The sequence below is a fragment of the Microtus pennsylvanicus genome, chromosome 3 (assembly GCF_037038515.1).
Source record: "Microtus pennsylvanicus isolate mMicPen1 chromosome 3, mMicPen1.hap1, whole genome shotgun sequence".
In the NCBI taxonomy this organism is placed as follows: Eukaryota; Metazoa; Chordata; class Mammalia; order Rodentia; family Cricetidae; genus Microtus; species Microtus pennsylvanicus.
In genome coordinates this window covers 62,768,345-62,837,913 of record NC_134581.1, presented here as the reverse complement: position 1 = coordinate 62,837,913, position 69,569 = coordinate 62,768,345, and the positions used below count along the sequence as shown (strand labels likewise).

Below are 69,569 nucleotides of genomic sequence, written 5' to 3'. Positions count from 1 at the left end.
AACTGCTGGGCTGCATGGATTTCACTCATGGCTCCCTGGGGTACAAGCAGAGGTGAGCCATCTCTGGCCCAAGGCAGACAGCAGACCCTTTTACAAAGGGCAAATGGTTCCAAGTCCATAAGCTAACGACAGAGTTCCCTGGGCTGTTCAAATGACTGCAGAGGGACTGTGGCCTGGACCCTCTGAGGGAGCCACCACCACCACCGAGTCAGGTTGCCCTTGGTAGGTAGCTGAGCCTTAGGCAGAGAAAGCGATGCCTTCAAATGGTCTGACCTTGCTTCCCTGACTGAGTCTTGGGCATGCAGGATGTGCCCCTTGCGCTCTTCTTGGGGAAGGGGCCTTCCTAATTATATCCCCCTCAGCTCACATGGAAATGAGTTTGGATTTTCTGAGCATACACCAGCTGGCTGGGGGGAGGCAGCCCAGAAGGCTGCTGGCTGGGGAAGGGAGGAGAAAGGAGAGGGAGAGGAGGGAGCCAGGCCAAGATGAAAAATTCCCAGTGTTCTTTCAGGCAGAGCAATAGTGGGGCGTTGTGGGCACCCCACACATCATCCACCTCCTCTGTCTCCTCCACAGAGGAAAACCTCTTTCTCCTGGCTGACAGGATCTGCAGAGAGCTGGGTCCCACTCCAGCAAGCCCATTCTCTGAGATGGCTTTCTGACTACAGACCAGTTAGCTGGCTGCAGTCGGGTTGTCCGGTGTTAGACTCATCCATGCGCTGCTGAGAGGTCCTTATAGATTTCCAAGGCCTCTCCTTCCACTGGGGCGAGGGAAGTGGAACTGAAGCCCAGAGGAGGGATGGGGCCTACTCCTCATGACAGATCACAAGTCTGTCTTCTTCGCAGCTGGGTTCTCCCAGTGGAGTTGCTTGAGAGCGGGTGGCGAAGAGAAGATTCTCCTATAGCAGCGAGCACCGCACAAGCTAGGGGCCACAGGCAAAGCTAGAAAAGGCTGCGAGGGGCGGGGGGGAGGGGTGGGGTGGGGTCAGGCTCTTGACTCCGCCTCCTGGCGCTAGGTTCTGCCTGCGGCCGGGCGCTGGCTCAGTCTCGGCTGCTTGCCGCTGTCGCTCCGGGGCTGCGGGATGACGCCTCCTCCTCCCGGACGTGCCGCCCCCAGCGCACCGCGCGCCCGCGTCCTCAGCCCGCCGACTCGGTTCGGGCTCCCGCTGCGGCAGCGACTGCTGCTGCTGTTCTGGGTGGCCGCCGCCTCCGCCCAAGGCCACTCGAGGAGTGGACCCCGCATCTCCGCCGTCTGGAAAGGTAGGCGGCGCCGCGCGGCCGGCGGGGCGCGGGATCGGACGCTGTGCAGGGAGGGTGCGGAGTGTGCGGCACCCAGAGAGAGTGCGTGTGCGCAGCTCTGCAGGTCTTGGGCTGGCCCCGGAGGGAGCGTGTGGGTCCGGGTGAGTGTATGTGAGTGTGCGTCCTGTCACGCCGGAGCGAGCTGGAGCGCTGCAGCGTGCGGGCGAGCGTCTGGGGCCCGGGCCCGGCTAAGTGGCGCTCCAAGTCCAACGGCAGCTCCGAGCCCGAGCCGCAGCGCCTGAGCGCGGGGGGAGGTTGCGGGCCCCTTTCTCGCCAAGATTCGCTTTGGCTCTCCGCCGCGGGGTCCACTATGCGGGACCCTTCCTTCCCCGGGCCAGCTTCCTCACCCCAACCCCCTCCTTGCGAGCTGCGGGCTCTGCTGGCACGCGGGGCTCAGGCTGGGCTGGTGAAGGGGGCGCGGACCCATTGCCGCCGCTGCTGCGCTCGGGCTGCGGGAACAAAGACCCCGCCGCCTGCCCCCGCCCCCGCCCCGGCCCGGAGCGCGGGCCAGGCAAGGGGATGGGCACCCTGCGGCTATCCAGGACAAGGTGCAGTGCTGGGGCTCGGGACACCTGGGCGCTGTCTCCCTAATGCTGGGACCAGCCGCTCCCCCCTTGCCCGCACGTGGCAGTTGTCACCAGAAATTGGCGCTAGCACGAGGAGGGGGATAGTGCCCATTGGGTGGGGCAAGGCCATTGGGACCCCCAAGCGGCATATATAGGGAGGGGGGTGTGCAGCCTGAGGGCTGTGGTGAATTTGAGAACCTGACAGACTGGAGTCTTCCCCTGGGGCATCTCAGTTCAGACCTCAGTACAGTGGGACAGAAAGCTGGCTAGGTTGGGTTTGGAGGCTTTCTGCCGCTAGGGACGGAGCTCCCCTCCCCTGCATTGCACACAAACGCCTCCCCGCCCCCAGGCAAACTCAGCTCTGTACCCAAATTTGGCGTCTCTGCAGCCCCTCCCCTAGTGGTGAAGGGAGACTCACACGGGGACTGGGGGGGGGGGTGTACTAGTCCTGTCTGTCCCTACTGGGAACCCTTTGATGCCTTGGCAGTTTTCAGGGATTGCGGAAGTCTGAACATTATCTGGGGCAGGTATTCTTAGCAGGGTATGGGGGGAACCCACATAAAATGAGTGACCCGAACTGCCGCAGCAGCTGAGAGAGTGTGACTTGCCCAAGGTCACTGGGCAGTGTGGGCGCTCATTGTGCAGGTGGGGGCTCTGATCTGACCCTGAACCTGTCCGGGTCCAGACTTAGGGAGAAGAGAAGGATTTAGATGCTTCTCCAACCATAAATGAGGTAGTCTGGTCTCCAACTCGCCATCCAGCCAGAGATGCACTCAGTGTAAGAAGAACAGCTTAGCTGGAGCTCTGGACACCTGCACACCCTGCATTTATACCCACTTAGTCTCTTTTCCTCCGTCCTGCCAGCATTTTACCTTACCCCTGTCCCCTTGTGTCTCAGACAGCATAGTACACGAGTACTCCGGAGGAGACAAATGGCTGTGTCTGAGTGTTCTGGAATCTCCCTCTATACCAAACTCCTTTCATTTGATTGCGCTTGTCCCCCCAATTCCTTGCTTGACCTCCCCACCGCATACTTAATGCACAGCCACTTGTTAGCACTTAATGCATACCTTTCTATCCCCGGCACTTAGTCCTTACTTACCCCGGGGCTATTTAAAGCTGCTTTCAGCCCTCTTACCCGCTTCTGCCAGCCCATCCTATGCCCCGCTTCCCTTGCTTGCTCTTCACGGCTGTGACCACACTGGTAATGCACTATTGACCCCCTCTGGCTGGGATCCACCAGACACTCACCAATCTTTTCCAAGGACAGTCTGCAATCTCCTTCACAAGTGCCAGGTGCCCCACTGACCAGACAGGCCCTGCCATTCACCTGCCCCCCACCCCCTAGGGCCACCAGCTGGTGATAGTGTGCCCGACTGACAGCTGCCTCCTGCCTCCTATGGGGTAACACATGGCAGTCGGATAGTAGGGAGATTGGATAGGGCCAAGCCAGGCGTGGAATGAGAGGGAGACCTTCCCAAGCTCTACAGTACGCCTGGGGCTCTGTCTACCAGTGGATGGGACAGGAATCTTTAGAGATGACTAGACCTAGGGATGGTGATAGCCCTGTAGCCATTCCTCTACAAGACATATATTTAGATTTCAGGTTTGGGTTAAGACAGAATAGGGACTGGATAGGTATAGAAATGTCTTTATTTTCTTTGCTTGGCCCCCCACCCTCACTCCAAGCCGTAGGGAAAGATTAAAACAGGGGATTCTGAGAGGGTCCCAGACTACAGTTGTTAAGAGAGCTGCTGCCTTTGCAACCAGATGAACTCCTGGTGCAGAAGAGCATGGACCAGGGGGAAGGATGTTCCATCACAGGCTGCTGGGTTCCTTGGGCTCTGCACCTGTCTTTGACCCCCAGAGGTTGCTGGAGCAGGGAGAGCCCCGAGGATGGATGTCCCCATAGCACATCACTAGCACATGAGTTACAGAGTTGGCCATGTAAATGTGTGACTCTGGTCTTCCTTCAGGTGGGGGTGGGAAGTGTAGGGGATGAATGAGTGGTAGGTGATGGGGGGTAGGAGTGGGGGTGGGGGACTGGCGGGGGATATGAGTGAATGGTGGGTGGCAGGAGGCCTGCATTCTCGTGTATGCCAATAACTGGAGGAGAAGCCCACGGAGGTCGTGACTCCGCCGTCAGAGCGAGCAAGCGAGCCTGTCCACAGAAGGCAAACAGTCCCATCTCCAGTCTACCTGCCCAGCTGGTTCTCCCGCTCTGGCCCAATTAAACAACAGGATGTTATTGTTGACTTGGGAGCTGTTGTGTAGCCATTAAGGGGCGGCTCCCCAGGGTCAGGGGGGTTGTTATCACCTCCTCCAGGGGATGAGGTCACAGCTGGGGCTCCCCAAGCATCAGCATTTCCAGTGGAAATCCCTGTCCTCTTGGGGACTTAGATGAATTCATCACCTTCAAGGTGAACCCCCCTTGCAGAACTGGGGGGGGGGAGCAATCCCCAAGAGGAGAGGGAGTTTCCTAAGCTGGAGGAGATGCTTGGTGGTGTCCCCAGAAGCTCCCTGCTAAGTTTTGTCTTGGGTCTGCTGAACACTGAAGATTCTGAGAGCAGGTGTTGATGGTGGGGCCGCAGATAGATGATGGAACAGGTCCAAGTTGACCCTGGCACCTTGGGTAGAAATGGGTGAAAAGTCAAAAGCCTGGTTCTGGCTTAATTGTTCTGGCTTCATTTGCTCTGTGTCTTTGGGGGAGTCCTTGCCTTTTTCTGAACTTCAGTTTCCTTAGATGTCCAAAACAGTCAGGTAATGTCTGTAATGCCTCATTCACTGCTGGGCCATAATACCTCCAGATTCCTTTTGCTCTGGGACGAGGAGGGCGGAGCAGAGACCAAGGTGGCCCATTCAGATCTTAGTGTTAAGTGACTAAAACTCCCCGGTGGATAATCAGGGGGAAATCCTGGAGTCTTGCGTCCTTCTTCTCTTTGCTATCATGGGCCGGAAGTCAAGGGTCAGTTCCAGGGAACGGCTTTTGGCTTCTGGCCTCAAGGGTGGATGCACATTCAACAAGCTTTTTCTGAGTCCGGCTTTGTGCTGGTTCTGGGATTGGGCGTGAGGGTCCAGCAGAGAAATTCAGTGAGTTGGTGTCCTTGTAAATAGGGAGAGTGGGTGGATAAACCAGTACAGACACTGAAGAGGTGAGACAGGACCTAGAGCACAGGGTTGCCATGGGGGCTGAGGAAGTCTGCTAGTCAGCCGGCTTTCTAGATAAAGTGGCAAAGCTGAGATGGCAGAGACAGGAGTTGGCTGGATGAGGAAGGGCAAAAGAAGTACTTGTTTGACAGTGTTGAGTCAGCTTTGGCCAGGGGTCCAGCAAGCTCGCTCTCTCTCTCTCTCTCTCTCTCTCTGCAGACTCTCACAATGTAGCCCTGGATGGTGTAGAACTTCCTATGTAGTCCAGGCTGGCCTTAAACTCCCAGAAATCCACCTGTCTTCGCCTCCACTAAAGGCATGTACATCCTGTGCTGGCTTCAGCAAGGTTTCTTGAAGGGGATGGTATCTGAGCTTGGTCACTTGTCCTGCTTGGGCAGTCTTCTGGAGGAAGACAGTGGCAGGCAAGCCTGTCCCAGGTCCCCGAGGGAAGTCGTGATGGGGTCCAGGGACAGTAGGACCTTTCCCATCCACTCCTGACTATGAGGAGGGTTCTTCAGGAAGGAGGCCTGCCATGCCCTTTCTCTGCGTGTCCTCTGAGGCAGAAGAAATCCCCTTGTATCCAAGCCCTGTATTGCGGACAGGGCAGACACGGTTCCTCTGACCAGCTTCCCCTTCCAGGGGAAGCCTTTGAGAACAGATAATTTTCTAGGTTGAAGATGAGAAACAGAATAAGCTGCACACTTCTCTTTGAGGCGTACCAGACCAGGTGGCCTGAGAGGCCCATCCTGCAGGGGGCAGTCATGAGAATGGATGACCCCAGAGTTTCCTGCTGGAGTCTCATCTGACATCCTGGCCTACATCGTCATTCTACACCCCCTCATTTAGGGCAGCTGTGTCATAAGAGACTGACTATACTTCCCTTACCTCTTGCTAGTTGCTCCAAAAGGCTTCTGCTTTTCTTAGTTTCCTTTTTTGGTTATCCCAGAAGCCTGTCTACTCTTTGGGGATAGGAGACTTGACTCTTGACCTGCCCTGGCCTTGCAAGGAGGCCTGGCTGTCAAGTGTATGACCATTTGGCTCTCAGTGAACCAGGCAGATGGGGAGAAAGGAGAAAGTGGAGGGCCACAGTCCTGGCCCCATAGAGATTGGAGGCTTCTACCTTCCCTAGTTAGCCAAGTTGCTGCACTCCTACAAGGGAAGGTTCTTCAGGACCTTTCCTTCAGCAGGCCTTGGCCCCACTGTCCCATGTGTAGATTGTACTCTGCCCTCTTCAAGGTCCCCCTGCTCCTCCGTGACATTCTACTGAGCCTGATGGGCACTCTGTGGCCCTTCTCTCCTTTCCTTCCCAGCAGTCACTGCTGCTCCAGAGCTGCTTCTCTGTACCATGCCTACCCTCCTCCTCAATCCCCCTTCTTCTCCCTGGCAGTTCTTTCTCGGTTTCATTGAGGAACCTTCCCAGTTGTCCTCAGCTTACCCAGCTTGACAACACAGAGCTCAGGGTGTGAGAAAAAAAAAATGTCAGAGAGAAGCGGCTAACCACTCAGCCCCAGATGGGGAAACTAAGGCCCAGAGATGGCAGAACTTGCTTCGAGGTCACTGGCAAAATAGGGAGAGCTGGAGTTCGGGCTGCGTTTTCTGCTCCGAGCTGACTGGTGGCCCAGCTGTCTGCCCCTTCCCAATGTCCCATCTACACACGTGCTTTTCTAGGTGGAGAGCTTTGAAAACCTATTACCTCCTTGGCTGTTTAACTGAGCCCAGAGACTTTCTGTCCACATCCACCAAGACCACACACTCCTTGTAGACCCTCAGATTTCGACCCGGCTCTGTGGACCTCATGTCTGGCCTTTGCTGAGCAGAGTTTAGGTCTCAGGGGGCGGGTTGCTCTGTGTCATGGTTTAGGCTAATCTGGGTTTAACCGCCACAGCAGCCTGGGGATTAGGCTGATCCTATACCCCTGCTTCTAATCAAGACCCCGGGCTTTGGGCCAGCATCCTGGGGACCCTCACTGTAGAGGGCAGCCAGCCCTTGACCCCTGCCTGCACCTAGATTCAGCTCCTGGGAAATTGAAAGCAAAAGAAACCCTGTGCTTGCCCCCAGGGAGCAGTTAGTGACTAAGGGGTAAGGCCTGTGATGGAAAAGGGGCCCCTGGGAAGTCAGGAGTGCACAGCCAAGACTGCAACTGAAAGCTGGTGTGGGTGATACGATCAAGGAGAGGAAAGAAAAGAGCCAGGCTAGAGCAAGGGGATGGGGACACAGGGCCTGGTATAGCTGCTGCTCTCCCTCTGGCTCAGCCTGTCAAGTAGGGTCACCATGATAAACACTGCACCCCATAGATGGCCCAGGAACCTCTTCTGAGATGTCTGCTCCTCTGAAGAGTAGCAGGAGGCTGCTCCTTCCTACCTCTGAACAATGCTACCTTGTCCCAGCCCTGGCAATGGGCAATGGACCCTTCTTCACAGTACCCTACACCTCGGGCGAAATCCCACCAGACACAGTGTCATCTAAGAGAAGGGCAAATGGTGGCTGGAGCACAGTCAGGGAGTACAAGGCAGCGTAGTGAGGGCTGCATCGGCCTGGAACACTTCCCAGAGCTAGGGGATTTGGGCTAGGTGTTCAAGGACAGATGAGGTCCATGCGCAGCAGAGAAAGGACAAGGGCAGTGAGCGCGGGCTCTCTACAGCCATAGTAGAGATGCCCGGAGATAGGCGAGCCTTGACAGCCCTGCTTTGGGGAACTGGGCCCTGCTGGGATGGGCAGTTGGGAGCTGTGGTGAATTCCTGGTTAGAGTCAGGGTGGCAAAGATGAGTGTTTTAGTGAGCGCTGGCTGGCCAGGAACCTGTGTGGGTAAGTGGTAGAGAAGGGCTGGTGTGCATACCAGCCCCAAAGTTTCCTATTAGAGACGGAGAACTCGGGAGACTTAACTTTCCAGTTAGTCATACTGGCTAGCATTTAGGGTGAAGGTGACTCGCTGCACCCTATATTCCTGCCCCACCTGCACCTGCATATATTCATGCTCACTCATACACACTCACCAAGCTGTCACAGTAGAGAGGTCAGGCATCTGATGCCAAGTAGCTTTTGCCGGGCTCTAGCCTCCCTCGGTTCCGGTCTCCTTGGCTGTATAGAAAGGACTGCCCCTGGAAGTCCATCCTTGGAGTGCAGCAGGATAAGCCCAGGTTCCAGGGTTAGTCTGGAACGAGTGTCAAGTCAACAACCTCTGCTCTACTGCACAGCCTGCTGTGTGACTCTGGATATGTCTCTTAGCTTCTCTGGGCCTCATACCCCTTATCTGTGAAACCGAGATAATGAGAGACTAGGCAGCATATGACTTGCTGAGTTAATAGGTCTAAAAATCACTTAGGGTAGTACCTGGCAGATAGGTGGTGTTTCTGAAGCGCTGGGCTTAGGGCTAGCCTCACGCATCATTGCCGCCCTTTTCCCTCTCCTCCTCCTCCTGCAGCATCTCTGGTTTCTCCTGGAATGCATTTCTGGCACCCTAGCCCCTGCCAGTTCTCCTTAACGGGCTGTGCTGGCTGGCTGCCCTCATACTGTGTCCCCTGCTGGTCCAGGCTAAAGCTGAGGCTGGGAACCTTCTGTTTCACCACAGTCTTCCACCTGTCTCCCTCCCTGCTGGCCTGAGGTAGCCATTCTCTGCCCTCCTGCCACCCCAGCCCGGGCTCTGGCCCAAGAGCAGACTCTCTATTTTTGCCCAGTCTCTGCTTTGAAGTAGCCATTAGCTGACCTTTAGGGCTTTGGGAATCTGCTGGGCCAAAGAATGGATAGGAGTTAGATACGGTGTGGCATTGGCTCTGGGCTTCCTGCCTTTCCTGGGGTTGAACTTAGAGCCGCTCTTCACTCTGATTGGGCTCTGCGAATGCCTTCCGTGTCCACCTGAACCCTTGACTCCTGCTCAGTCCAGATCCCCTCCCCCACAATGTACTTCTCATTAGAACTTTGTCTCAACTTCTTTGTCCAGCAGCGAAGCCCTCTGATCCTCTGGTCACAGTGATGTATACAAGCGATTCCAGCCCTTCGTGGTTTGGGAAGGGCCTTAGTTTTCCTCTCTGTAGAATGGGGATGCAGACCTTTGCCTTGCCTTCTTGGTAGGGTGGTGGGGATTTGTTGGGCTAGCCAGTGGAAGCCGATGAGGATGCTGTTATTACTGCCTCTCTACTTTCAGAAGGCCGCACCTGACTCCTTCAGCACGCATAGACTCATATTTTCCCCGAACGACGTGAGCTTAGTCTTGACCATTTTGTGTTTGTTCCTGGAATTATGATGGGTCATAAAACCCAGGCCACAACAAACCAGTAACCCCCATCCCCACCAGCCGCAGAAGGTGACACTGAACTCAGGAAGGCCCTGCCCCAGCTCACAACCACAACCAGCTGCCTGGATGCCAAAGGCGGTGGGAGGTGTCTTAGAGCCAAGCCCAAATCAACACCTGAGACACCTTCAGACATACTCATGGCTGACCTTGGCAGTGGGTGTAGGCCGTGACTTACAGCTTGCTGATAATAAGGGTGGGTGTCTCATTCCTCTACGAGGGTGACTGCCACCTGTGTTGGCACAGCACTTATCTGGCAGCTGTCAGAGCCCAGCCCCGCACAGGTGTTGCCAGGAACCTGATAGTAGCCATAATCGGCTCTTAGCACCAGGTCGGTGCCATCTGGAAAAAATGGCCTTTCTTTCCTGGCCATTATCAGAGGCAGAGCCAATGAAACATTTGTCCCCGGGTTTCTGCCACCAGTGGAAGGGTTTCTCTTCACCGCGCTGCTCAGCACTCACAGTTCCATTCACTAGACATACCTTTGGGTCACCAAAGCCCGTTGGGAGATCAGGGAGGTGAGTGGATGACTTCCTTCATTCATCAAGTTAGTGACTCTGCATTTGGTGATTGGGGAGGGGGTGGCTAGGAAGAGGGTGATGCAGAGAAGTGGGAGGGGGCAGTTTTTCTTTCTCTTCACATTGTTCTCTCAAAGAAGCCCTGAGTGTGGTTCTCGAGAGATGCAGCGGCATGACGGGTACCCAGGTCTGTGAGCCGCCCTTGGGTATTAGCCCTTGGGCCAGTGGCATAGCCTCCCTGGCCTCTGAGCCTCCCGGCTTGGTGACTGTTTGTGCAGAGAGTCTGCAGGCTGGCTCCTGAGCACCACACGGCTCTTCGTTCTTTTCTCTGCCCGTGTGTGGTCAGGTGAGGTTGGGAGTGGGCCCATAAATGCAAAACGGGACACAAGTGTGGTAGGAGGTCCCTGCCAACCATGGCTGGGTCCCCAGTCTGTGGTTGGCCAGGCTCCTGCTCCTTGGCAACTTGACTCAGGCATTCCCTACTGGGATGCCCACATTCTTGCCATTCTCTGCCCACTTTCCAAGGGCTTTTGGAGGTCAGCATTCAAGGCTGATGGGTTCAGTGGGTCAAGGACCAGCCCTTGTTGTTCCTTTTGTGGACGGTACCCCTCACTCCACCCTTCCCACCCTCCCTCCCTCTTTCACAAGCATCCAGGCTATGGGGAATGACAGAAGCAGATGGCAACAGCATCCCGAGTGAATGAGAGCAGGGCAGATCCTTAATCAGGCAGACATGCTATGAGAAAACCCACCGCTTCCCCAAAGGAAACACCCGTACTTCCTATAGTCCGTCAGCTGTTGGGACAGTGATGGCGGAGTGGCTCCCAGAAGGAATCAAGCCTGATCCCCCCCCTCAACAGAGTCAAGGCCTCATTGACTCCCTGGCAGGGGTGCTGTGTCTGCATGGGGTCAGTTCCCCAGTCCATCCTCCCAGCACTTATATTTGGCTAGAACTGGGGCTAGGTTTTATGAACCCTATACCGTGAGGAACCATGGAGTCCAGCTAGATACGGGACAGCCTAGGGATGTTCTTGCTCTGCTCAGGAGAGCCAGGATTGGCTCTGAATCACACGGGGTGGAGGTGGCCTTTCTTGTGCCCAGCCTGCCTTGAGGCCATGTCCTCTTTGTGTGCCCCTAGCCCCCTCCCCTGCCTGAACCCCTGGTTATTCTGGGAGCTTTTAGCTACCACTTAGTCAGCCACTAATGCGTCAGGCCGGGGAGTGAGGGGGGAGACACGGTGCCAGACGGTGCTCCTTTTAGACACACAGGATGGAAAGGAAACAGGGGGAGCCAGGAGGTGGGAGGTGGGGGACTGCCAGAGGATGGGAGACTTTCCCACTCCTGGCCCTGCTCCTTGGTAGCAAGCAGTAGGGGAGGCTGATGGGCAGTGGGTCAGTATGTCCTTGGGTTAACTGGAGCCATTGCCCCACCACTGAGGCCTAACCTTCTGGATTCTTCTTTCATTACTTCTCTCTCAGGTGTCAGCATGTGGCCTCTGTCCTCTGTTCCTGCCACACAGTCAGCTTCCCCATCTTTGCTCACACTCTTTCCTCTGCCTGCATAGCCCTTCCCCGTTCCTGGCCAATCCAGCTTTTATCTGTCTCCCCATATCGTCAGATTCACAAGGCAGCCAAAAGAAAGTGTTTAGGGATGGAAACACTGAGCCTGAACCTTTTAAAGGTAGACTCCAGTGTGCTCAGCCCTACCTAGGCAGCGCCTGGCCCAGCTCTCTCTGAGGTGATCCTTGCCATGAGGCCTTGCTGTTGCCTTCACTTCCAGGCAGCCCTCCTGCCCGGAGCCCCCAGCCCCCGCTCCTGCTGACCTGAACAAAGCTTTCTTTCATGTATTCATGGAACTGCTGCCCTGACACTTCCCGGGCACAATCAGGCCCTTTGAGGGCCTCGGGCAGTGCGGGAGCCTGGGCTGGGGCCGGGGTGGAGAATCGGCCAAGGTCTTGTCCTTGGGCTGAGCTGGTGCCATCCCCTTCCTCCCCTAGCCCGTAACACATCACCAGACACAGATCTGGGAGGACAGGAACCTGGGAGTCATTGGAGGGCTGATGAGAGTCCTGGGAGAGTGTAGGAGCTCCTGTTTGTTCTGTAAAATGGGGCCAGCAGTTCCTGCCTTCCCCCACTCTGACTTTGCCAGGGTTTGAGTGGACCGGGCTCACAGATCAATGGAGTGCTGGCCTTACTCAGCTGCTGACACTGTCCTGTCCCCTGACCTTCATAGTCTCTGTGGGTCTTTTGGGGAGCAACCCGAGCTCCCTCCTGGGACTATCTGCTTAGTGAGCTTTCTGTGGTGTGGGTGCCTCATACCTACACTTCTGAGCAAAGTCAAGTATTCCCCTCATACTTTGTCCTTGGTGCCTCTGACTCTTTCAGGACTGCTTTTCCGTAGCCCTGCTACCTCCAAGACAAAGGCTCCCTCCATCGTCCTGGCTGCTGCCTTTACCCCGCTTGAGTGGACTTGTGCATTTGCCTTGCCTGGCTCTTCTCTGAGGCCTGGGGGTGTGACCTTGATCCAGGTGCTCAGAAGCTAAGGAGGCTGGTGGTCAACATGGCCTGCGAGTGTTTCTTTCCCTTGAAGTTGGGGCTGTGGGTCTCAGTAGCCCAGCATCCCCAGGTGCTGATGTGGCCCTTTCCCCCGGCTCCTGGACTGCATGTCCGGGAAGTGGAAGGGGATCTGTGCCACCTGGGACTTGCTGCTCAGGTTGCTGCTTAGGCTGTGGGTGGAAGGAGAGTTGTGAGTCTGAGAGACCTAGCGTCTGCCAGCTGCTGACCCCAGCTTCACGGTTTTATCCCAGCTGGAAGAGAGCGGGAGGACAGTGCCCAGGATCTTCACCATTAAGCACCTCTATGCGGACAGCAGCACAGAGCTGGGCTCTCAGCCCCTGCCCTGTGCATCTGGGGCTAATGAGAGGCAGCTTTGGGGTCCAGGGTATAAGAGGTAGGGTGTCTGACCGCCCCCCCATTGCTGGATCAAGCTGTGGGTAACATGGCCCCAGGAGAGTCAGGCCAGTCAGAGGGCAGCAGACTCAGCACTTCACTCGGTAGCCAGCCAGGCTCACATCGCCAGGAATGTTCTTGAGAGCTGATACCGTCTGGGCGAGTCAATCTGTCCTGCTTGCTGATGTGACCTTGGCCAGCCAGCCTTGTCCCTCAGGGGGCCTCCTTTTCCCCTCCTCTTCACCGTGAGCCAGGCCACAGCAGAGATGCAGAATTTGAATGACTCCTACTGTCTGTCTGGGATCACTTGGCTGTGAAGAAGCGTGTGTTCAGGACAGGGAATGAGGGAACGAGTCGTACGCAGTATGTTCTTCCCATTCCTTGCTCCGGATGGATGCAGGATCAGTAGGAATGGCTTAAGCGGCAGCAAGGAGGATGCAGGGCAGACCTTGAGGAACCGGCAGGTTTGTTTCTGCTCGGACTGGGTCATGTCCTGCCTGGGTGTTACTGCCAAGCTGGCTGTCTCGGAGTTTGCAGCAGCTGAAAAAACAGTGGTTAGACGATTCAGGGGTGAGGCCCAGGCTAATCAGAAGTCAGGGGACAGAGGCTATGGTTGAGTGCCCAGGGCATAGCCAGAGGCCATGCCATCCCTGTAATTTAGTCCTGCAACCAGGACAACCTCAACAATGTCCTTAGAGATGAGACAGCTTCTCTCTGGAGGTGGCGGCTGTAGACAGTTTCTTTTTTTGGGCAAAACTGCCCTGGTCAGCCCTCTTCTGAAAGGCATAGGCTGTACTTTTTGAAGGTCCCCTGTCCCAGAGCTGCTGGGAAAGAGAGCCCCAGAAAGAGCTGGCATCTGGGTGGATGAAATCAGGTTAAAGGTTATCTTAGGAGACAGAAGCAGGACTGTTGGTTTAGGGGTGCTACCCACCCGCTTTCATGTATTCCTGGGTTGTCTGCTCCTTGGTCTGTTTCCCGACTGTATAATACTGTATAATGGGGAGGAATGGATGTTGAGATTTGCTCCAGGGCTGTAATGGTGCCCACTAAGGGCTGGAGGGTAAGTCAGGAGGGGTTAGAGACAACTTCTCAAAGGAAGATTTGGAGTTGTGAATGCAATGGTTGCCTGGGAATTGGGACTCTAAGTGGGGTGCTGTTGGCTTCTGGAAAGGCTGAGAGTGAGATGGACCAGCCTGCAGATTCCTTCACAGGACAGAGCTGATGTCTTCCCGTACCTGCCCAGCCTCTCAGGAATGTGTGTATGTTTGGAAAAGGTGTCTGCTCTCCCCGGGGTCCCTAAAATGCCCCTCACTCTGAGAAAACACACACTGTGGGGGAAAAGACCATGGCTTTGGGTGTGGACGCATGGTTTCTGGAGCCTGCCGCGACCTTCTTTATGTCAGGCTCACCTCAGAGGCCTTGTCTCTGAGCCTCAGGGCTCTGAGCGTAGAACATCAGTTAACCGGCAGAGTCTGGTATACCCGTGGAAGCTCAAGGGTTCTCTGGCTCAGGGTGTTTTTCTCTCTCATGCACAGGGCAGGACCATGTGGACTTTGGCCAGCCTGAGCCCCACACCGTGCTTTTCCATGAGCCGGGCAGCTTCTCTGTGTGGGTGGGTGGACGTGGCAAGGTCTACCTCTTCAACTTCCCTGAGGGCAAGAATGCCTCTGTGCGCACGGTGAGCTTGGGTCTCCTCTGCCCTCCCTTTCCCTTTCCTCATCCCAGGCTTCTGGTCCTGGTAAGGGCCCTTAGGGAGTGTGAAGGCGCTGGGACATCTTTCTACCGAGGTCCTTCTATCACCATAACCTCACACACGGTTCCTGGGGGAAGTTACTGTAGGTAGTCCACGTTGGAGTGGAGTCAGGGTATGAGGAGAAAAGCTGGGAGCTAACACATGGCCAGGCAGGTAGTGCTGATGGGGGAAGCCAGGCAGGGAAGCTGGATTCCGGAACCCATAGCCAGCCTTTTGCGATTGCTAGGCTCTGCTCCCTGGTATCACACAAAGAGCCTATGTGACCTTGGGAAATTTGCTTACCCTCGCCAAGTCTCAATTACTTTCCTGGAAGATGAGAATAATGGTCTCATCCAGGGCTTGTCCTATGGCTGCGTGGACAGCCTTTCAGGGACAGTCTCATCCCTCGAAGAGGGACTAACACTTCTCCCCTCCTCTAGGTGAACATCGGCTCTCCGAAGGGGTCCTGCCAGGACAAGCAGGTGAGCAGGAGGGACAGACCATGGGAAAGGCAGGGCCCTGGGAAGAAAAAGAACCTGAGAGTTGGAGGAAGGGAGGGAACATTGCTTGGCCTTGTATTCTCCAGATTTGTGGGGTTGGGGGAGTTTGGTCAAGTCTTAGGGCCCCTAGTCAGAGGGGGAGACATGGGCCCCCAACATTGGCCTTGTTCAGAGCGGGGAGAGAGTCAGCTGGCCTAGGAGGCTGATCAGCCTTTTGGATGTCTTCTTTCCTAAGACTGAGGGTCCTAGTGTCTGCTGGGCCTGCCAGCGACTCCCACCCACCTAACAGTCTCCTAACCCCACACAGGACTGTGAGAACTATATCACTCTCCTAGAGAGGCGGGGAAATGGGCTGCTGGTCTGTGGCACCAATGCCCGGAAGCCCAGCTGCTGGAACTTGGTGAGAACCCTTCCCATGTGCCCGAGCAGCCCTCATTTCCTGGGTTGGTGTCAGCCCTTTACGGTCAGACAGAGATGGGGGATTCTGAGACCAGCATTACCCTGAGCACAGTCTCTGGCTGGGAAACTGGGTGCAGTGGCTGGTGGTCACGTGGTCATCTGCACCTCTGATCTCCTCCAGATGAATGACAGTGTGGTGGTGCCACTTGGTGAGATGAAAGGCTATGCCCCCTTCAGCCCGGATGAGAACTCCCTGGTTCTGTTTGAAGGTAGAACAGCATTGCCACCGGGGCCCCGGGAGGGGGCTAATGCACCAGGCTTGGGGTAGGAGGGTCAGCCCCTTGTTCAGTGGCCCGAGCCTGGGAGGAGGACTTATAGAAGTTATTGCCCTTACCCACATGTCCTCCTACTATTCCAGGGGATGAAGTGTACTCTACCATCCGGAAGCAGGAATACAATGGGAAGATCCCTCGGTTCCGCCGCATCCGGGGCGAGAGCGAGCTGTACACAAGCGATACAGTCATGCAGAGTGAGTCGGATTGGGTTGAGGGTGGACCAAGGGGTGCGAATGTCCAGGATGGCAGATTCTATCCTCATCTATTTCAAGAGGACTCCCTGAAAGGCACAGACCTGGACAGCCAGGACTGAGGAGTTTGAGTTGTCTGGGAGGAGGAATCGTAAAGAGGCTGTCGGGCCAGAGAGGTCTGAATTATTCTGGGAACAAACACAGGGGAAGCTCAGACCTAGCACGAGGCTCAAGAGCCAAAGTTCATCTTTCTCATGAGCCCGTGTTGGGCAGAGGGCCCCATCTTCCTCATTAAGGCTCTGTTGATTAGGCAGAAGTGACATGGGCACCCCAGGGGGTTTCCTGCAGTCCCCAGGCATGAAGTCATTGCTCCTGGGCCCATGACATCTTTGTAGAAGAGGACATAACAGGTGTGGGGTATTGCTTTAGAATCGAGGGCCCCATGGGGCCTTAAGTGCTGTTCTCAGTTCATATATATCTGGGAGAGGTGTGCAAGGTTAATGTGTACCCCACACAAGTTTCTGGCCTCATACCCTATCACCCATGTCCTTGGCAGACCCCCAGTTCATCAAGGCCACCATTGTGCACCAAGACCAAGCCTACGATGATAAGATCTACTACTTCTTCCGGGAGGACAATCCTGACAAGAACCCAGAGGCTCCTCTCAATGTGTCCCGAGTGGCCCAATTGTGCAGGGTGAGCCAGATATGTGAGGGGTGGCTGGGTGAGTGAGAAATGTGTCTGTATATCTACAGTAGGGGTGAGTGTGCATATGTGTGTGTTTGCATGCATGACCCTGTGGGAATTTGTGTGCACAGGGTATCATGTGCCTGTGAATGAATGTGGTTTAGCGTCTGTGCATATCAGATATACGAATATATGAGTTCATAAGTACCCGTGTGTTTACCTGTGTGTGTGTGTGTGTGTGTGTATTTGCTGTATTGTGTTTTTGTACAAGTGTGTATAGGTGAAAGTAGCAGATGTGTCTGATCATGTTTGCTATGGGGGGCCCGAGAATGTTCACCCGCAAGACCCCAACGTGGGTCCTGGCACACCAGGCTGGAGCCCACCTGAAAGCTTGCCTAAGTCTCCACAGGTATCAGCCCCTGGTAACCTGCCTTGCTCCTTAGTAGCCTGGGTGCAGCAGGTGTCTTTGGTGTGCCAAGCAACCCAGGCAAGTACTGAGGAGCATCTTCTGTCTTCTGCCCTTCCAGGGAGACCAGGGTGGTGAGAGTTCTTTGTCGGCCTCCAAGTGGAACACCTTCCTGAAAGCCATGCTGGTGTGCAGTGACCCAGCCACCAACAGGAACTTCAATCGACTGCAGGATGTCTTCTTGCTCCCTGACCCCAGTGGCCAGTGGAGGGACACCAGGGTCTATGGTGTTTTCTCCAACCCCTGGTGAGGAGTAGTTAGTGATATTAGCAGAGACAGCAGGCGTAAGGCTTGAGCTGTTACTAGGTGTGGTTGTCGTAGGCAATGTGATGTGTGTCCTATTGTGTTTTTGCCTTTGTGCACACGGTGTGTGGCCCTGGGCCCTGATTGTATTCCTGCCTATGTGTCCTGGCATGTGTGTGCTCAGAGCTGATCCTAGGCTTGGAAAAGACTGAGAGCCCTCTCCTGGGGTGCTGGGTGAGATCGCACCTGCTCAAACACTGCCTGATAATTCACACTCTTTAATCAGTTTCATTGATTGAAAACAAAGCAAACAAGTGTGGGGGTGGAGAAGGACCCTGCTCAGGCTAATGTGTGGATGGAGCCACATACTGGCTAGGACATGGAGGGGGCTTTGAGGCTTCCGCACCCTGCAGCCTGTGACTGGAGGGCCCAGAGAATGACTTACTTAGCCCATGGTGGGGTTCCTCTTTCTTTAGGTGGACTAGAAAAGGTGACCTTTGAACTCCTTGATGCTGTAACAGAACCCAAGGTTGTGGTTTTAGATTGCAGTGGGGAGAACTTAGTTGAACTTGCCTCCCTCCCTCCTTTTGTTCCTCCTCTGTTTCTACTTTGTGTGATATGCTAGGCACTGGGCTCTGCTTCAGAAACAGTCTTGGCTCATAGAGCTTGCAGGCCGAGGGCTGTGATTGTGTTCTGTCTGGCATGGGGCTGACCAGGGTAAGTGGAGGTGGGTGTATTCTGGGCCCCCTACTAAGGTGGCTTGTCTATCCTTGCAGGAACTACTCAGCCGTTTGTGTGTATTCTCTTGGTGACATCGACAAAGTCTTCCGTACCTCTTCACTCAAGGGCTATCACATGGGCCTTCCCAACCCTCGACCTGGCATGGTGAGCTGTTGACCAACCACGGCCCAGACCCCAGCCCTTCCTGGTCTCGCCTCCCAGTCCCCTACTAACCTACTTCTTTTCTCTTTTCCAGTGCCTCCCCAAAAAGCAACCCATACCAACGGAAACCTTCCAGGTTGCTGATAGTCACCCAGAGGTGGCACAGAGGGTGGAGCCCATGGGGCCACTGAAAACACCATTGTTCCACTCTAAGTACCATTACCAGAAGGTGGTCGTCCACCGCATGCAAGCCAGCAATAGAGAGACCTTCCATGTCCTTTATCTAACCACAGGTGATGGGCTGTTCCAGAACTCTCTGATTTACTTTGTAAAAATAGATAGGAACCATTCTTTGTTATGGTACATACCTTTAATCTTACTACTCAAGAGGCAAAAGTAGATAGATCTCGGTGAGTTCAAGGCCAGCTTGGTCCACATAGTGAGTTCCAGACCAACCCACACTATGTAGTGAAACCCTGTTTTTTGTTTTTTTGTTTTTTTTTTTAAAAAGAAAAACAAAAGTTATGGACGGTATAAAGAACCCTGTAGGTAACATTTATGTGGGCCTTTAGGTGTGAACAGAGAATTGAGTGGACAGAGCTACCAGGGGTTAGTGTGTTGAGCTGTGGACGCTTAGGCCGAGAGGGAGGGCTTCCTGGAGGGGGTGAGGCAAAGGGGAAGCTTCCTGAGTTGAGAGAAAAGCATACACTAGAGCTTGAGGCAGAAATGCGGTGATAGAGCAAAGCCAGGTACAGCTCTGGCCCAGGTGTCTCTCTCAATGGAGAAGGAACCAGAAGAGACAGGGAAAGCTAGCTGGGGGGTGAGTAGGGGGAGGGACTTAAGCGCTGGGCCTCCTGGGAGCCTCTGTCCTGCAGAATGAGGAGCATGGGCCTTCCATTAGACTTTGGGGCTATGCAGGCAAGAGGAAGCATTTGAAAAGTTGGTAGGGCACAAGAAGTTGCAGAAGGCAAAGCTTCAAAGAGGCCTGAGATAGCATCTCCCTTTTCCTTCCTGGAGAGGCCTCCCAATGCCCTGGAGGTGCTCCCTTGTTCCAGAAAGCCTCTCTACACCCTGAGCTTAGTTTGTTTCTACCTCCTCATCCCAGGTCTTGGTCAAAACAGGGGTGGTGTCCTGAAAATAGCCTCAGGGACCATTGTGGGCCTGGCCACAGGCCTTCCTGGAGACTAGAAAGGACCCCACACCTCTGGGACCATTCTTCAGGGCCCAGGCCCCGTCCCTCAATTGTTCATACCCTTTGAAGTGGCTTCCTGTTGCTGCTTCACTTTGGGGCTTCCTTGGCCACATTGGCCTGGTTGGAGGCTAAAGTCCTGGGTTATTGTTTGGCTCCTGGAAATCTTAAGGAGAGGAATTTCCCACAGGACATTGGGGACAAGGGAAGGGAGGTCACACAGTGCAGGATGGGGAAGGCTGGACTTGGGCCCAAGGAGCCCTGCTACTCCCTTCCTACGTGCCTGGGCTGCAAGCATACTCAGGGAAAGGAGAGGGAATCTCTTATCTTCCTGGTGGCCCATGGGAGAGACCAGTTTAGAGCCTGCAGCGTTTAGAAATATTGGGGCCAGATAAAAATAAAAAATTCTCTAGGTCCTCACCAGAGATTGGAAACTCTTACAATGGGGACTAGCTGTGTGTCTGCTTGTCTGTATGTATCTGTGTCTGTGTGTCTGGGGTGAGAGCAGGGGCTGTGTCTGGGGCTTTGTCCGGTCCAACTAGTGTTTGGCCACATCTCAAAGCCTGCCAGTTCAAACACTGAGCCTAGAGGAACTGTCTCAGGTAGGCATCATCTGACTGCTTTTTTGGGGCAGATAATGCCCTGGGAAATGGGATGGTAAGAGAAAAGGAAGCGGCTATTCTAGAAACTGGGACAGCAGTTGAGGTGGGATTAGGAGGACCAGGGTCAGAATACCCATTAGTCCCCAACAGGTGCCAACGGAGAGAGACAGACAGTCTGGTTATGTGACCTTGGGAGCCCTCATATGGAATTCAAGGTTCTTTTCAGATCTAAGATTTTTACAGAAATTAAAATATCCCTTAAGACTAAGAGCAACGTGAAATCCTGGATTGACTTCGGGAACAAAAGAAGGACATCAGTGGAAAAACCCAAGAATCCCAAATGAAGTCTGTAGTTGAGCGAATAGGAATTCACTGGTGTCAATTGCTTAGTTGTGACAAATTCCCTCCGGTTATGTAAGATCTTCAGCTGGGGAAACTGGGAGAAGGCTAGGCAAGGACTCTACACTATCACTGCAACTTTTCTGAAGATCTAAAATTACTCCTAAAATAAACAATTAAAGCCAGTGTATTCCCTAAGTACCTCAGAGGCAGGCAAGTTAAAAAGAAAGCCAAAGGTGGGGTTCTGACCCATCTGGGTTCCAATTTGCTCCCCGCTGTCACCATCTGTGTGACCTTGAGCAAACAGTGCAGTTTTTCAACTCCTCCCTTCCGTTATCTGCAGAATAAGGGAGATAACGCCTACCTCAAAGGGCAGAGGAGGGAAGGGGTAACCAAGGTAATGTGAGGTGCCAATCCCGGTGCGTTTGTTAATTGTGCAGCCTCCAATAAGCCTTTGGCATATTGGGGGCACTCATGGAGGGGGACGGCCTTTTGGGATCAGCCTTGGAAACTTCCAGGCTGCCCTTGGCCTCTATCTTCTTTCTCACTCAGCTGTCCTCACCCCACCCTACCCCAGTCCTGTGACACTCACCTGAGCCAGGACTCCTAAACCCTCCCCGCCAGTGTCTTTTCCTAGCAGCCCAGCCTTGAAGAAGGCTGTCTGGATGATATTGACCCTCTCCTCTGCTCGTTACCCATAGACAAGGGCACTGTTCACAAGGTGGTGGAATCAGGGGACCAGGGGCACAGCTTCGTCTTCAACATCATGGAGATCCAGCCCTTCCACCGTGCAGCTGCCATCCAGGCCATATCATTGGATGCTGACCGGGTGAGCTGTCCCACCCTTCCTTGCACCCTTGGGACCACCCAGAGAACTGTGGGAAGGGGGGGAAAGGGCTACTCTGTTTGCAGTTTGCATGTCCTTTCAAGGACCTCCAAGGTGGCAGGACCCCTCATCAAGGGTCGAGAACCCAGTGGAGGGCTCTGGCCTGACCCAGCCTTGCTCCCTTTGCAGCGGAAGCTATACGTGAGCTCCCAGTGGGAAGTGAGCCAGGTGCCCCTGGACATGTGTGAGGTCTACAGCGGGGGCTGCCATGGCTGCCTCATGTCCCGAGATCCCTACTGCGGCTGGGACCAGGACCGCTGCGTGTCTATCTACAGTTCCCAACGGTACATTGGACAAATCCCTTTGCCCCAAGGAAAGGTGGACCTGAGAATGGGGAGGCACTGATTCTGGGGTCACATGAGGATAAATGGGGTGCTGCCCTGCAGCCTCCCATCTACTGATATCTGCTCCTCCTCCTTCTAGGTCAGTGCTGCAGTCTATTAACCCAGCGGAGCCACACAAAGACTGCCCCAACCCCAAACCAGGTATCTCATTTAATCCTACCCTTGGGCCCCAGCAGAGCGACGCCTCAGTTACCTTGATCCCTTGATCTGCAGAAGGCATGGCCTTGACCTGAGGCCCTGTACCACGTCCTGCTGAGGGAACTCATGTGATATAGGGATCCACCCCTTTCTACCCTGTTCCTTCAGAAGCCTTGCTCTAGAAGCCTCATCTGCAGAACTCAGAGCCTCCCAAGGTGCTCTTGACCTCTCCTCATGCCTGTTTCCCCTTCTTCCGCAGACGATGCCCCACTGCAGAAGGTTTCCCTGGCCCGAAACTCTCGATACTACCTGACCTGCCCCATGGAGTCCCGCCATGCCACCTACTTATGGCGCCATGAGGAGAATGTGGAACAGAGCTGTGAGCCAGGCCACCAAAGCCCTAGCTGCATCCTTTTCATCGAGAACCTCACGGCGCGTCAGTATGGTCACTACCGCTGTGAGGCCCAAGAGGGTTCCTACCTCCGTGAGGCTCAGCACTGGGAGCTGCTGCCTGAGGACAGAGCCCTTGCCGAACAGCTAATGGGCCATGCTCGGGCCCTGGCCGCCTCCTTCTGGCTGGGAGTCCTGCCCACACTCATACTTGGCCTGCTGGTTCACTAGGGCTTCTAGGAGCGTGGGGCACCCCAGGCTTCTGTAGCCCAGGAGTACTAGAAATAAGTCACACTCACAGCCGGCCGGCCCGGGAGCTCGTTGTCCACCGATTCTTCCAGGGGTACTAAATAATCCAGTGGGGGACAAAGGGCATGGAGATGTCCAGCCGCAGGCGGCTGCTGGGGCCCAGGTGGGGTAGGGACAGTGAGGGACTGCAAAATGAAGGCACCGACTGTGAAGCTGGGCCATCAGTGACCCCAGACTTTATCTTCCCAAGACTATTTTTCAAAATCTCCTCACACTTGACTTCGTGCAGCGATGCACTTGGCCTGAGAGCCCAGCAGCCTGGCAGTGGGCTTTGGGAAGGAAGTTGGGACCCTCATCTCTGGACCTTGGGGCCCAGGCCTGGGTCCTTTGGGACCACTATGCCCAACTGCTTCCTTCCCTGCCCCACTGCTGGGTGGCCAGTGTTCCTGCAGACCCAGGCTGCTCCTCTGCACCTCCCTCACAGCCTGGGTCCCACCGGACAGCGCCTTGCATGTTTATTGAAGGATGTTTGCTTTCCGGACGGAAGGACGGAAAAAGCTCTATTTTTATGTTAGGCTTATTTCATGTATAGCTACTTCTGACTGCATCTGTATGAAATACCAAAACTACATGCTGGGGGGCGGGTAGAGGGAGGGCTTGGGAAGGGAGGGTGGGGGCTCATCCCAGGCTGGGGCTCCCTGGGATGGAATTGGAGTCCAGGGATAGGCATGGGTTTGAAGAGCGTGGCATGAGCTGGCTCTGCCCCAAGAGCCCAGTCTGAGAGCATGAGCCTCCAGTGTAGGGTGGTTATGGGAGGGGTGGGTGAGGGAGACAGGGGAGAGCGAAGAAGAAAACTGAGCCCTAGGTAGATTTGCCGCGGTCATTTTGAAGGAGGAGCCGGGTCCACAGGGGGAGGTTCCAGGACTCTGCCCTTGGCGTTGGGGGTTGGGGGGCAGGGGGAGACTCCTCCCTTCCCTTCAGCCCCCTTCCCCAGGGGCTGTGCTTCCATGCTCCTAGCCTCCCACCTTCAGCTCAGGACATGTCCTAACTTAGGCTAAACTGTGAAAATTCCCGTGGAGATGGCCCAGGCCGAGCTCTCCAAGTGGGCCTCCCTGCCCCCAGTCCATGGATTTCAGCAGAGAGCTGACCCTTCTCCAGCTGTGTCTGGGGTGGGGCCTGGGGCCGGGGGCCTTCCAGCTTCCGTCCCTTATCTCTTCTCAATGCACTTTAATAATGTAACATATTACTAATAAACAAGCTATTTATTTACCTCTGCCTGCTCCCTGTCTTCCATGCCGGTGGCGCTGAGTGGGGTGAGCCTCCTGTTGGTCACTCTTGTGCCTCTTGTCTGCGAGCATCACTGTCTCAGTTTTCCCAAGTGATTCTGCTGGCAGGCAGATTCAGAGGACCTCAGCCAATGAGGGGCAGAAATAGGGGATGTGAACTTGCAGCCACTCAGCAAACCTCAAGCCTGCAGCCCTTTCCTCCCATAGCTTGAACCGCTTAACCTTCCAAGTCTCTGCTTCCCCTGGGAGACCTGGCCAGGATGGCTCTAGAGGCAGCTACCAGGCCTCCCATCTGAGAGGGGAAACTGACCAGTGAGGACCTTTAGGATACGCTAGAAGGCTGTGTGCAAGAGGCTGGTGGGGCCAAGATAGGACCAAAGAATGGTTGTTTGCTCTTGGTCAGGCAGCTTGGAAAAGAGAGGGGGCTGCATGCCATTCTGCTCTATCTCCTGTTAGAGAAAGGATCCCCTGTTAGAGAAAGGATCAGAGCAGAGGCAGGTGAGAAAGGGGAGGAAATGAGGAGGCTGCTCAGTGGATGGAGGTCAGTCAGGACTAAGAACAGTGGCTACGGGATAGATGTGGGGATAATACCTGACAGCTCAGAAAGGAGCCCAGATATTCCCCCTTATGACCTTCCCTATGGTTGGTTTTCTCTACCCCATGAAAAAAATTATTATTTTAGCTGGGTGGTGGTGGTGACACATGCCTTTAATCCTAGCATTGGGAAGGCAGAGGCAGGAGGATCTCTGAGTTCGAGGCCAGACTTGTCTGCAGAGTGAGTTCCAGGACAGGCTCCAAAGCTACACAGAAAAACTCTGTCTCGGGAGAAAAAAAAAAGAAAAACAACAACACCCCACACTCCCAAGATTTATGTGTATGGATGCTTTACTGCATACATGTTTGTGCATCATATGCATGCCTGATGCTTGCAGAGACCAGAAGAGGGTGTTGGATCCCTTGGAAGTGGAGTTACATTGGATAGTGGGTAGTAATAAGTCACCATATGAGTGCTGGGAATTGAACCTGGGTCCTTGAAGATCGGTCATTGCTTTTGACCACTGAGTCATCTCTCCAGCCCTGTCTGCCCCATTTTGTTTTTGTGTCTTTGTCCATCTGGGGCAGGGACCAAGGTCTTTGGAGCTTCCTAGGAGCTTTCCTACTGAAGTAGTAACTGCTGGAGAGGGGTGGTTAGCCAATCTGGGACAGTTTCTGTGAGTCAACCTAGCTTCTAGAGAGCTGTGAAAGATTGGGATGGCCCTAACCCCCAGCATTTTCTTTCCACTTGGGCCAGCCGAGGGCTGATGATTGTCCCACTTTTTTTTCTCCCCCAACTCTGTCTTCCCAGGGTGGTCAAAGTGGTGCAAGTGGGTGGGACTGCGGGTTTCCAGGTCTCCCAGGAATCCAGATCTGTGGCTGGAGCAGAGTCCTCAGCTGCTGGCGCCTGCTGTGGTTTGGGACGGTTTCTGCCCTTCAGAGCCTCCGAGGCTCTAGCCCGAGTCTATTTGTTCTCTGGCTTACGGTAGCAGCTGTTCTCCGGCTTACAGTAGCAGCAGCAGCAGCAGCAGCAGCAGCAGCAGCAGCAGCAGCAGCAGCAGCGGTAGCAGCAGCGACAGCAGCAATAGCACTTCGCAGTCTTTCCTGGAAGATGTCAGATAAGGGAAGGAATGGGCTTCAGCCCCCCAGTGAGCAGAGCAACTAGTGAGGAAAAACGGTTTTAATCCTGATGGCTCCTGGGCCATGGCTGACCTCTGGGCGGTCCCTGCCTTCTCTGTACCCCAACAGCCTTCCTCTTCCTTCGTGAATGCTCGGGGTATCCTGATGTGCCTGTAGAAGGGGCCCGAGTGACTGAGCACACTCCTTTGTCTCTACAAAGGAGAGATTCAGCCAGGCAAGAAGCCTTGTGCATCCAGGCGTGAAATGAGCCCATGTAGATCCCATGTAAATGAGCCATCCGGGAGCAGGCAGTTGGGGACAAGGTTCTTGTCTGTTTGCCCTGATGGGTGATCAGCATCCGGGGCTTCAGGCTGGCAGTGGGTAGACAGGGCTGTTTAGCTAGGCTCTGCGGCAAGCAGACCTGCTGTGAGGATGGCCACAGGATATCTACAGTGTCAGGGTTGGCTGTGGATGAAAATGAGTCTCATCCTTCTGCCTCTGTCTTACGCATTCTCTCTCGGAAGCAGAGAAAGGGCAAAGTCTGTGAGGGACCAAAGGCTAGCTACTGGGGAGCTCAACTGGAGACTTTCCTGCTCCCTGCACCCAGCCTGTTTCATATATCTGAAGGGCCACACAGACAGATGTGCCTATACATCCTACCCCTTCCTGGTCTCCTGGCAGGGAATAGAGGCCTGTTTGTCTTCCAAATCCCTTTAACTACTCCATCTCTCTGCAGGCCCATGCACTCTGATCTGCCATCATATCTCCGATCCTACCTTTCTATCCTCCATCTATTGTTCCTGGAACTCCCATGCCTTGGCACCTGTGTTCTGTTTCCTTGGGATGCCAGAAGGATGCTTCCAGAAGGAGGTTTCCTGGTGACCTGAGATTCCCCAGAGGGCCCTGGTCTCATCATTCCTCAGCTTGCTTGCCCCCAGAGCAAGCAAAAGGCAAGAAGTATTTGGAAGAACATATATAGATGCAGACCCCAAGGTATCCCGGGAGAAAAGGCGCCTACCCTGGAGCCCCTCAAAGACTAGTAGGGAAGAGAAACCAGGGGCAAGATGGTGACCATTGGTGAGATGATCCTAGGTCGGAGGTAGGAGCCTACAAGTCACCCAATCTACCTGGCTTCTCAGAGAAGCCTTTGAGTGATGCTTTAGAGGATGTATACCTCCCCACACACTCTCTCTCCAGATAGAGAGTGGCAATGGAAGAAGAATGAACTGTTTTTGCCAAGGTAGGGGTCAGGGTGTATGGACTTGTGGGCCTGGCTGGAGTACAGTGAACTCTGCAAAGGCAGGAAGCCTTCCCAGAGCTGCCAGCAGCAGTAGCCCCAACCCGTGGGCCAGTCAGTGCCTTTCCTGGTAGGTGCTGCATACACTTTGGTGAATACCTAACTGAGATGAAAGGAAGGAATGCTAGGAAGTGAGACTGGATAGCTTCATCATGTGCCAGACCCCGGGAGCTAAACCCCAGATCTTTAACCTACAGGAACCAAGGAGTCACTGAAGGACACTGAGCTGGGGTAGGGGAGGCAGTAACGAGAACAATGCTAAGGATGGGTCAGGTCTGAGGATCTCACATCCGATCCTTACCTGCTTCAACCAAAACACCACACTCCTCCTCTGGAGTTCAGAACTTCCAAAGCCTAATTTTAGTCTGTCATTCTCTAGCTGAAGAAGGATATGGAGCCATCCCAGCTAGGGTGGGTGATCCCAGTGAGGGTGCCAGACAGGAGGTCTGTGGGTGTGGGCTGGTAGAAAGGGATTGACAGCTAAATCAGCCTCAGGAAGCTCTTTCATGTTGGTGTTGGTTAGCTAGGGGAGGAAGAAACTTTGGGGGAAAAAAAACAAGTATATTTTCAGGGTTACCAGTGGCGGCAAGCCAGTCCCTCAAAGGGAATGACACAGGACCACATCCTGGAGGCACTCTGTGCCAGAACTGCTGGCCTTGACCGTGACAAGGATTCTGCACTCAGGCTGCTGTTGCTCCAGGTTAAGCACAGTGAATGGGCTTAGAGGGTTAGAAGCGAACACACCCTTAAGGTTGGGCCTCCATCACCTTGGACAGAAGCAGGCTTGTTACTTAACCGAGCTATTGCTCCTGCAGCTACAGATGTCGCGGATCGAGTGTGGCCTTTCTTTCCCCATATTCAGATGAGTGCTTTTCTCTACACTGGTACCCTTCCAGGGTCACTGTGCCCTTTAAGTGTGACTTATCTGATTTAAGATGTCCAGCAAGGGTAAAGACACAACAGACTTCAAAAATCTAAATATAGAAAAAAAAACAGCTACGTGGACAACACATTGCAATGGTAGTTTTTAGGGTTTTTTTTTTTTTTGCTGTTGTGGGTTTCTTTTGTTGTTGTTTTGTTTTTGAAGTAGTGCCTCACTATGTAGCGCTGGCCTGGAACCAGGCTGGCCTCAAACAGAAACTGCCTGCGTCTGTCTCCCAAGTGCTGGGATGAAAAGCATGTGCCCCCATACCTGGCTATCTATTTTAAAATGTATTTATTACTTTTGTTTACATATAATATACACACCTCTGTGACTTTACATGCACATGTGTGTATAGATGTCCCAGAAGCCAGAGGGTACTGGATCCCCAGGAACTGGAGTTACAGCTCATTGTGAGCTGCCTGCTGTGTGAGAGAGGACCCAGGTCCTATGAAAGAGCAATATGTGCTCTTAAAGCTGAGCCACCTCTCCAGCCCCTTCCCATCTATTTATTTTATTTTTATTTTTGAGACAGGGTTACGCTATGTAACTCTGGTAGGCCTGAAACTCACTGTATAGACCGTGAACTCACACGGGATTCTTCTGCTTCTGCCAGATTACAGATGTGTGTCACCACACCCAGATCATTTCACCTACTTTTTACAAAAACTCTTTTACTTGATGTGACTTACTAGAAATTCTATAATGACCTGGGAGACGCAACATGACATTTCTCCTGGACAGTGCCAGGCAGAGTGGGGAAACTTGTCTTGTTCACAACTCAGTCTCCTGCATCTAGAACAGTGTGGGGCATATAGTAGGTGTTCACTAAATTATTCACAGATGGAATGAGCGAGCCCACACTCCACAGGGAGAGACCAGTTCACCCACTGGAACATATCTGCTGTCCTGAGCCTACATGGTACTTCCACCACTGGGTGACCACTCCTATCTGTGCTTTTTGCTACTCAGGAGGGCAGTTCAAGGGAGACTTGGGTGAGTGGGTGAATTCCCTGCTCCCTTGAGAGCTTTCTAAGAGGGGACTTTCAATTCCTTCTGCTCAGGAAGCAGGGCAGCTTGCAAATAGTATGGAAATCATCTCTCCAGATAGTGTTTGCATATGGGGTTGATGGTGATGCTTCTAGGCCATTTTCTGCCCCCAACTCTGGTCCCTGGGGGCAAAAGAGGAAGCTCTGAAGGGCTTAAGCTGCTGGTGGTGTTATGGTGACTTGTAGGGGTCACTTCAGTCTTTCCCCAGTGAACAACGGCTTGTAGCCTAGAGCATCCTTGTCTCTCAAATCGAACAGGAGCCTAAAAATAGTTTGCAGTTCTAGCCTCCCCCACAACCACCCGCGCCAAGCCGGGCCCTGCGCCCGCCGGCTCCTCCACAATCCAGACTGTCTGCACAATCTGCCCAAGCCACTGGCCAGCTCCTCCGTGTCCTGGCCCTGGGGACCCTGAGTCAGCACTACACTCTCAGGCACGCTGAGGTCTGCCTCCTGCTCTACCCACCCAAACAAACTGAACCCACTGGTTCCTGGGCTTCCAGAAGGTGGTGACCAAGCCACTTGGTTCTTCAGACCTGGATGCAGGGAGCAGGTCTTGGGCAATGGAACCTGCAGGACAAAGCACGTGAGAGAGCCTGCAGCGTGTGGCAGAGAGTGGGAGCCGGTGGGCTTAAGCAGGATTGGGGGAGGGGTCAGGCCAGCAATGGCTGTGGGCTCCGTCCCATGTACAGATTCTCCTGGGTGTAGTGGCATCTCCGTCCAGCCATCCGCATTTCATGCAACACCCAGGAGAAGTTTCTCCCTATTTAGGGGTTTCCACAATTACTATCTGCAAGAAGTCCATGTCTTCCTGCCTTGAAATTCTGGGCTTCCCACCTTCTGGGCACTGCAGGGAACATGGACGCCTGTTCCCACAGGCCCAGTGAGAACAAGTCCTCAAGGCAACTGTTGCCTTTGTGGCAAATGTGGGACCAGACTTGCCACATCCTGGTTCTGAGCCTGGAGCCCTCTGGCTCTGGCATGGATGCTGGGCACTGTGAGGGGGCATCAGGTTGGACATGTGAGGCTCAGAGACTCACTCTGTGGAGAGCTTTCCTGTGGCTGTGATGGGTGCACAGGTGACAAAGCAGTGCAGTGAGTTCTGCTCGGAGCTGAGCAGGGGCCCTGCTGCAGGAAGTGGGCCAGCAGAAGCCACAGTCACTTCCCTCTCCCGGAGATGACTTTAGGGGAAGCCAAAAGGAAGAGACTGGGCGCCTGGCGTGGTTCTTCCCACGGTGGATGCTGGAATTCTATTAACAAAACCCCTCTTGCCATGTCATTTCCCAGTAGTCATCAGAGGCAGAGTGGCAGTGTAGATTCTATGGTTCCTTGTTAGACAGACAGGGAGAACCGGCCTCGTGCCCCAAATGACCAGACCATTAGAGCCAGGCTTAGAAGCCAGGGCTCCTGACCTCCTGGTCCCACCCACCCACAGCTCTCTCTCCCAGCAGGGGTGGGCAGAATCTGGAGGCTTCTCCTCAAGGTGAAGGTGTGGGGGAGGGTTTCAGACTCTGAGGTTTTCTCGCCTCCATGCCACCTTTGTTTCTCAGCAGATGTGAGACCTCCTCGCTGTACGCACTGGCTGTTCCCGACAGGTCAGACAGTTTCTCAGCAGATGTGAGACCTCCTCGCTGTACGCACTGGCTGCTCCCGACAGGTCAGACAGTTTCTCAGCAGATGTGAGACCTCCTCGCTGTACGCACTGGCTGTTCCCGACAGGTCAGACAGTTTCTCAGCAGATGTGAGACCTCCTCGCTGTACGCACTGGCTGTTCCCGACAGGTCAGACAGTTTCTCAGCAGATGTGAGACCTCCTCGCTGTACGCACTGGCTGCTCCCGACAGGTCAGACAGTTTCTCAGCAGATGTGAGACCTCCTCGCTGTACGCACTGGCTGTTCCCGACAGGTCAGACAGTTTTAGGACCTTTGGGTGCTAAAGCGGCTGGGTGCTTTCCTCTCGCAGCTGCTTCAAGAGCCCCGGATCATGCTGCACCATCCCGTGTGTGCACCGTGTGTGCCTGGAGACCTCTATGTTTTAGTTCCTTTTTCTCCTGCTCCGAGGAAATAGTCCTACAAAAGCAAGTCGCGGGAAAGCTTGCTCCAAGTTCAAGAGTGACATCGATTGTGACTAGGAAGTCAGAGGGTTAGCGGGGGCCTGGATCCACTGGTCACACGGGACATGCACTCAGGAGGCCGATTGGTGATGGCATACCGTCCCTCAGTTTTCTGTCCTCACTGACCCTCTGGGACACCCTCCCAGGGAATGGTCTTTCTACAGTAGCTAATCTCATCTCCATCCTCTGAAGGCATCCCTAGAGGGCCATCTCCCCAGGTCATCCTAGACTGTGTCATGTTGACAATCTACACCAACACTGCTGGAACCCAGACTTCTTTTTCAGCTGGAACAAACAGATGCCCTTGAAGAGTTTGCAGACTGGGCCTGGGAGAGAGGAGGTGTAGGGCCTGTGGGAGTCCTAGCCTCGTACAGCCCGTCTTGAGCTGTAGCCTGAGCTCCACCTGTTGACTCTTCACCTTCTCTGAAGACACCTATCCCCATTGCAGGCCTAAGCACAGACAGAGCATGAATAAAATGTCCTGAGAGTCTTTGCTCCAGCAGTCAGCACCAGGGAGGACGCAGTCGGGGCTCATTCCCTTCTTCTGTCTTAGTCTCGTTCTCCCTGTCTGTCCCTCCCGTTCTCTCTTGAGCCTCTCCTCTTGTTCTCATTTACGCAAAGCATACACACACGGGGCGGGGCATGCATGTGCGTAAGTGCACAGGCACACAACATCTGGACTGCTCACTTGAATAAGCACACAGACATCTGTGCACACGTTCACTCTAGTCCTCCTTCCCAGGGTCCTTGGCTTCTTTTATGTGTTCACTTCTGGGAACTAGAGGACGCAGCTGAGTATGCCACCAACACCTAGGGCTTTAATGGGAATCACTGGGCCATGTCAGCCTGCCAGCACAGAGTCAGGGACTTCCTGGAGGCAAGCAGAGAAGTAATGGGCCTTTTTTGGGAACTTGCTGACTTCCGCTGTGACCCACCTGAGGCTGGGGGGGGGGGATCACTGGACAAATCTGCCTCAGGGTGAGGTGGTTACAGGAAGGAAGCCTAACTATGTGTCCCACCCATGGAAAGTTTGGAACTAGACGTCCCTAGGGTGGATGGTCATGATGACTAGGACTCTCTGCAGGACAATGGGTCGGATGAGGCCCCATCAGGTGTTCAGATTTCCTGGGTGGGCTGGGACTTTCCTGGAATACCCAACCTTCTTGACGTCTCAGGATAAAAGGTATTCCGTGGGGTGGGATGGGGTGGGGCGGGGGAGGAAGTCCTAGAGACACCAAAGGAAACATCCTGTCCTGGTGTCTGGGCTCAGGCACACAGAGCCTGTGTCCTCCATCCCCCTTGGCACACAGCCGTTACCTACCATAGCACCTGTTTTTTATGGGCTTTGCTGGAAGAGGCTCAGGTGGAGCCAAGGCAAGGGCCACTTCCTGCCGGACAGGAGCCGAAAGTCTCCAGGCCTATGCCAAGGGCCAGACTGGCCCAGCAGACCCCAGTGAGCATTTTGAATCTTGTCACCTACCTCTACCTCCTGCCAAAGAGGAACACTGATCAGTCAACCAGTCTGGCTTAAAGTATTCAGATTAACTGCCATTAAATATAACAGTAGTGAACATATATCAAGTAACACACACCTACCTACCTGCTAGGACCGTCTGAAAACATGACAAGGATGACTCAGTGGGTAAAGGCGCTTGCTGCCAACCTGCCAGAGTAACCAGATCGATTCTCTACACCCCACATGGCGAATGGAAAGAACTAGATGCTAAGAGTTGTCCTGACCTCCACAGGCATGCTGAGGTAAGCACCCCTTCATGCATATACAATCAACTATTGCACATAAAAATCATTTTAAGAAGAAAATATGGCTAATCTTTCATAATTCTTGATTTTTCATAAACTCTTGAAAATTGGCATTGCCCCTTCACCCCATCTGTGTGTGTGTGTGTGTGTGTTATTGAACACTGAACCTATGGCTTCACACATGCTATATGCCCCACTACTGAGCTGCATCCTCAACTCTTCCTCCTCTTCCTATTAAATTTTGGGATAGGGTTTTGTTAATATCCTTAGGCTGGTGGTGAGCTGCTCTGCGGCCCAGACTGGCCTGGTGCTTGCATTTAACTTCTCTCAGCCTCCTGAGGTTACAGGCTGCAACCAGGCCCACTGTGTCCATGTTCAGGTAAAGCAACTCAGGTCCAGGAAGGGTAAGTTGTTCATCAGAGTCTCATGGCTCAGATGTGCTCAGGGGTTTAGCCTTGATCACCCCCATCCATTTACCGCATAGCTATCCACTGAGCGCCCCTCTTTGCTTAGACTTGTGATTAACACAGGGTGAATATAGCAGAGCTGGGGAAGGGTGACTCACTGGCAAGGTCAGGCCTGGGGTGACACAACTGCAGGGTCAGGGATTCCCAGGTACAGTCTGTTTTAGGACTTAAGGCTTGGTCATCAGAGGAAGGCAGCAGGATCATCGGTTCCAAGACACAGGGAGCTCAGAAAGAGGAGGTGCTTAGCCATTCTGATCTCTGTGGGACCAGAGATGATTGATTGGGTGGGATCCAGCTTCTCTGCTAAGTTGGAAAGTCTGAAGGGGCAAGGTGAGGATGACAGCTTTGTCATCAGAACCATCTCAGGAAGGGCTGAGGTGTAGCTCAGTGGTGAAGTACTTTCCTAGCATGCATGGGGTGGGGGGAGGTTCTCTCACAGAGCAGCTGCTCCAGGGGGCGGAGAGCACCCACATCCTGTCCCATTACCACTACATAAACATCCACCGTTAGGACCCCCGCCATGGGGGCCTGAGGTTGAATAAGGCTGAGTTAGAACTGACTCAGTGGAAACCTCTGCCCACCGCTTTCTCCGGTGGGATGATGCGGTCAAACCAAGGAAGAACTTCCCAACTGCTGCTCCACACATGGCCAGCATGCGTGCCAAAGAGGCACTGTTGGGAGGGAACACTCATCCTGGGGCTCTCTCAGGCCACATCCTGCCCCAGAAAGGCCCTATGAGGTAATGAATGAGGGGAAACTTCAGGTCACAATAGGACCTGGACAGAGCTGCTTTCAGAATCCTTTTATTGTGTGACACTTGTTTGAAGCTGTGGACAAAGGGGGAGCACTCCACTGGAGAGCACCAGGCCTCCCTGCAGCTGGCTTCCCCACCTCTTCACAGGGACATGGGGGAGGTACAGGGGGCTTCTCTGAACAAAGACTAACTTATGTGACAACATTGCAGGCAGACATAAATAGGCAAACCAGCTTGTCAGCCAGGTCTGGCCACTCACACTTGTCCCTGGTGAGACGGTTGGCCTTCACACATTCTTTGTTGAGAGAAAAATCCACATTCAAAAAGTCACCATTGTCGAGTGATCAATCGTGCGGTTTTCATACATTCACACGACTGTGTGATCCTTCCATTCATCAATTCCGGAACATTCCCTCACTTCTAAGAAACCCCCTCCTACTGACAGTCACTTTCCTTTCCCTCCTCCCCTTTACGCTACTTCCTGTCTCTGTGAATTCGTCTGGGTCACACATCAGGCTTTTGTGTCTGCTTTCTTTCACTTAGCTTAATGCTTTCAGTGTCATCTCTGCTGAAGGACAAGTCTACCCTTCCCATCTGAGCGCGGATGACACCCCATTCGCAACTCTGTCGTATTTGGTTTGCCTACTTCCACTTAGGGCTATTAAGGAGTTATTCTGCATGAAGAGCTGGGTAAAGCTTGTGTGTGAGCATGTTTTTAATTCTTTGAGTGTCTAATTGGAGCGGGATTGTGCAATTGTTTGGTAACCCTGTTCGACTTTTGGGGGGCGGAATGCTAAATTGCTTTCCAGGGGTAATACTATTTCACATTCCCACCATCAGTGCAGCTTTCGGTGACAACACAGCCTCACTACTTCGTTTGTGTGTGTGTGTGATGGATGTGTGTGTATCACACACATGTTCCTGTGCACATTTGTGCTAGAGATAGCTATCCCCTGTTGGGAGGGAGCCAAGCTCTGAAAAAACCTTCCCAGGCTCCTGCTTGTGGGAGTGAGGGCTGAGTGACAGAGGCCCCCAGGGTCTGCACAAACTGGTTTCTCTTCTGCCTCTCTCTGTTCCGCCTTTCTTGTTCCCTTGAGACCCCGATTCTAGGGTTTAGATGATGGCAGGGCTGACTCTCAGCCAACCTGTCTTGATTCCCAGGCTGAGGGAGGGCTAGTCTGGAGTGGGAGGTCTGGTTGAGCAGGGTCAATTCTGGCTGGCCCACAAGGTTCACAGTCTGTCTTGCTTTCCAAGCACAGAGCAGCCTGGAAAGGTTTACTCAACGAACTCATGCCTTAGAGAATCAAGTTGCAGCCCAGTGGCTCTTGATTTACATCTGCCTTGACTCACAATGTCCCAGGTGAGTCACTGGTCAGAAATACTATGTTCACATAGACAGGTTTCCTTTCTTTCTTTCTTCTTTCTTTCTCACTTTCTCTTTCTCTCTCTCTGTCTGTCTTTCTGTCCCTCCCTCCCTCCCTCTTTTCTTTTTTTCTTTCTTTCTTTCTTTCTTTCTTTCTTTCTTTCTTTCTTTCTTTCTTTCTCTTTCTTTCTTTTTGCCTGTCTTCCTTTCTTCCCTCCTTTCCTTCCCCTTCCTTCCTTCCTTCCTTCCTTCCTTCCTTCCTTCCTTCCTTCTTTTTTTTTTTTGGGACATCCTATTCTCCCAGCATGCTCTTGGCTAGTAAAGGCAAAGTTAGAACTTGGAAGGTATTAAAGGTGGATCCAGCCTGATAGGGGGCTCAAGCCTTGCCTAAGCCTAGAGCCTTTTCTTTACACAATGATCAGTGGGCTCAGAGGCCACACACATCTTTAGCCTCCACTTCAAGGCCTTGGGCAGCGTAAGGCTTGCCAGGGGCCTTGAGGCTCTGTGGGGAGGTGTCTAGACACCATTGTCTTTATGTTTGGCTTGTAAAGGGTAGGGTAATGTGTTGGGAATTCTGGGCTCTGACAGAGGGACCAACCTTGCGGTAGAGAGGTGCCTTTTCTCTCCTGCCCCTGACCCCCACTCAAGACACTCAGGAGTGACTCTGGGTGCTGGAAGGCGTTCCGATGCCTCTTGTTTTTTCAAGACAGGGTTTCTGGGTAGCCCTGGCTGTCCTGGAACTCACTCTGTAGACCAGGCTGGGATTGAACTCAGAGATCTGCCTGCCTCTGCTCCCCAAGTGCTGGGATTAAAGGAGTGCACCACCACCTCTTGACTCACACCTACTCTGGTGTCCACTGCTGGTCTTTTTTCTTGTCTCAGGACTCATCTGTCCCAAGGCAGAATTCAGAGGTCCACCATGCAGAAACGTAAGTGGTCGGGGAAATTCCAGAAGGTGCTGTCTTTAAAGCACCTCCCAGCCCCAGCCTCAGGAAGGCTCACTTCCCCATCGTGTGCTCCTGTGGGGCTTCAGGGACAGTTTCTGGGTCATTAGAAAGGAGCCTCTGAGGTCTGGCTTTTCCTGGGGCCTGCCCTGGTGCTAAACACCGAGGAATTGGGGTTTTGACACTGCAAGATGCTAGTCATGGCCAAAACCCCCTCAACCCTGGTAGTTGAATGGTCTCATGCATAAGCCCCCATGTTGCCCTAGCCAGGCCTTAGTGGCTGGAAGGATTGGCCTCAGGATGACGTCAGGATACACCCATGAGGTCTGAGCTCTGTGCCTTTGGGACAAGCTCTCTAGTTAGGGTTGGGGTTCAGAACTCTGACAGGCAGACTGAAGGTTCAGGTGATTCATTTATGAAGGAAGAGGGGCCCTATTGGTATACAGGTGTTGCCAATATAGTCAAAGTGATTCTTGATTCTGTTAGCTGGGCAAGGAAATGGACAGGGAGAGGAAGGACCTTTGCTCTGAGTGTCTGGCTGCTGCAGAGGTGGGTGCAGCAGGAAGTCAGAGAGCAGTAAGAGCTCCTGAGAGGACCCTAAGGGCTCAGTCAAACATCAGGAACTTTCCTGAAACCAGCAGCTGGGCCCAGGAGAAGCCTCCAAAATACTTATACATCTGTGCATGGCCCCATCTTGCACAAAACTGGCATGAACCTCTGAGGCATCCAGGACTTCCACAGCCCCCCACCCCTATAGCAGATGGTAGCTGATTCAGCTTTTGCTTCTGTGTGGGTTTCCCGTGAGCCTGGGCCAGGGATGCCTCTCAGACTCGTTCAGCACTTGAGAGTCTCCTACTGGGATCTGTCTGCCCTATGGCCCATTTCTGCTGGCATCTGGGTAATTGTACCCTTCTTGCAGTCTCTGAATGAGCTATTGACATGTAACAAGAGGCTGTGCCCAGGAAAGAAGGAAGCCAGGTGAAGAGAACATGAGTTAAAGTCCACACCTTCCCCAGAACCATGGGCAGTCTGTCAGAGTTTGGGAACGGCCTGGGCTCCATTGTCTTTCCTCAGCCAATCTTGAAACTTCCCAGCTGAGCTGCTAACCTTCTCAAACTCAAGTTCAAAAAGGTGGACCTTGGGACTGAGGCAGAAAGTGGGGCTGGCCCAGGTCCTCCATGGCTTCAATTCCTCTTCTGAAGGAGGCTGGGCAGTAGAGAGAGAGAGCATGAATTCTGAGTCGTTTGGCTCTGCTGGGGAGCAGGCTGAATTGATAAGATGGTGAAAAGTCACATATTGCAGATTCTTCGTGACTTCTGGGCCAGCGTGTTTGACCCCCAGAGACCCGCACAAACACAGCATAAATGCCTGGTGATTTCTGCGACAGGAAGAGACTGGAAACACCCTTCACACGCCAGCAGAGAGTGCCGGCAGCAACTGTGACGTGGCCCTGTGCTGGAATACCATGCAACTGTAGAAAGGGAATGCAAATGTTTCCTGTGTATGAATTGCCAAACCACTCTGGGATTTTTGTTAAGTGAAAAAGCAAGTGCAAGTCATTTTAGAACAGAGAGAGTCATAGGTCACTAGGCCAGGGAACAGATCAGTGTGCCCAGTGTGCCTACAGCCAAGGGAGAAGGGGAGCAGCTTGGGAGATGCTCTGGGTTCAGAGAAGAAACTGAAAATTGCTAGGAACCATGGGAAACTCTCATGCTCCATACCCACTGTCTTAGTGAAGCTTGTCAACTACTTAAACAGCCCCATTTACAAATGTGGGAATGGAGCTCAGAGTCACACAGCAGAAAAAGGGCCAGAGAAAAAACCCACAAAACTGGATACTGAGCTTATGCCAAAATCACGTTGATCTTTTTTTTTTTTCCCTTTTCTTTTTCTACAGGCTCTCACTATGTAGCTATGAATGACTTGAAACTCACTATGTTGCCCAGGCTGGTCCAGAACTTATTGATAGCCACCAACCTCTGCCTCCTGAGCACTGGGATTAAAGGTCTATGTCACTACTATCCGCCACTTGGTCTCTTCTATTTTTCCCTTTAGAGTGGCTGCTGAGTGGAATGGGGTGACTGGAGAGGAGGGATGGTGGAGGCTGTAATGGAGAACCCAGGAGGCTTGTAAGATCTGGAGACTCATATGAGGATAAATGAGGCTTGTGATGTAGTCAGAGGCAGGGTGCTTCTCAAGCATGCACAGGCCTTGATCCTCAACATGGAAAAAAGAAAAGCCCTTGAGGTCTTGAGGAAGACGGTGATATAGGAATTTAGGTGTAGAATGGAGATATGTTTGGGCTCAAGAGATAAATTAGTTGTTTCCTGCTCTTCTAGAGGACCAGAGTTCAGTTCCCAGCATCCCTGTCAGGCGCTCACAACTGTCTGTAACTCCAGCTCCAGGAGATCCAGTGCCTCAGGTACCAGCATGCACATAGCCACAGGCAAGCACACATACATACAGACAACTAAAGATAAGGAAAATAGGGGCTGGAGAGATGGCTCAGTGGTTAAGAGGTCTGCTCTTCCAGAGGTCCTGAGTTCAATTCCCAGCAACCACATGGTGGTTCACAACCATCTGTAATGAGATCTGGCACCCTCCTCTGGTGTGTGGGCATACATAGAGGCAGAATGTTGTATACATAATAAATAAATAAATCTTTAAAAAAAAGATAAGGAAAATAAACCTTTACAAATAGCTAAGAGATTTTAAGACATGGGAACAAGACTTGGTGGTGAGTTGGAGAGGATGTTGTAGAAGAGGGTGGAGCCCAAGGTCCTTCCGTCTGCTCATTAATTTATTCATGTTCCAGAGTATTGATCTGGGCAACAGGTGCTGTTCCCAGAGCTGAATTTGCATTTGTTACCAAATCAGAAGTCACCCTGTCTTAAGGAGTTTCATCCCAGGTGTTGGAGATAGGCACTAAAGAGTAGGCACGGGGAGGGGCTGGAGAGATGGCTCAGTGGTTAAGAGCACTGGCTGCTCTTTCGGAGGACCTTGGTTCAATTCCCAGCACCTTCTGTAACCCTTTCTGGTCTCCATGGGCACAGTATACACACATACATGAATACACAGGTATATATCCAGGCAAAACACCCATACATATACAATTTCCAAAAAATATGATGAAGAAATACATGACTCCCTGGGCTCCCTAAAGCTGTCCTCTACCTTCTGCACATACACCGTGGAATGCCTCCATCCATGCACACAAAATAAACACGCGAATAATTTTTTTGCAAGAAGAAACATGTTAATGATCGTTAGTTAAAATCATGGGAAACCAAGACAAGTATGACTGACAGTCTCTACCAGGGAGGGGTCTAAAGTGTTAAGTGGGGTAGTCAGGAAACATTTGGAGAGATGTTGGAACAACAATGTGGAGAGGGCAAGGGAGTGAGCCCTGTAGATAGTGAGGGAGAGAAGAGGTCTGGAGGCGGAGGGGAGCAGGTCTGATGTGTTTCAGAAGCAAAAGTGTGGCAGATATCATTCCTAGCCAGCAATGTCCATCTTCTTTACTTCTGGGTCTAGAAAGGGCCACACCTCCCTCTGAGGCCAGGCTCAGTGTGAGATCCACTCTAGTGAGATAGGAGAGATAGGAGAGGAGGGGGCGGGTAACCCTTCCAGGCTGACGCACATTTGAACAGGTGAGTGATTCTGTATTCCTACATCGTCTGATAGCAGTGATGCTCCAGATAACTTGGATTCAGGATGACGTCGACTCTGTGGATATGAGAGCATGCGTAAGAAATATGTCTACTGTAAACCCTGGTCTGGGGCATCCTGAAGCAAAACCACGCTGACACTCAGGACAGGTTTTTACAGGTTGTGGGGCAAAAATAAGAGTAAAAGATGTCAACAGGGACATAGCGATCAAACCATTGCCTTCTAACTTGAGAGGAATGGGAAGCCATGGGAAAAGTTTAGGCAGGAGGGAGATGGGACCCCATAGCATCTTACTGGCAGCAAGCCAAGACTGACTGGGGCAGCAGCAGCCAAGGTCGAAGCAAAGATGCTGTCAAGAGCCTCTGAGATGGACCAGATGGGAAAGGATGATGACGATGGCATGGTCTAAAGTGGTAACAGTGGCCAGACGCTGTGTCCTTGAACACCTATCAATGGATTAGAGAGGGAGAGGAGACCAAGGTGTTCCCACAGCTTTTGGTCAGAGCAAGAGGAAGGAGAGAATTGGGCTGGTGGGGAAGTAGGGATGAGGGAGAGGCTGGAGCACTGCAGTTGGAGCACTAGAGCAACTCACTCGAAGGCCCACAGCCGATGGAGGGCAGGTGGTCAGGCATGAGCTTTGGAAGTACATACCTGTTAGAAGATACTGCACATGCCTCCCGCACCAAGGCCATGATGGGGGCAATACAGGTAGGACAGAAGGGGCGTGTAATAAGAACCTGGAGGTGATACCTAGTATGAACTAGCTTTATCTTGTCTGGAGCTACAGGCCTGAGGCCTCAAGGGTGCAGGAGCAGGGGTAGGCAGGGGAGGGGAAGGTCTGCCCCCATGAGAGGAGAAAACTAGAGAAGAAAGGCCAGGATAAAGTCCTGGGTGGGGCATCTCTGAGGGAGGCAATGGAGGAAGGAGAAGCAAGAAGGGCCCGGTAGGCGGAGTGGCCAGGGAGGAAGAGTTCTGACTGGGCCTCTAGGAATCCAGGAGGCCATGTGGGTGAACAATCTGGGAAGAGTGGCCTAGGGGTGGGTATGATGCAGAAGATCTGTGCCCCATGTGGGCTGAACAGTGCCAGGCGAGCAGTGGCATAGAGGCTGTTTGGCCTTGGTGGGGTGCAGAGGGAGGCGGGTGATGGGGGCAAGCGGTGATGAGGCTGAAGACAGCAGTAAGGGCTAAGGGTTGTTGACAGCGGGCTTCTGCAGGATGGGATACTCAAGTGGGTGGGGGCTGGGACCAGAGGAAGCAGAAGGAATTGAGGGGTGGTTGAGCATGTACGGATTCAGGTGGGTTCCCTGGGAGTCACACTAGGACACATTAGACCCAAGTGACCCCTTCTGTTTCCCTGGGCTTCTGAGAGCTGAGTGGGTTGGAAAGGGGAACAGACACAGAGGTGGGGAGAGGGGTAAAAAAAATGGGGGTTGGGCAGTGGTGGCGCATGCCTTTAATCACATACTCAGGAGGCAGAGGCAGGCAGATCTCTGTGAGTTCGAGACCGGCCTGGTCTACAAGAGCTAGTTCCAGGACAGACTTCAAAGCTACAGAGAAACCCTGTCTCGAAAAATCAAAAAAGGAAAAAAGAAGCTAGAACAGCAGGGGGCTTCTGGAGGAGGGAGGCTGGGACCAGCGTGTGGCTGGAGTGTTGGCCACACATTTCCTAGCCAGAGATGTCTACTGCCCTTGAGTTTACTTCCAGGGCTCACAGCCTCCCCTGGGCGCACCCAAAGATGGCAGGGGGAATAGATGATGGGAGACAAACTCAGGGAGAGACGTGGCTTTAAGAACCTTTCCTATGTAGTCAGGCCTTACCTACTAAATTATCAGAATAAACATCTGTCTGAGGGGTGGCTCCACGATTTCCAAAGAACCTGTCTACTTCCTCTTTCCTGGAAGCCAGAAGTGCCTTTCTTCTGTGAAGAAAATAAAATTAAAGCTAGCTATTGTACTGTACACACAGTAGTGGTCACTAGGCACTCGGTGGATCCTCAGATGACCTCCTGGAGAGTGTACCACTGTTCTCCTCCCTTAATGGAAGAAGCTGATCATAAGGACACAGCGACCACCTTAGGGCGTACTGGGTAGCTAGTCTATTGAGGCTGTTGTCATGGCCTGCCATGTGAGACTGGCTGTGAGGTTCTTTCATCCCCGGCACAGGCTGCACACATGCTGGTGTGGTTAGGTAAATCCCTGCTTTGCCTACATATCTCTAGTGGTTTTCTATCCCTGTTACAAAGGAATGAGAGTTTCCATCTCTGGTCACAAAACTTCAAGCAGGGTTCCACACTATAAGCTTGTGCTTCCTCCTTCTGGCTTTGAAGGTCTGGAACTTCTTCCTCCGAGGCACTGAGAAGAGACATGGACTCCACTGTGAGCTAGATTGTAGGTCCTCTGAAGGCAGGGCTAAGCACTGAGCTTTAGGCTCTGTCTACTTCTGTGCTGAAGTACTGGCAGTGGCTGTTGTCACAGAAGGCCATTCGTGAGGGGAAAGGGGGTCTGAAAGAAAAAAAAATGTAGAAATTTCTTCTCTTTTCATCAGTCCTCCAAAGATGCACCTTGGGGCCTGTGTGAGCTCAAATCCTGGGGTGCCTATGAGGCCCTTTATCACACCCCTTTCTTGTGTAGCAGCTCAGCGGCCCACAGTGGGAGGTCATAGCAGGGTCAGGAAGATTTCCTCAAATTTAGAAGGTACCTAGCCCAGGGACATAGTACTCTCAGTACACAATACCTGCAGGAGCTCCTTCCTCTCTGAGTTGTGTCTGTGCTTGTTCCCTGAAGTCTTCAAGGCCTTCTTCTAACGTCGCCTTTGGGGACACCCTCCGTGACCAGCTTCCTAGCTTCACTTCTGTCCTCCCTTTTCTACTTTGTTTGTGCCTGAGGTTGGGGTCTGTGTGCTCCTCGGGGACTTAGATTTGTTGGGGGCCATAACCCATGCCTGCTGGGTTCTCAGAGTCTCCCCAAACAGCTTAGGAATGTCTGGAGGTAGAAGGCTTTAGTGCCTTGGCTTCCTTGCACGGACTTGACCTGTGTGTGTGCTCTATCTAATCTCCCTAATGCCTTTACAGGGAAATTTTATTATCTTCACTTCATGAACGAAGCTGCTGGGAACACGAGGAAGCTCGTGTGTAGTCACCCAGGGAGTCAATGGTAGCGAAGGATTTGAAGCAGGGGCTCTGTGAGAACTGAATCTGAGGTGGGTGTCCTGGCTTCAGTGAATGTGGGATTTGGGGGGGTTGTTCCTTGGAGGAAGGGATTGGGGCTGGGGAGCATGCTGGCAACGGACAGTATCCTCCATGGCGAGGGATGCTGGCAAAGGGAAAGGCACCAGGAAAGGCTGGCCAGTGGAAGAAGCACAAATACGGAACCAAAGGGCCCCAGATGTGCAAGTGGGGAGACCCCGATGAGGGCGCTTATGTCTGCTGTAGCTTCTCTGGGGACTGGCTAACATCAGCACCAGGCTGTGCAAGCCTGCACCATACATTCAAAGAAAAGCCTCTCCATGGCTTTTCCATATTTAAGAGGAAACCCTAACGAGGTAGCATCTGCTGTCTGGCTTGCCTCTGTTCACCCCATCCTTTTGCATGCAGTCTGCTGGGACCCTGCACCCACTCCAGCATTCTGGAGCCCCTAGTTTGTCAGGTCTGCCTAGCTCCGCTTTCAGTGTGCTCTCTCCTGGCCCGGGTCTAAACCTTTCCCTGGGGCAGAGTCCTCGTGGACTCCTATTTCTAACCTTTTCTGGGCCCAGGGCAGGAGCAAAAAATGGAAACCCCGTGTGCCATATGTCTAGATACTTAAACGGTGTACATCAAGCCAACACACTGCTAAACAGAGAGCATGCGCTCTCCGCCTACACTGACAAGCACACAGACTAGTACACCCTCACACCACCCTGGGAGGCAGATCTCACTTAGCAGTCGTGGACTCTTGGAGTGCAGTTTTGAAAAGAGGCAGCATCATGGGGGGTGGGTGCCAACTCTTCCCTGGCGCAGCCTTGACTGACACATGTCACTGACCCAAGGTACACACCTTGTCGAAACAGGCCATTCCCATACTCAGCAACCCTGGCTCTTGGCTACCTCTTAGCCCAGGCAAAAGACCCATACAGACTGTATAGTGAAGCTTGGGGGTCTTTTAGGCAGGGAATTCTGGGTCCTTCACTGGGGGGAAAGAGAGTGGTGTTGGGGAGGCATGTCCTTGGCCTTGACCTTATGGGAGGGGTGACTCTGGAGGAGGCTAGAGTGAGCTTTTCTAGAATGCAGGCTCCAGAGCTGGGGCTCTTGCTGCTTAGCTGGCTTCAAGGACTCTGGTACCCTCCAGGCGCTCCCACTCCAGTGTGGACAGCCTTACACTCTGCCTGCACCCCACATTTGAGGCACCCACTAGCCATTGGGTTCACCGTGCCTCACTGAGCCTACAATTGAGGTGTCCACGACCTTCTCCTCTTCACTCATATCAGAGCTACTCCCCAGCACCAGCCCTCCTTTCCTACCCAGTATGCCTCTCTTCCCTCCAGTGAAAGAGGAGAGGGGGCTATAGACACCTGTCCTCTTCCTGTCTGGGACTCTGGTCTCAGCCAGCCCATTTCCTTGCTTGGCCTCACTTGGCCGTGTATACACCCCAGTCCCAAGTCCCCCTGCTTTACTTGGACCCTGAAGGCAGTGGGCAGCCCTCCCCAGCTTGTGCCCAGAAAGTGGGGCACCAATTCCACTTTAGCCAACGTTTCTCGCTCACTCAGCTGAAAAGCTGCAGCTTCCCCGAGGCTCCCAAGCCTCACCCTGCACTGACAGCTCCCTCCCTGATGCTGTGTGACAGGCTGATGTCAGGGCTCCCACACCTGCTACCCTGCCACTGCTGCCTCCTGCCATGGGGCACAACATCTGCCACACGGGCACCAGGCATCTGCAGCCCCTCCGCTCCCCATGCTGCCACCTCTTGGCTCAGTCTTTCAGGATTTCCTTACTACGGCCCCTTCTGCTTGTGTTGGGTGAATGGGAGGAGGGCAGAGAAGGGGGATGCTGAGGACACACAATCTTTCCATCAGCAGAGGAAGGCTCTGGTTCTGTCGGGCATTCTAAAGAGGGAAGCAGGTTCTGAGCTATGCCCACATCGGGCCTTGAGCAGCCCTGACTCCAAATATATAATCAGGAACCTGCTGAGCAGAGAACTGGGGCCAGAGAGCTCGCAGAGCTGGACACCGCCTCAGGATCTGACTCCTAAGACACAGACTCTCCCCATCTTTCTCTGCAGGCTGATGGCCTTATTCTTGCAGTGTCAGCATTTCATTGTCCCTGCCCCCTCCCCACAAGGGCTTGACTGTGGTCCTGTAGCCAACGTGGTCAGCACCAGACAGTTCTTAAGGCAGATGCTGCTGGCTGAGTGGGGACCTGGAAAAGTGGGTACCCACCCAAGTATGCAGGAGAGGTATCTTCCTGGGCACCTGTGGCTTTTCTGGGACAGATTTGCTCTGCCTTATGTGGTCCCTCCCCCTCCTTTCTCTTCATCTCCTTTCTCCTGGTTAGACCTGTCAGCACAAGGACTCCTGGAGGAAGGAGTGTGGCTCCGATCCTGTCAAATTCATAATGGACTGTGAATAATGGACCGTGAGCCCAGACCCTTCCAAACCAGCTCATCCTGCGGGTGAGGTGAGACACGGGCTGGATGTACTTGTAAGAGGATTCCATGGGTCCTTAGCTCCTCTACTTGCTGTACCTGCTGCCTGTCCCAGGGCCCTTTTCCTTCTTCATTGCATGAGCATAACCCCCTTCGACTAGCTCTCCTGACTACAAAGGGCTCCGTCTGCATCTCAGGGAAGCACTTGCCATAATTGGTCCTTGTTCTGAGTGGAGACCTCTGGGAACTGGGGGGCCCTCTAGATTCTACTTACCCCGTGGGGACTCAGCCTGTTCTTACAGGAGGGGAGGAGTTCATGGTATTCTGGCTTGTGTGTGAGCTGCTTGTCTGAGAAACAGGGGCTCAGCCACATCCCCTGTTAGACACAGTCTGACCCTCCCCACTCCTCTGTTTTCCTGTAGGACCAGTCCAGCTGCATCCGAGTTGGGGGCTCAGGAAGGAACTGAGGATCTGACCTCATGTCTGTCTGTCCAGCCCTGTCTGGGGTGGAAAGGAGTAAAGCTGGAGGCCGGGGGGGGGGGGAGGGGGAGGTTCAGAACGAGCAGCTGCATGTGACCCAGCCCCTGGGTAAATGGCGAACTGGGTCCCCCAACTGAGGGACAACCCAGGCTACACAGTAGCTGCCCTTGCCTCCCATTCCAGCCCTTCTCCATCGTGTGAAGAGGGATTGACCCAGGAGAAGCCGAGGTGGACACCAGGCTTCAAGTTACCGCAGGTCTAGGAGCCATGAGAAGGCAGTTTGGGGCTAGAGCTAGGCTCCCCCACAGGTAAAGCAGAAGCCTGGGCTCCCTGTCTGAGGACCAGACACTTCCTCTCTAGGGACTGCGCCTTTCTGATGAGATCCCCACCTGCCTGCCTGCCCCGCCCACTCCCTCATCGCAAGAGCAAATGAGGTGATGCAGAGACTCTGAAAAGCATAAAGGTGGCATTATTTTTAGCAGGAGTCATATTTGACTTGCTAATTAGCCTCCTAAAAATAGCCTCATTTATTATAGCACAGGGAGAACCCTGGATAGGAGTTGGCGCCCTGGATCCTTGGTGTGGCTCTTTGGCAGTTGTGCTGTGTGACCCTGGCTGGGCCTTGACCTCTCTGAGCAGTTAAGCAGTTAAGAGTATCCCTGAGGGCTACTGGCCCTGAGTCTGGACTGGCAGCCAAATTTGAGACCAAGGAGGAGACTTCGTCCTGTCTGGAGTGAGATCGAGGATTCCTCTGAGTCATGGGGTAAAGCAGTTGGTATCACTGAGGCATTTATACAAGCCTCTTTTGTCTTAATCATGGGCCTTATGCTTGTCCTCACCACAGAGCCCAACCATCAGGAAGCAAATGAGAATGGTCAGAGGGAGGCCTGGGGCTGGGCAAGGTAGAGAGGGACGGACGGGTCACTGTGTGACATCCAGCCAACTGGAGAACTCATTCTGTCCATGATGTTTATTTAGTATGTACTGTGCACCTGGCACTATACCCTATGCTGCCGAGATAATGGGACAAACCAGACCGGGTTCTGGTTCTTGTTTTCCTGGCCCTTCAGATCCAGTGGGAGGGAACAGGCAATCACCATATACACAACGGAAGTCTTGGTCTGACCACAGAGAGGGGTGTCGGGAAGCATATCATGAGGATGACGTAGAGAGAAGGCCAGGGAAGGCTCCTTCGAGGGTGACATGGTTGAAACATGAAGGATGACTATTAATAACTAGGCAAAGTTGGGTTGTGAGTGGGGACCCTAAGCAGAAGAGGGAGCCAAGTCCGATGGTGAGGGGAGTGGAGGGAGTTGACGAAGTTGGGATCCTTGCCTCTACCATCAGTATGGTACCCGGAAAGAAAGGCAATTTTCCATTTGAAGCCCATGGTTCAAGCCAAGGACCATAGCAATTGAAACTGGGGGAGGGTGGAGGCAGTGGGGAGGGAAAGGTGTGAAACTGAGAGGCTGGGATGATGTGGATTCCGTTTCAGAGTCAGCATGAGGTGGTGGGCGAGGTCGCAGTGATGGCTGCTGATTCACAAGCAAGGCAGCAGCACCTGCTTCCTTGTCCGGTTTCTATTGCTCCTAAGGAAATGCCCATCAATTGGTCATGAGATTCACCAGTCCCTCCACCTAGTGCCAGTCAAGTGAGTGCTGCCCTGTCCCCAGTGTTTGTCCTGTCTCCATTCCCAGGTCTCTGCTGTCACTCCTTAGTCCTGGCCACTTTGGGCAGTAGAAGACTGCAGGGTGAGGCTGCTGGCTTTGATGGGGACTTCACTAAAACTGTCTAGATATAACAGCATAGTGTCAATGAGGGGGGCAGTGGTGAAGGGGCCCTCAGAGGACAAACTAAGCCAGCCATAATCCCTCCCATTCGCCTCTGGGGCCTCGTCCCATGAAGGGGCCTAACAACTGGCCCTGGGCTGACCGGACAGGGCTCAACAGAACATCTCACACTGGGGCCTCTCTAGGTGGCCAGTAGTGGGAGATGCTGCCTCAGGAGTGGCTGCACCCAGGATCCAGGACAGAGTAAGACTGGGGTTCAAAAGAGGCTCATCAGAGGCTCTCTGGTCCTTCTTGCCAGATGAGGGATTATGGAAACAACCAAGTCGATCAGCTTGGCCCAGAGCTCTAGCCTGTGGGAGCCTTGTGACCTCTACTCCCCAGTCCTCTGTTTCTTCTGTCTGCCCTGGGGCCAGGCTCTAAAAGTCTGCTTGGGAAATGAAATCACCAGTAAGGGTTTTAGGACTGATTTTTTTTTTTGTTTTTCTTGCTTGGTCAGGCCACACAAGGGTCTCTCCTCAGGGTTCAAGTGTGTCATCTCTTTTCCTGGAGCCCCCCTGACTGACTCTATTTCCTGTCCAGGGCCTGAGGCATCCCTGTCTCCCCACAGCAGTTGGACCGTCACTCTCTATCCCAATGTGATTTCATGGGGACACAGCATAGAACCTCTGGGAGCTCCTACTTAGGCCTGGCTTCTTTTTCAAGACACCTTTCTATGCAGCTGTAACCTGGATACATCCTCTTTTCCAGCCTTTTCCCTCTCTTGAAAGTGGATAGAGTTGGGAACATTTCTAGAATGTTCCCTCGGCTGGTGTACACACAGCACAAGAAGGGAAGGAGGACTTTTTCCTTTTGTGCACTTATGAGAAAGAACGAACCCTTTTTGTACCCCAGCCTTATTGTGTCCTGGAAGCCAAGGCAGGTGGCCGGAACCTGGCTGAGGCCTCTCTGGGGGGGCAGCATTGCCCCCTACTGGCCACCTAGAGAGGATCCAGTGTGAGATGTTCTGTTGAGCCCTGCCTGGTCAGCCCAGGGCTTGCTCTTAGAACCCTTCATTGGAAGAGGCCATACAGGGGAATGGGAGGGACCACGGCTAGCTTAGCTTGTCCTCTGTAAAATGGGATAGTAATACTCAACACCCAGGCTGGCTTGATGACTACACAAACTAATGGTGTATTTTGAAGAGAGCGCTGCAGACAGCTGAGCCATCTCTCCAGTTCCATGGGATACTTGTTTTTTGTTTTATGTTTTCTCTTCCTTTCCTTTCCTTTCTTTCCCTTTCCTTCCTTTCCCTTCCCTTCCTTTTCCTTTCCTTTCCTTTCCTTTCCTTCCCTTTCCTTCCCTTCCCTTCTCTTCCCTTCCTTTCTTTTTCTATCCTTTTCTTTCCTCTCTCTCTCCCCCTCCCTCTCTGTCTTTCTCTCAGTTTTGAGACAAGGTCTTATTGAGCATTCAGACTGGCAGAAACTGGCTATGCAGACAAAGCTGGCCTCAAACCCACAGAGATCTGTCAGCCTCTGCCTTCTGAGTGCTGGACTAAGGGCTTGTGTTAGTTAGTACATCCTGTGGGAGGCTTGTTTTGATGAGAGAAACTGCATCCTCCAGAGTCCTAAACAATGAAACTTTCTCTGGAGGGGGCTGATCTCCTGCCCCAGCAGGTGTGAATGGCCCAGCCTCTCTGAAGGGTAGGTGCCCCATACAGTGGGTGGTAACAACAGACTCAGAACCAGAGGCTACTTTCTAAGCTTTACCCAGCTGCACCCTGGTGGTGACCCCAGCTCTTGGAGAGTCAACTACTGCGTGGGCAGAGGTTTTCCACTTGGCCAGGAGAGTTCTCTTCCTTTCTAGACGCAAGGCCTCTGCTGGGGCGTTTCGTCTGGCTCCTTCATCCCATATCCACTCAGGACTGGGTGGGCTGAAGACTTCCTGCCTGGTTGGCACTGAGGGAGTGGCAGAGGGAGGGCTCCTGCGACATCCCAGCTGGCCTTAGGGGCTGCAATCCCAGACTGGCCTCCGGGAGGGGCTCCTGCCATGTTTCTTCAGATGTGTAATTGGAATTGCATGGGCTCGGTAATTAGGGGAGGCAGCAAAGTGTTCTAGAAATGACTGTAATTATAGTTACAAGCCAGCAGCTAAGCCAGGAGTTTCGGTGATCACCTGGGGGGACTGGCTGAAGGGAGAGGGGAGATTTGGCTACTGAGCATCTATTGTGGGCCAGATGCCTACTATGAGTGTCAAGAGCCAGACACCAGGCCCCTCCACAGATCCCCAGGGGCTCTAGACACCCCTACAGGCCTGGAGACCATCTGGCTTCTGGCCCTAGTATGACAGAGGGGAGAAGCCTAGAAGAGAGTGGGGACTTGGCCAAGGTGACAGAGCATCAATAGCAGAACCAGGGTGGAACCCAGATGTCCTCTCAGCCAGAGAGAGAGCCTCACAACTTTGGTTTCTGTTCTATGCCAAACTCTCTCTCCTTTCCCGCCATCTCCTCCCACCAAGCTTGGCTTACCCCTTGTCCCCTATCCAGGGTATGGTGACTCTTCCTCCACCAAGCCCCCCCGCCCCCCAGCGCCCTGCCTTGAGTGGGTCTGTCTTCTCCAGTTTCTAGCAGGGGGCTGTGCCAGCTTGTGTGAACCTGAGAACTGGGAATTGTTTTCAGGGATTTTGTGAGCAGGTTGTTAAACACAGCTCCTGTTAATAATTAAGTTACGTAAACTTATAATTAAATATATTTATACACACTGGAAACATCGTTTTCTAACTTGCTGCATTTTCCAATTATCTGCGTGCATAGGTTACTTGTATCTGGCGGTGGAGAACCCACTGATGTTGGTGTAAACCCACTTAGGGTCTGGTGGTGTTACACGGGGGCTCCTGGCCTGATGTGGTAGAAATATAGACACTGCAGTCCCCACCCCTACCCTTCCCACCCCTGAGCCCAGAGAGAGAAGGTTGTTGAAGTCTCCAGCTTCCATTGGCTCACCTTTGACCTTGTAGTCTCATAGTAGGCCTGACACAGAGCAGGGGCTCAGAGGATTGGAACAAGAGGAGCGAGAGTGTGGGTATTGTCCCTGAATGTGTCAATACCTGTTCGTAACAGCTGCCATCAGGGCCTGCTCCGGGTGAGCACCGGTGAGTCCCATGGAAGGGGTCTGTGAGTTAGGTGGGAGAGCTGCTAGCCCAGGCAAGGGCTGCAGGGCCCCAGAAAACCAGGTAGGTGTGGGTGGTTTTGGCAGGATTCACAGGCAGCTGGGCCCAGGAAAGGTCCTGCCTCTTCCTGCCCCAAATGGTCCGGGCAAGGTGCCACCTTCCGATACCCCTCTTCACCAGGTCGCAGCAGGAAGATGGGTGGAAAGGCTTTGAAACTGGGCCAGCTGCCAAAGGGCATCTCAGGCGTAAAGACTGTCTACCCAAGCACAGGACAGGCTGAGCAGTTCCATAGTGGAAAGATAGGCTTGGGTATCCAGGCATAAAGTTCCCAGGAGCCCTTGAACCCGAGGTGAGCACAGAACTCACTGAAGGTGAAAGGAGCAGGCAGCTTGTTCTCAGACAAGCCCCTTTCGTAAACTCTGGGACTAGCATAGAGCATTTGCAACAGGAGTGGCTCAGTGAATGGTGGTCAAACCAGGAACACAAGAACTTAACTCAGAAAAGGATTGGGCCTCAGGCTTGAAACCACAGCCACTTTTGCCTGACTTCATTTTGGGCTTAAATTTTTGTGTTTGTGTTTTGAAACAGAGTCTCACTCTGGCTGTCCTGTAACTCCTCTGTCGACCAGGATGGCCTTGAACTCATAGAGCTCCAAACACCTCTGTCTCCTGAGTGCTGAGATTAAAGGGGTGTACCCTGTGTTTGGCTTTTCACTTGGGGCTTTTGAGGGAACACAGGCAGGACCTACAGAAGGGGCCTGTGCTGATAAGCCCTAGGCTGGTGGGGGAGACCTCAACCACCCTTCCCCTCCTCCTCAGACCACAGTCTCTCGGTAGCAGTTAAAGCTGCTGGTTGCCTGAGCCAGGAGAACGGTAGAGAGGATAGGTTAAACCCGGCTTCACACATTCTAGCCAGAAAGGAACAGTGACAGGTGGCAGGTCTGTAAGGGTAGGTATAGTGGCAGAGAAGGGGTGGGTGGGGGTGGGAGGGGTGGCTTTGGCTCCCACGAGGCACATGGGGTTTCTATGTGAGGGAACCCAGGATTTCTGATCTTTCCTGACTGCTCAGCTAGAAGCCTTTACCTCCTTCTGGAACTGGCTTCAAAGAGCCCTACGGACCTACGTCTATGGAGATCCCCGCTATCTTCTCTGTCTTTCTAGTCTCCCTCTTTGAAGTAAGGAGCATTACTCAGACTGAGGCATGTTGCTTGGCCCTGGAGCTCATGTCCCACATTTCCTCCCTGATCCTGTGTCTGCCTCCCTGTCTACATCTGCAGAACAGATGAAGTGCGATTGCATCTTCCACATAGGGCTTCTGGGAGACTCGAGCGAGTTAACGTCATATAAACCACTTAGAGAGATGACTGGCCTCAAGTAACCACCTGAAACAAGTGGACTCTATCTGAACTGTTTTTACCAAGCTACCCAGGTCCCACCTGAGTTGGTGGGAACTTGCCCAGGGCTTTTCCTCTCCCATTTTCTGCTGCCCTCTAGTGGAACTCATCAGTATTGTCCTGGGAACACTGAACTTGTCTACAGAGACCGCTTCTTCAGATTTCAATGGAAATTTGTCATTTAAGAAGTGGTTGACTTTTTGGGTCTGGCTTACCTCACTCAGGATAGTGTTTTCTATTTCCATCCATTTGCATGCAAAATTCAAGAAGTCCTTGTTTTTTTACTGCTGAGTAGTACTCTAATATGTATATATTCCATACTTTCTTCATCCATTCTTCCACTGAAGGGCATCTAGGTTGTTTCCAGGTTCTGGCTATTACAAACAATGCTGCTATGAACATAGTAGAACATATACTTTTGTTGTATGATAAGGCCTCTCTTGAGTATATTCCCAAGAGTGGTATTGCTGGGTCCAGGTCTGAAAAAGCCTGGGATAAAACCGGACTCGCTGAACATAGCGGACAATGAGGACTACTGAGAACTCAACAACAATGGCAATGGGTTTTTGATCCTACTGAACGTACTGGCTTTGTGGGAGCCTAGGCAGTTTGGATGCTCACCTTACTAGACCTGGATGGAGGTGGGTGGTCCTTGGACTTCCCACAGGGCATGGAACCCTGATTGCTCTTCGGGCTGGGCTGACGAGGGAGGAGGACTTGATTGGGGGAGGGGGAGGGAAATGGGAGGCGGTGGCGGGGAAGAGACAGAAATCTTTAATAAATAAATAATTAAAAAAATAAAAGAAAATTTTTAAACAACAAAAAGAAGTGGTTGACTTTTGTATAGACTCAAGAACTCTGTCCTCTTCAGCCCAAATAGAACTCATTTGTGATTTATCAGTTTGTCTTCTTTTGTAACTGTAGTTAAAATGTAGTCAAAATGCAACAAAGAAATGCCGTTGTACCGTTTCCTTCTTGACACTGACAAGTGACCCCTGGTAGGTTTTACCTGAAACCTAACAGAGCACACTCCTGCCAGCATCCTTACCCACCACTTAAGATCCTCCAGGCTTGGGGGTAACCATCAGCCTTTCTTCCTTCTTTCCTCCCTCCCTTCCTTCCTCTTTCCTTTCCTTTCCTTTCCTTTCCTTTCCTTTCCTTTCCTTTCCTTTCCTTTCCTTTCCTTTCTTTCCTTTCCTTTTGAGAAAGGGTTTCTCTGTGTAGCCCTGGCTATCCTGGAACTGCTCTATAGACCAGGATGGTCTCAAACTCAGAGACCATCTGCCTCTGCCTCTTGAGTGCTGGGACTAACAGTGTGCACCACCACCACCCAGCAAGTTCTTATCCTCTGTCCTACAGCAAGAACACTGCGACCTTGTGTGTTTGGCTCCTGGCCTGTCAGTCTGCTTTATGCTGTAGCAGCATTCTTGCCACAGAGCATAGAATAGAGTTCCTTCTTCCAGGTCTGGAGGCTTTGAAGCTCGAGAGTGAGGGCTCCCATCTGCTCAAGGGCTTCTTGCAACACCGTGCCTTGGTGGAAGGTGAAAGGGCAAGCAGGGACATGGAGGAGCGAGAGGAGCTAAACTTTGATACAGAAGCATCCTTCTCAAGGGCAGAGCCCTCAAGTCCTAACCACTGTTATTATTGTCATTATTTTGAGATAGGGTCTTAGCTCCCTAATTACCTCTTGCAGGTTTCATCTCCCATTACTGTTGCATTAGGGATTAAATTTCCAATGCAAGAATTATTTTTGAGACGGTTAATCTTTTTTTAAAAAATGTTATTAGCATATGTTAATTATACATAATAATGGGCTTCATTGCGACATTTCACATGTGTACACATTTTCATCACAGCCATTCCCATTACACTCTCTATGTCCTTCCCACCCCCACTAATCCCTTTCTCCCCCAACAGTGTGTGTGTGTCCATCCTGGTGAGTTTCATTAGGGCTGTTTACAGCATGGACCTTACCAGTGACTAGACCACTGAAGGAAATGTTTCTTCCTTTCCCATCGGTTGTTAACGGTGTATACATCCTTGGTGAGGGCTGGGATCCCATAAGCCCTAACCCTATGACAGGGTGTCAGTGGACTCAGTCTTGTCCAGCGGATGACATGTAGTGTCAATTCAAGTGTATGACAGCCATGTCACGCCTGGAAGTCACCATTTCACACTTCTCCCCACCCCCTCCTCTTCTTTCACATCTTATGCCTTGTTTGTCCCTCCCTGGGCAACGTGCCTTGAGGTGTGCGTGCGAAGCGGCGGGGCTGGGACGGATGTAGCTGCCCCGTTTATAGCTGGGCATTCAGTATTGACCAGTTATGTACGTTTCTCTGACCAAAGCTGTTAGCAGCAGCATTCTAGGGGCATAAACGTAGCTGTTTGGAAGGCTACATTGCAGACACATCATGTTCACTTAGCCAAACAATAGCTTTAACTTCTTCACTATGCCCTCCCCAGCCACTGACTTCTGATGGGGTTTACAGGACCAGATGTGCCCCCCCCCCCCCGCCCCATGCAGGGTGCATGGCAGACAAGCTACTCCTGCCCAGTGGACTCACCTTGACTGGTTAGTTGGTACCGTTGCAGGCAGGGCCCACAGCGAGTAAGACTGACAATGACAATTCTCCCTTAGCAGCCTGTGTAGTTCTTTCTGGCCCAACAAGGGCCAGTCAGTACGAAGGAAGCTTCCAGTGCACTTCCAGCTTGATTTCTGTATTCCCTGGGCTAAAGGAGTAAGGCGCTTTAGGGACACACTCATCCACGACACGGCTTTTCTCTCAGGCACCTGGTTCCGAACCTGTCTGTACACGGCAGGGACTCAGTGAGTAACTGTGGATCCATAATGACCTCTCTACAACCAGGTGAGAAGAGAAAGGACCACCACAAAAGATGAGGGGAGCTTGGTTCTTTCTGAGCAAATCTGGGGCCATGTGCTCGTGTGCCTGAGGACAACATGGTTAACGGCCACTCTAGACACTAACGAAGATTCCGCCGCACCTGCACCAGCTTTCTGCACCTCCGCCCCCCCCCCCCCCCGCCTCCCTGCAGTCCTTCTTTCAAAAGCTCTCAGTTCATTCAGGTTCTAGCCCCCCCTTCTTCTCAGCTAACCCCCATCCCCCAACCCGTCAGAACCCCAGCAACCCCTACATCCAATGAGGAAGCCTCTAGGGTCCGAGCTCCGCCCCCTCCACCTGCCTTTGCGGGGCGGGGGGGGGGCTTCGCTCAGCAGAGTCTGCTATGCAAAGCCTTAAGCTCAGCTGAGTACCGTCCGGTTCCGCCCCGGGCAGGACTGAAGGTGAAGGCCTCCGGAGGGCCTGTGCAAATGTATACTTTGAGGTCTGGCGGGTACCCCAACCTCCGGTTTTAGGATCGCCCTTCCTGTAGGTGACACTTGGCTTCATGCGTGCTCTCTTCAGCTGCAGGAGCTGGAACTGGGAGCAGCTGCCGCAGACATCCCTGTCCAACTCCCATTGACCGTCTCTCAGGACATCAGACATCCGGTAAGTGGGGGTTTGGGACTGCTAGGATCAGCTTTGAGTCCACCTAGTTTTTACTTGGGACTAGACATAGAATACTATTTAGGATATATAGAAATATACATACATAATACACACACACACACAGTTCTCTCTCTCTCTCTCTCTCTCTCTCTCTCTCTCTCTCTCTCTCTCTCTCTCTCTCTCTCTCTCTCTCTCTCTCTCTCTCTCTCTCTCTCTCTCTCTCTCTCTCTCGTGGTCTTTGGGTGGTAGTTTTCTGTCCTATGCCCTTATCTGGTTTTCCTAAAGAACTATGAAATACTCCACTGTTCCTTAGTACTGTCTCCCGAGCATCGCTGCCCAACTCTATTATTGTGGACATTGGCTCCACCAAGTGGCGAGAAATTGCATTTCAGCAGATCATCGTTAAAGTGAAGGCTTTCGGCCACTGGCTGCCTATGGCTCCCTGGATATCTAAGAAGACAAGAGCAACGTTTTTTCTCTGCCTCAGTCCATGCCATAGATATGGCTGAAGGTTGACTCACTCCATCCTTCCATCTGGATCTGAAGGGTGGCTGGGTACTGTGCCCTTGTGTCCAGTGTCTGCCTTTCAAAGTCCCCCTTCAGGGCACTGTCCTCATGCCATGTAGATGCCTCTCCTGTCAACTCACACCAGTGCCGCCTGCTTGGCAGGTAGAGCCTCAGTCACAGAAAAAGCACCAGCAACTTCTCTCTGTCCACTAGGAACCCAGGGCGTGTGGCCTCCCCTTTAGCCTAGGACCCACTCTCCGGGAGGAAAGAAACGGCCATGCTGGTCCTGAGAACCACTTGTTTGGGGCTCTGTGCCCTTTGCAGCTTTAGCCACTGGCTGCAGTAAAGATGTACTCTGTCAGGGGATGGGGGTGGGTGGTTTCTTAGTTAAGAGTGCTCATTGCTCTTCAGAGGACCTGCACTGATTCCAGCACCCACCTGGGTGGCTCATGATGGTTTGCAATTCCAGCTCAAGGGCTCCAGTGACCTCTCCTGGCCTCCCTAGGCACCCTTACATATGTGGCACATAGAGACATATGCATAGAAAATAAAAATAAGTCTTAAAAAATAGTACTCTTGTCACATGAAGTGACATGACGTTGCTTTTGGGTCCCCGTTTTGACTTGCCAAATCCTCTGCCACCAAGGTACCGCTGAGGCATAAGTGTGTATGTATGTAAGGGCATGGTGTGTGTATGGTGTGTGTGTTTGTGTGTGTATGCTATATGTATGTATGTATATATGTGAATCAGGTATGTGTGTGTGTGGGGTGTGTGGGTAAAGACACAGTGTGTGTGGTGTATGTATATATGTGAGTCTGGTATGTGTGTGGGGTGTGTAAGGGCGCAGTATGTATATGTTGTATGTGTATGTATGTATGTGTTTAGTGTGTATCTAGTGTGTGTATGTGTGTGCAGTGTGTGTGTATGTGTAGTGTATGTAGTGTTGTAAGAGTACAGTATGTGTGTGTACATAGGGCTCCGGGTCTGCTCACTGAGGAGCTCAGTACCAGGCATCCTCAGAGGCCCATGTGAGCATGATAATTAGGAAAAATGCTTGGCCCTAAAATAAGAATTCTGCCCAAATGAAAACCAATAAATTCCTAATAAGATATCCAACTGTAACATTTTATCAACCTCATTAATTCTTAAATTTAGTATCTATAAAAGTTTCATTACATTTGAAAGAATGTGTGGGCTGGGCTTTTCTTTGTGAAGTCCCAATTACAAAGCAGCTGCTTCTAGCTGAATAGTTTAAAGAGAAAAATTATAACTATCCTTAGAAAAACAACAACTTTGGAGCAAAGTTTAGTATTTTATTTAGCACATGCCTTGATGGGGAGGGAAGTGGTCCAGAGTTCAAAAGCCCGGGCTTACACGGATGCTGAGTTATCAGTATCTGTGAAGGAGACCGGGTATAGAGATGGTGTCCTCCCTGCATCCTGGCAGCAGTGTGCTGCTGTGACCGTTCACCTTGCTAGGGAGCAAGGAGGTGCTGAGCAGGGCTGGTGACGGGAAATTCAGGTGGGTACGCGCTCTCGTAGGCTGCTGCAGTGGGTAGGGCTGGGGCGGGTCCTTAGAAGTGTCACTTGTTGGGAATATGCTCTGGATGAAAATTTCACTGGGTGAAAACTTTGCTGGTACTGGGAGGCAATGGTCACATCCCGGTGCCTGCAGGTGTCTTAGGGACACATCAAAGGGTTATTAGTCCTCCCTCTGTGGATGTTTTCACCAAGTGCCTACATTCTGTTCTTTATCTCTAGGTTGCCACGTTGTGCCCGTAACACACTTGTTCTCAACGCCAGTAGAAGTTGCTCCCTCAAAGAGTCTCGCAAGGACTTTGTAAGAAATCGACATCTCCTGCCTTCCCTATCTTCTTTGGATCGGTGATGCAGATATTTGAGCTCACATTTCCTAAACCGCCATTGCTAAGACTCCAAATAAAGTCCATTGACATTTTCAGTCTCTGTGTTTGACTCAGTTGATAGTTTCCAGCTCATATCTCCCCCTGCCTTGACCTCCAAGTCCTCACTCATCCCAAAGTTTCTGTCAACTGTATTTTATATCTTCTTTCCTTTTGCTTTTTCTAGACAGAGGAATAGATCAGGATCCGTTAAAAAATAGGTCCAAGGGCTGGAGATGTAGCTGAGTGTAGGGAGCTTGCTCAGCCTGGACACGGCCTCAGGTTGGTCCCCACCACAGCAAGGAAGAGAGGCTAAGTCCTATGAGGCACAAGGTACTTATAGGGAGTCTCAGGTGCTTATGGGACTAAGGCAGGAGGATCATGTGAGCTAGGAGTTTAAGACCCCATCTCAGAAGAAAGAGAATAAGCAGAAACAGGCAGGTAAGATGGACAAGGGAAGGAGCCCATGCTCCATTCTCTCCTCAGAAAAGCCGCTTTACTCTGCAGGGGCCACATGACTGTCTGCCCTAGTTTGCGGCATCTTGCTGTGGTGAACACCATGACCAAAAGCAATTTGGGGAAGAAAGGATTTATCTATCTTTCTGTTTATTTATTGGATTTTCAAGACAGGGTTTCTCAGTAGCTATGGAGTCAATTCTGGAACTCACTCTGTAGATCAAGCTGGCATTGAATTCACAGAGATCCACCTGGTTCTGCCTCCCAAGTGCTGGGATTAAAAGTGTTGTCGTCATCACCTGCCAGGGTTTATTATATTTTACAGGTTAGAGTCCACCATGAAGGGAAGTCAGGAGCTGAAGGCAGGACCCCAGAAACAGGAACTGAAAAGACCATGGAGGAATGCTGCTATCTGGCTTGCTCCCAATGTTTTCACCAGCCAGCTTTTCTTTTTAAAACAAACAAACAAACAAACAAACAAAAAACCCAAAAAACTTGGACCAGTTGCCCAGGGGTGGCACTGTCCACAGTTGTCTGGGTCCTCCCATATCAACCATCCATCAAGAAAATGCCCCCATAGACATGTGCACAGGCCAATCTAATTAAGGAAATTTCTTAATTGAGTTTCCCTGTTCTTAGGTGCTTAGTGTGTGTCAAGTTGGCAAAAGCTAACAGGTACACCTTCCCAAGGTGAAGGGAGGAAGGAAAAGGAAGGGAAGGGACTGGAGGAGAAAGACAGAAACCGAAGAAATGGACAGAGAGATTAGATATAGATAAGCAGACAGACAGACAGACAGGGAAGAAAAAGGGACTGAGTGTGATGCGCTGGGGAGATAAGTGGATGAGGTGCTTGCTGTGCAAGCATGAGGGTCTGAGTTCAGATCCCCAGTCCTCACATAAAAAGGAAAAGGGCAGGTGTGATAACATCTATAGCCCAAGTGTGGGAGGTGAAGACCCCCAGGGACTTGCTGGCCAGTCTAAACAAAACTGAGTTGCAGGTTCATTGAGAGACCCTGTCTCAAAACAAACAACAAAAACCAAATCTGGAGATGCATTTGAAGAATACATCTGGCTGTCAGTCTCTGGTCTCCATATGTATGTGCCTGAATGGGCAAACACACCTGCATGCATGTACACACACACACACACACACACACACACACACACACACACACGAACTGAGTGGAAATAATAATAGAAAGGGTTTAGCAGTCACACACTGTGACTTAGGTTTAGTAAAGCCGTGCTCTTTTCCAGGGCTTGTTTCTTGTCATACATCTCTGGGTTCACTGAGTCTTCAATAACTTGTTTTGCTAGGAGGGTTGCCAGGTAGAGTGCGTGTGTAGGGGAGCTGATGTGTGACTTAGTGGAACGCCTGGAGCTGGAAGCGAACGGGGAAAGAGGCACCCTAAGATTTATTTTATCTTTAATTATGATTATGTGTGTGGGTGGGTTATGGGCACATGAGTGCGGGTGTCCAAGGAGGCCAGAAGAAGGTGTTGGATCACCTGGAGCTGGAGTTACAGGCAGTTATCAGTGCTGGGAACAAACTCTGGCTCTCTGTAAAAGCAGGATGTGCTCTAAACCACTGAACCACCTCTCTATCCCTGAGGTACTTGGCTTTCATTTACAGAGGGTCTAAACATCAAGCCTAGCTACAATGGGTGATCTTTAGATTAGTGAGGTTACATGTGCTATCTTGAGAATATGCGACCTTTCCAAACACTTCATTGTCCCCAGAAATCCTTGCCACAACCTCAACAGACAGGTGTGATTATATCCATTTTGGAGATGAAAACATTAATTCTCACATGGCTGCTGTGGGATAATATTCTTGTAGACTGTAAAGATTTGTCACTTGTTTGTATTGGTTTAATAAAACACTGATTGGCCAGTATCCGGCAGGAAGTATAGGCAGGGGAACCAGACTAGGAGAATTCTGGGAAGAGGAAAGGCAGGGAGTCAGTCACCAGTCAGAAGCAGAGGAAACAAGATAAGAATGCCTCATTGAGAAAAAGTACCAAGCCATGTGGCTAAACATAGATAAGAATTATGGGTTAATTTAAGTTGTAAGAGCTAGTTAGTAATAAGCCTGAGCTAAGAGGCCACACAGTTTATAATTAATATAAGCCTCTGTGTGTTTCTTTGGGACTGAATGGCTGCAGGACCAGGTAGGACAGAAACTTCTGTCTACACATGGCTCAAGTGACTTTCCTGAATCCACACAATTACTCAGTGGTTGAACTAAGATTTGAAACCAAGTCCATCTGGCTCCAAACCCCTTGTTTGTTTCATAAAACAAAATTGTGCGATTATGTCTCCAGTCGGCTCAGCACCTCTATGTGCTGAAGGGATGCTCTCTTCTCTTTTCTTATAGGGCTCTTGATGCCAAATCAACCCCAAGGTGCTGCCTGGCCTGGCCTTGCCTATTAGGTGCCAGAACCCGGTCCACTGTGTTTGGGCAAGGGCTGTGCATGTGACTCAAACTGGTCAATCAGTTTCTCAGTGATATCATGGGCACTGGAGAGGGTAGTCCTTCTATGTCTTTGTTAGAGGGGTTTCCAGGACCTTGGGGTTGGGAGAGATCCCTGTGTTTCTTTCTGGCTATGTGTGGTTTCTTACAGGAGAAGGCTGGCAACAAGGAAGAAAGAATAGGAGGCAGGAATACAAGCTGAACATTTGAGCCATCAGTTTCCTTTGGTGTGCTAACTTCTGCCCTTGAACTTTTCAAATTTATTTACATGACTCTTTATTTATGTATTCATTTTTGTTTCATCTAGTTTCAGATGGATTTCTGCCATCGGCTCCACAAAGAATTCCAACATGATTATATAAAGTGTTATAAACATAAGAGCTCGTCCCTGGTGGAAAGGGAAAGATAGCTGGAATCATGAAAGAAACCTAGGTGGAGCTGAGGACACAGACAAGAGATTTATAAGAAAGTCAGGGGTGCACCTGGATCTCTGGAGCCATGGCACAGAACAAGGGTCCTGATAGTGACCGGTGGAGCTTTGTATGGGTCCCCTCTCCATTCTTCCATCTCTGGCTTCCTTTTCACCATCGACTTCCCTCTTCCCTGCACCCCCACTAAGTAAGAACTTAAGAAATTTCTGGAAGGGGCACGGGGAATAGAACTCGGGAGAGTGCTTGCCTGCCATGCATACAGCCATGGCTTCCATCCCCAGCACTCAGTAAACCAGTGTGCCTGAATCTTGATTGTTGGGTGGTGAAAAGGAGAGGGTCAGAATTTGGAGGCCATCCTCTGCTACACAAGTTCAAGGGTAGCCTTGGGCTTGGGAGCCTGCCTCAAAAACAACCCCAGAAAATTCTGGAAGGGCCCATGACTGACCCAACCATGCCTATTCACTTGCAATTAGAATTGCTCCTTCCAGGGAAGGAGGTAACTTGGGGCTCACTTTTGTGGTTTTGGAGTCTTTACCATGGAAGTGGTGCTTCATAAGAGAGAATGGTCGGCAGAATGTCACTCTCAGTGACACAGCATAAGCTCAAGCATATATTCTTTGCTTCCGTTCTTTCCCAGTGCGGCCTAACTCACCAAGGCCAGGTAGCCCGGCTGGCATATTAGCACCAAAACACCACTCTTGCTAGGCTTGGTGTAGCTGGGTGATGTCACCTGCTTAAATTGTGACCAGTGAGATGGGTGACCTTGTGTGGAGCTTCAGGGTAGGCTGCTAAAGCCAGCTAGCTGTGTGGGAAGGGTCCCCCTTACCTTCTTTGTCTCCCTCCTTTCCTGTTCTTCCTCTCTGTCCCTTTCCCTATCCTGTCCTCTCTCTCTTTTCTTCCCTTCTCCCCCACCCGTCTTTCTTTCAACAGGTCTCCTTTTGTAGCCCAGGCTGGCTTCTTTACCATTTCTCTTCCTCTGGTCAATAGCATGGTGAGGGTTCTGGCAGCACTGTGGACTGTGGAATGGCCATGGGGGTGCAGACAAGTGCTCACACAGACAAGTAGGATGATGGAGTCTAGGGTTTGGGGAGGACCCCTCACCAGCTCTAGGTAGTCTATCTTTGGACTTCTTTTAAGTAAGAGACAGTATATTCCTATCTTCTTAAAGCCTGTGATTTGCACTTTTTAATCTACCCAAATCTTATTCAGCCAATAAAACTCCTTTCTTAATGATCCTGTTGGTGTGTGTGTGTGTTAATTTTTCCATAAATATGAGGAAACATTTGCCCTTTCTTACTGCACACTGGTGCCTCTCTGAACAGTAGGTAAAAAGCCTGCAAGGTGAAAGAGCCATTGAGGCCTGATCTCAGCCTAGACAATGGGTTTCTGAGGGAGAGACTGGCTTTGATGTAGAAAAGCCTGGTGTTTGAGTGTTCTGTCTGGGAGCATGCTACATATGTCTGTGAATTTCCTATTAGCTGAGTGTCCTCCTCAGGTGTCCTCCTCAAATAAATGAGAGCTCAGTGTCTCCCTGTGCCTGCTGAGCTGATTGTAGTGTTCTGGATGTCCCCCGGGAGGGAAGTGACTCCTGTAAAATTCATGGATGACGGTGTCTCATGAGTTTCAAGACTGCCACCTTCATCCCTGCCAGGCTCTGTATGGGATTCAAACATCAGAAATTAAGCAACCTGGACCCCTAAGCAAGATGTCCCATACCCAACGGTGAACTTTCAAAGAAGGCCTGGCCTAGGGCTGGCTTAGTTCACATGGGCATTAAGGCGCTGGTGTCTTTCTTTACATCTATCTAGAAATTGGTTCTTTGAGGCTATAGAATGTCTATTAAGGCTCTGGGGCTGGTGCTCAGGTTGCTAGCATCTGTGAAGGGTGACAGGGTGACTTCAAACTCCTTGAGGCTGCTCCTGGGTGCAGGGAATGATAGCAGCAGCAACCTGCTGACTGCAGATCCTGCAGGTCTGGACGAGCAGCCGATGGGAGAGGGGATGCTAATGGTCAGTGCAGTTCTGCCTTGGAAAGAGCCCGGTTTCCAGGCCATGGTGTGGTTCCTGTTGTTCCTCACTACTAACTGCGACCCTCTGTGCTCGTAGGCGCTGTTTTGTTGTACCTTTGTGTCTGGCTGGCGATCTTGTTCCCATCCTGGAGCCTAGAATTTTTAGCTCCAGTAAATGGACCACTAAAGGACCACAAAGTTTTCATGACACTTGCATTAATCTTGTAAAAATCAAAGCAGGGCTTTGGGCTGGTGGAAACAGTTCTTTCCGCTGAAGGAAGAAGGGCCTGAAATGTACCTGATAATCAAGGCCCTTTCTCTTGTGCAGTTGCTTGGGTGGGACAGCAAGTTCACAAGATGATTCTCTTTTACCTGGTGGTAGCTTTTGTGCCAATGCTTTGTGGACTAAGCCAATGTAGGATCATTTCAAAGTATATTGGAATGACCAAACATTAGATAAACATTCCTCTCAAGCAAAAAGCAAAGAGGAATAAATAATGCATCCACTTTCTTCTGTCTGGAGTGCGCATTGGCCCTGGGAACAGTCTGTACTCTGCTAGCTGGACACCAAAACATTGCAGAAATAGTCCTTTGCTCCTCCTCTTTGCTGGTGTTACTGGAGAGTGATACTTGCCAAGTCAGGCTTTGGATGTAGCGTCTTAGTGTCTGTCACGTGTAGGTGGGGGCATGCTCAGCTGTTGCCCTTAAATGAGTCACTCTTGGCAATTATGAATGGTTTTAATTCGCAGCCACCCAAGGTTGACCGCATATTTACTTCCTTCAGCTTCCTTTAAAAGGAAAGTTCACACTAAACTGATGAACTTTGCTCTTTTGTACAGCGAACAGTGACTTTGGACAACTGTTGACACTTTGACTAGAATCAAGGTAATGGTCTGTAGCTACTGGAAGCTGCTTCTACTTTCTGCTTCCATAGCCTGATTGAAAAACTGGCTTCATGTATACAGAAACCAAGGTTACCACTTTTTTAAAAAAGTTTTAATTTTTATTTTTTTTTTTTGAGGCAGATCTTACCATGAAGCCCTAGCTGCCACAGAACTCTACTGTGTAGACCAGACTGGCCTCAAACTCAGAGATCTGAAATACAGTTCCTGAATGCAGTCTTTTGGAAGTTTGCTGTTCAAGAGTCTTTAAGGACTTGCTAACTTGAAGAGGTGCAAGGAGAGCTAGAACTTGGTCTAAGTTGGACAGGTTCTTCCTGAGAGTGAAGTGCCAATGCTTCCCAAAGATTCCTACCTGTTGAGCAAGAAAGGAGCCCACTATAGAACAGAGAATGGGCTTAACTTCAGCTTACCTGGCAGGCATTCTTCCCCCATCTTCCCATGAGAGCAAGGAATATTTTTTTTGCGTTTTTTTTCTTAGTTTTTTTTATTTGTTTTTATTGAGCTATACAATTTTCTCTGTTCCCATCCCTTCCTCCTCTCTCCCCTTCTACTCTCTCCCATGACCCCCCATGCTCCTAATTTACTCAGGAGATCTTGCCTTTTTCTACTTCCTATGTAGATCCATGTATGTCTCTCTTATGGTCCTCTTTGTTTCTAGGTTCTCCGGGGTTATGGACTGCAGGCTGGCTTTTCTTTGTTTAAGTCTAAAAAATCATTTATGAGTGAGTACATATTATATTTGGCTTTCTGGGTCTGGGTGGCCTCACTCAAGGTGTTTTTCTAGATCCATCCATTTACCTGCAAATTTTAAGATGTCATTATTTTTTTCTGCTGTGTAGTACTCCATTGTGTAAATGTACCATATTGTCTTTATCCATTCTTCAATTGAGGGGCATCTAGATTGTTTCCAGGTTCTGGCTATGACAAACAATACTGCTATGAACATAGCTGAGAATATGTCCTTGTGGTATGATTGAGCATTCTTTGGTTGTACACCCAAAAGTGATATTACTGGGTCCTGAGGAAGGTTGTTTCCTAATTTTCTGAGAAATTGCCATACTGATATCCATAGGGGCTGTACTAGTTTGCACTCCCACCAGCAATGAAGGAGTGTTCCCTTTACCTCACAATCTCTCCAGCATAAGTTGTCATCAGTGTTCTTGATCTTGGCCATTATGACAGGTATAAGATGAAATCTTAGAGTTATTTTGATTTGCATTTTTCTGATGGCTAAGGATGTTGAACATTTCATTAAGAGTCATTCAGCCATTTGAGATTTGTCTGTTGAAAGTTCTCTGTTTAGGTTTGTATCCCATTTTTTATTGGATTATTTGCTTTTTTGATGTCAAGTTTCTTGAGTTCTTTGTATATTTTGGAGACCAGTCCTCTGTCCAATGTGGGGTTGGTGAAAATCTTTTCCCATTCTGTAGGCTGCTGTTTTGTCTTGTTGACCTTGTCCTTTGATTACAGAAGCGTCTCAGTTTCAGGAGGTCCCATTTATTATTTGTTTCTCTCAGTGTCTGTGCTATTGAGGTTATATTTAGGAAGTGGTCTCCTGTGCCAATGCATTCAAGTATACGTTCCACTTTCTGGGAGAAAGGAATCTTAAGTGGTCTTCTCATCAATCATGGTAAACCTGCCTTGCTGGTGTGGTGGCTTATTATGAGTTCAAGGCCAGCCTGGGTTAAGTAGGAAATTCCAGGCCAGCTAGGGCTACAGTGAGTTCCTGTCTCAAAACAAAACAAAAAGCAATAAAAAGTACCCCAAAACAAAACAAACTAAGACCTAACAGCAACAAAAATGAACTTGGAGAGTCTCGTGGTACCAGCAATAAGGGGAGTAGTTCGGTTGCCACAGGTTTCCCCTGGAGACAGTAACTGCACAGTGTCTGTTTCTTCTTGATATTTCTCAGAAAAAGGTGAGAACTGTGGTAGAGAGCCAGCTCGGGGTGGGGGTCAGCTTTGGCTTGCATAAATCTTGTAACTCCCAGAAGCCTATTCAATCTCTTTCCCTCTCAGTAGCTAGACACTTGAGCAGTCTACCTCTGTAGAATTAAACCTCTAGGGACCAAAATTGTGACACATTTGGGAACATTTTTTAACTGTTGCTGTGAACCCCATACCTTGTGGTATGCCTGGCCATCCGTGTCCTCTTCCCTTCAACCCTGCCACAAATAGGGATACCCATTGTCACATATGTTCATTTTTTAAATGTTTCCTATGACGCCTACTTTAATTTGACTTATTTTCTTGTTATAAACACACCTGTCTTCCCATATAAATTGTGTGTGCATGTTATGCCAATTAACGCCTCAGTGGTTGTAATCATTTCTTCTATTTTGTTTTTGAAAAAAATGGAAAAATTTTTAAAAGCTAGAATCTGGGAAAGGAAGGGGAAAGTTTCTTAGGGGCTTCAGACTCCATCTGTATGGGTTAAATACATCAGCACATTCTTCGGCACTTCCTTTACTTCCTTTCAAAGGTGGATCCTATAACCCTCTGTTTCAGTGCAGACCTGGCTTGGTGAGTTGCTACAAACACAACAGAGTAGGAGCAATGGCCTGTTACCTCAGAGCAGCCTTCTGCGCTCTCTCTCTCTCTCTCTCTCTCTCTCTCTCTCTCTCTCTCTCTCTCTGGACTTTTGTCTGGCTGGGAAATGGCTACCATGTTGGGAAAGACACACAGCTGCCCTAGAGGTGAGAAACTGAGGCCCAAGATCCACAGCTAGGAAAGCCAGTGGCTACTGCCAACAGCCTCTGAGAAGTCCTGAAGAAAGGCTCAAATGCTGGCCCTGAAGCTCCAGCTAAGCCTGGGGTGACAGAGGCGCCATCATGAAGAGCTCAGGGTTAGAGGCGTACACCCTAGGCTGCTCCTGTTTGGCCACTGATAGAAGACACAGCTGGTAACCAACATTTGTTGTTTTAAAGTCACTAACCTTCTGAATAAGTTGCCACACATCGTGAAGCACCAATCCAGCCTTGTCTGGGAGGAAATGCTGGGTTTCTAGAAGTTCTTCTAGAGATGTGAGGATGCTCGTTCCCAGAGGAAGCCTCCAGAAAACTCCCCCTTCTGTCTCTTCTACCTACACTGAGCCTCAGGATCACTCTGTGATGCTAACTGTGAGCCTATGCCACTTCAGGAGTGACCTCCACAGCAGAGGAGCTGGCTGGGGGTCTGTGGCTTGAGCTTAGGTCACGGCAGCTGCCAAGGACAGGATCTGAACGTCTCCAATGCCCTGGCAATCCAGACTCCCTTGCTGGGCAGGAATATGGGGCAGCAGCAAACAAAGGGGATGGTTTTAGAAGCACACTTGGATGGCCCTTCCCTTTGTTCTAGCATGACGGCCTTTCTTTGTGAAGCTCACGCCACAGTTATTCCTGGCTGACGTCATTGCAGGCTCGAGGCCATTAGTGATGCAAAACAGCCCTCCCTAGCCTGGCTTTATCAGCTAGTGTGTGGCTGGTAGGGCAGCGGTTGCTCCCTCAGGGAGTGTGACAGCTCTTCAAGATAAGTGCTCATTTTTCTGCTTAAAAAAAAAAAAGGCTGCTTTAAATTTGTTGGAAATGATTCCAGTGTTATTGGAATCGTGTGGGTCATGTAGTTTTGTAAGGACAATTGTCATGGCCACCTGTGACCCATAGCTGATAAACGTTAAGAGAAGGGTAAGGAGGACTCAGGTCTTTGTGTTTGCCAGCTTGGTGACAGCCTTGTAGTGGCAGACTTTACAAATCATCCAATTTACTGTTCGTCTTCTTGCTTTTTGTCATCTTGAGACAGCGTTCACTGTCCAGGATACCCTATCGCTATGCAGCCCAGTCTACCCTTGAACTTGTAATTCTCCTACCTTAGCTTCCCTAGTGCTCAGATTACAGAGACACACCTCCGTGCTCAGAACAAGACTCCCTTAAAGTACACAACTGATGGTTTTCTTCTTTAAAAAACCATTTAGTTATTTTTATTGTGTGTGTGAATATTTTACCTACATGAGTGTATGTGTTCCATGCTCGTGCATGGTGGCCTCAGAGGCCAGAAGAAGGCACTGGATCCCTTGGGACTGGAGTTACAGATGGCTGTGAGCTTCCAGTGAGCATGCATCAAATCAGTGCTCTCAACTTCTGAGACGTCTCTCCAGACCCTTTAATGATTTTCTTATATCCACAGTTTTCCAGCCATCGGGTCCATCAACTGGAAACCATTTTCATCTTCACTACCTAAAAAACCCCCAATATTCTTTATGCATCACCCCCAAATTCTTCCAAATCCCCAGCCTTAAGCAGTTATCAATCTACTCTGTCTTTTATTTGGTGTGTTTGTGTACATGTCCTTGCTCTCCCTCCTCCTCCTCCTCCTCCTCCTCCTCCTCCTCCTCCTCCTCCTCCTCCTCCTCCTCCTCCTCCTTCTCCTTTCTCTCTCTCTCTCTCTCTCTCTCTCTCTCTCTCTCTGTAGGCCAGACGTCCTTATCAGATGTCTTTCTCAATCACTGTTTACTTTAGCTTTTGAGACAGGGTTACTTACCAAACCTGGAGCTTACCAATTCGGCGCAGCTGGCTGAACCATAAGTGTCAGCAATTGTCCTGTTGCCGTTTTCCCAGTGCTAAGATTACAGGCGCCCACAGATGGCCCCCAGCTTTTTTACATGGTTGCTGGAGATTGGAACTCGGGTCTCCACACCTGTGCGGTAAGCACTTCACCAACTGAGTCATCTCCCTGCCCCCGTGTGTGCTTTAATGGATTGTTTTCCAGCAGACAAGAAAGGGAAGTCATGCTCTTCCGTAAGAAACAGGTCTAGGGGCTGGAGATATGGCTCAGTGGTTAAGAGCACTGACTGCTCTTCCAGAGGACCCGGGTTCAATTCCCAGCACCCACATGGCAGCTCACAACTGTCTGAAGATCCAGTTGCAGGGGATCTGACACCTTCACACCAATGCACATAAAATAAAGTTAAATAAAGCATAAAAAAGATTAAAAAAAAAAGAAACAGGTCTAGTGTAGAGGGCTGTCACGCAGCATCGCACATGGAAGGTGTGTTTTCTGATGACTACACTTTTTTCAGGTGGGCTTAGTTCTGTTGATTTAACAACTCTCTTGGTGACTGAGGGGTGCATTCTGGGAAGGTAGTGAGTGCGGATGTGTGGAGGGGCTGGGCTGGACTGGGAGGATAGGTATGGGTTTGGTTTGGTGGGTGGAGGGGTTGAAAGCCTAGCATGCGGAAGAGGTGCTGACCTGCAGAGCTTGTGGGAGCCAGATCTGCCAAGGTCTGGGAGTCAATCTATCATGGCTTGACCATTGGACTCAGAATCCTCTGAGTCAGCCATGCTGACCCAGAGGAACTGGATGAGGGATAATGAGG

General features: G+C 51.5%; 1 protein-coding gene and 2 long non-coding RNA genes across 5 annotated transcripts; all 3 read left to right on the top strand.

Moving 5' to 3' along the window:
* Nucleotides 1-1,008: 1,008 nt before the first annotated feature.
* Nucleotides 1,009-23,607, top strand: Sema7a (semaphorin 7A (JohnMiltonHagen blood group)). Of its 2 annotated transcripts, none has more exons than XM_075965745.1 (14): nt 1,009-1,260; nt 14,302-14,444; nt 14,939-14,980; nt 15,306-15,398; nt 15,579-15,666; nt 15,816-15,926; nt 16,480-16,619; nt 17,138-17,322; nt 18,096-18,204; nt 18,296-18,494; nt 21,033-21,160; nt 21,347-21,501; nt 21,641-21,702; nt 21,959-23,607. In XM_075965745.1, exons 1-14 carry the CDS (start codon nt 1,083-1,085, stop codon nt 22,318-22,320), a joined length of 1,995 nt encoding a protein of 664 aa, XP_075821860.1. In that variant the 5' UTR covers nt 1,009-1,082; the 3' UTR covers nt 22,321-23,607. The 2 variants fall into 2 exon arrangements, with proteins under 2 accessions (XP_075821860.1, XP_075821861.1); XM_075965746.1 differs by lacking the exon at nt 1,009-1,260 and adding an exon at nt 1,319-1,400.
* Nucleotides 23,608-30,039: 6,432 nt separating this feature from the next.
* On the top strand, nt 30,040-37,923 carry LOC142845990 (uncharacterized). 2 transcript variants are annotated; one of them, XR_012910010.1, is made up of 4 exons: nt 30,040-31,838; nt 32,263-32,413; nt 34,892-34,997; nt 35,883-37,923. It is a non-coding gene; the product is annotated as an uncharacterized LOC142845990 (long non-coding RNA). The 2 variants fall into 2 exon arrangements; XR_012910011.1 differs by having other exon boundaries at nt 34,892-35,929; nt 37,247-37,923.
* Nucleotides 37,924-55,289: 17,366 nt separating this feature from the next.
* LOC142845991 (uncharacterized) lies at nt 55,290-58,009 on the top strand. The gene is made up of 2 exons (XR_012910012.1): nt 55,290-55,542; nt 57,811-58,009. It is a non-coding gene; the product is annotated as an uncharacterized LOC142845991 (long non-coding RNA).
* Nucleotides 58,010-69,569: the final 11,560 nt, after the last annotated feature.

What these genes read in the sequence shown, in the direction of transcription:
- Sema7a (XM_075965745.1), top strand. Translation starts at nt 1,083, where the DNA reads ATGACGCCTCCTCCTCCCGGACGTGCCGCCCCCAGCGCACCGCGCGCC. An exon ending in GAGTGGCCCAATTGTGCAGG is followed by an intron (nt 16,620 to 17,137) that starts GTGAGCCAGATA and finishes CTGCCCTTCCAG; the next exon opens with GGAGACCAGGGTGGTGAGAG. An exon ending in TGTCCTTTATCTAACCACAG is followed by an intron (nt 18,495 to 21,032) that starts GTGATGGGCTGT and finishes CGTTACCCATAG; the next exon opens with ACAAGGGCACTGTTCACAAG.